At 42.4% G+C, this 72,089-nt stretch overlaps 2 protein-coding genes across 2 annotated transcripts; one reads left to right on the forward strand and one right to left on the reverse strand.

Moving 5' to 3' along the window:
- Positions 1 to 23,750: 23,750 nt before the first annotated feature.
- Positions 23,751 to 46,232, forward strand: LOC136168738 (PRAME family member 8-like). The gene is made up of 6 exons (XM_065936433.1): positions 23,751 to 23,888; positions 23,930 to 24,010; positions 36,075 to 36,385; positions 36,744 to 37,316; positions 38,301 to 38,787; positions 46,062 to 46,232. The coding sequence occupies exons 1-6, from the start codon at positions 23,751 to 23,753 to the stop codon at positions 46,230 to 46,232; spliced, it is 1,761 nt and encodes a 586-aa protein (XP_065792505.1).
- An 11,401-nt stretch (positions 46,233 to 57,633) lies between these two features.
- On the reverse strand, positions 57,634 to 58,890 carry LOC136168739 (upstream-binding factor 1-like protein 1). The gene has a single exon (XM_065936434.1). The coding sequence runs from the start codon at positions 58,888 to 58,890 to the stop codon at positions 57,634 to 57,636; it is 1,257 nt and encodes a 418-aa protein (XP_065792506.1).
- Positions 58,891 to 72,089: the final 13,199 nt, after the last annotated feature.

The following is a 72,089-nucleotide window of genomic DNA, read 5'->3' on the forward strand; positions in this document are numbered from 1 at the left end:
AAGTCCTGGGTGTTCTTTGGGAGGACTGATGCTGAAGGTGAAACTCCAATACTTTGGCCACCTGATGTGAAGAGTTGACCCATTGGAGAAGACTCTGATGCTGGGAGGGATTGGGGGCAGGAGGAGAAGGGGACGACAGAGGATGAGATGGCTGGATGGCATCACTGACTAGATTGGCATGAGTTTGAGTAAACTCCAGGAGTTTGTGATGGACAGGGAGGCCTGGCATGCTGCGATTCATGGGATCGCAAAGAGTCGGACACGACTGAGTGGATGAACTGAACTGATTATTCTATTCATGTGCAAAAGGCCACAAGCACATGTAAAGATGCTCAGCATCACTGATAATTAGTAAACTGTAAATTATTTTCCACTCACCAAAATAATTTTAATCAAAGAGACAGATAATAAGTGTTGACAGGATATGAAGAAAACGAAACCTTCATTCATTGCTGGTGAGAATGTTAACTGCTACATTCACTTTTGAGTACAGTTTGGCATAACATTGAAAAGTTAAAAATAAACATTGTATAGTTCAAGAGTTCTATGACTACCTAAGATAAATGAAAAAATCTATTCACACAAAGACTTGTACATAAATGTTATAGTAGCATTATTCAAAATAGTCCAAAAGTTGAAGCATTCCAATATTCAAATGGTGATTGAATTAACATGTGATATATCCCTACAATTGTATATTATTTATCAATAAAAAGGAATGAAGTACTGATAAATGGTATAGCATGAGAGAATCTCAGAAATAGGCTAAGTGAAAGAAGCCAGATGTTAAAGACTGCATGTTGATTCCAGCTGTATGCAATGTATAAAAAAATCAAATGTGTAAAAAAATCAAATGTGTAAATACAGATATCAGGACAGCAGTTAATTATGACTGGAAGTAAATGAGAAAATTCACTGAAAACAGAATGGAGGAAATTTTTGAGGGTTAATGAGAGCATTCTAAAACTGGATTTTTGCAATGCTTAGACAATTTAGTACACTTACTAAAAATTCTTTACTTTCAATGGATCAAATTTTATAAAATGTGAATGATAACACAATAGAGATAAGATGCTTTCTTATTAGTTCTCACTATTATTTATAGTAAATGATATGGAGGAGCTATAATTTTCTTTCTCCACATATAGATATATAGAAGAAAAATGCGGAGTGCTTACATTTTCTTTTGGCATAAAATGTAAGCACTCCACATTTTTTCTGGGTATTTATTTTTATTTAGTTTTTATTGGAGTATAGTTGATTTATAAGGAATTAATTTCTGCTGCACAGCAAAGTGAATCAGTTATGTACAGACATATATCCACTCATGTTTACATTATTTCCTCATGTACGTCACTAGAGAGTAGTCCCCTGTGCTAAATAGTAGGTCCTTATTAGCTATCTATTTTATATACACTAGTGTGTATATGTTAACTGCAATCTCCCAATTTACCCCCCTTCCCCTTTGCTCCTGGTAACCATAGGTTTTTCTTTTCTTTTCTTTTTTTAAAATTGTGACTCTATTTCTGTTTTGTAAATAAGTTCATTTGTACCATTTTTTTTTAGGGTTTGATATACGAGTGATATCACATGATACTTGTCTTTGTCTCACTAACTTAACTCAGTATGAAAATTCCTAGGTCTATCTATGTTGCTGCAAATGACATTATTTCATTTTTTCATGACTGAGTAAAATTCCGTTGTGCATATGCAATCACATCTTTATCCATTCCTCTGGTGATGGATATTTAGGTTGCCTCCATATTTTGACTAGTGTGAATAGTGCCACTATGAAAACTGGGGTGGGTGTATCTTTTTGAATTATGTTTTTCACCAGATAGGTGCCCAAGGAGTGGGAAGGCAGCATCAAATGCTGGCTCTATTTTCAGTTTTGTTAAGGAATCTACATTCAGTTCAATTCAGTTGAGTTCAGTTGCTCAGTCATGTGTAACTCCTTGCGAACCCATGAATCACAGCACACCAGGCCTCCCTGTCCATCACAAACTCCTGGAGTTTACTCAAACTCATGCCAATCTAGTCAGTGATGCCATCCAGCCATCTCATCCTCTGTCGTCCCCTTCTCCTCCTGCCCCCAATCCCTCCCAGCATCAGGGTCTTCTCCAATGAGTCAACTCTTCACATCAGGTGGCCAAAGTATTGGATTTCAGCTTCAGCATCAGTCCTTCCAATGAACATCCAGGACTGATCTCCTTCAGGATGGACTGGTTGGATCTCCTTGCAGTCCAAGGGACTCTCAACAGTCTTCTCCAACACCACAGTTCAAAAGCATCAATTTTTCAGTGCTCAGCTTTCTTCACAGTCCAACTCTCACATCCATACATGACCACTGAAAAAACCATAACCTTGACTAGATGGACATTTGCTGGCAAAGTAATGTCTCTGTTTTTTAATATACTATTTAGTTTGGTCATAACTTTCCTTCCAAGGAGTAAGTGTCTTTTAATTTCATGGCTGCAATCACCATCTGCAGTGATTTTGGAGCCCCACCCCAAAAAAAGTCTGACACTGTTTCCACTGTCTCCCCATCTATTTCCCATGAGGTGATGGGACCAGATGCCATGATCCTAGTTTTCTGAATGTTGAGTTTTAAGCCAATTTTTTCACTCTCCTCTTTCACTTTCATCAAGAGGCTTTTTAGTTCCTCTTCACTTTCTGCCATAAGGGTGGTGTCATCTGCATATCTGAGGTTATTGATATTTCTCCCGGCAGTCTTAATTCCAGCTTGTGTTTTTTCCAGCCCAACGTTTCTCACGATATACTCTGCATATAAGTTAAAGAAGCAGGGTGACAATATACAGCCTTGACGTACTCCTGTTCCTATTTGGAACCAGTCTGTTGTAATATGTCCAGTTCTAACTGTTGCTCCCTAACCTACATACAGGTTTCTCAAGAGGTAGGTCAGGTGGTCTTGTATTCCCATCTCCTTCAGAATCTCCCACAGTTTATTGTGACCCACACATTCGAAGGCTTTGGCGTAGTCAATAAAGCAGAGATAGATGTTTCTCTGGAACTCTCTTGCTTTTTCAATGATCCAGCAGATATTGGCAATTTGATCTCTGGTTCCTCTGCCTTTTCTAAAACCATCTTGAACATCTGAAAGTTCTCAGTTCACATATTGCTGAAGCCTGGCTTGTAGAATTTTGAGCATTACTTTACTACTGTGCGAGATGAGTGCATTTGTGTGGTATTTCAAGCATTCTTTGGGATTGCCTTTCTTAGGGATTGAAATGAAAACTGACATTTTCCAGTCCTGTGGCCACTGCTGAGTTTTCCAAATTTGCTGGCATATTGAGTGCAGCACTTTCACAGCATCATCTTTCAGGATTTGAAATAGCTTAACTGGAATTTCATCACATCCACTAGCTTTGTTCGTAGTGATGCTTTCTAAGGCCCACTTGATTTCACATTCCAGGATGTCTGGCTTTAGGTGAGTGATCACACCATTGTGATTATTTGGGTCATGAAGATGTTTTTTGTACAGTTCTTCTGTGTATTCTGGCCACCTCTTCACATCTTCTGCTTCTGTTAGGTCCATACCATTGCTGTCCTTTATTGAGCCCATTTTTGCATAAAATGACCCTTGGTATCTCTAATTTTCTTGATGAGTTCTCTAGTCTTTCCCATTCTGTTGTTTTCCTCTATTTTTTTACATTGATTGCTGAGGAAGGCTTTCTTATCTCTCCTTGCTATTCTTTAGAGCTCTGCATTCAAATGGGAATATCTTTCCTTTTCTCCTTTGCTTTTTGCTTCTCTTATTTTCACAGCTATTTGTAAGGCCTCCTCAGACAACCATTTTGCCTTTTTGCATTTCTTTTCCATGGGGATGGTCTTGATCCCTTTCTCCTATACAATGTCATGAACCTCCGTCCATAGTTCATCAGATTCATGGACCTAACATTCCAGGTTTCTATGCATATTGCTCTTTATAGCATCCGACCTTGCTTCTATCACCAGTTCCATCCACAACTGGGCATTGTTTTTGCTTTGGCTCCATCCCTTCTTTCTTTCTGGAGTTATTTCTCCACTGATCTCCAGTAGCATATTGGACACCTACCGACCTGGGGAGTTTATCTTTCAATATCCTATCATTTTGCCTTCTCATACTGTTCATGGGGTTCTCAAGGCAAGAATACTGAAGTGGTTTGCCATTCCCTTTTCCAGTGGGCCACATTCTGTCAGACCTCTCCACCATGACTCGAACTTCTTGGGTGACCCCACATGGCATGGCTTAGTTTCATTGAGTTATACAAGACTGTGGTCCTGTGATCAAGTTAGCTAGTTTTCTGTGATTATGGTTTTAGTGTGTCTGCCCTCTGATGCCCTCTCGCAACACCTACCGTCTTACTTGGGTTTCTCTTACCTTGGACTTGGGGTATCTCTTCACGGCTGCTCCAGCAAAGGGCAGCCGCTGCTTCTTACCTTGGAGGAGGGGTATCTTCTCACGGACACCTCTCCTGACCTTGAACGTGGAGTAGCTCCCCTCAGCCCTCCAAGGAATCTACATTACGTTCTCCAAAGTGGTTGTACAGATTTACATTCCAACCAACGGTGCAGGAGTGTTAATTTTATGCAAAAATGCTCAACAAAACATTAACAAACCGAATCCAACAATACATTAATAAGGATTATACTCCATGATCAAGTGTGATTTATCCCATGTATGCAAGAATTTTTCAGTATCCGCCAATAAATCAGTGTGATACACCACATTAACAAATTGATGAATAAAACCATATGATCACTTCAACAGATGGAGAAAAAGCTCTTGATACCATTCAAAATCCATTTATGATAAAAACTCTCCAGAAAGTGGACATAGAGGCAACCTATCTCACCATAATCAAGTCATATGTGGGAAATCCACAGCTGACATCACACTCAATGGTGAAAATCTGAGGGCTTCCCTGTTTACCCAGTGGTTAGAAATCTGCCTTGCCATACAGGAAACAGGAGTTCGATCCCTGTTCCAGGAAGATCCCACATGCTTCGAGAGCAACTAAGCCTGTGAGCCACAAGTACTGAGGCCATGCGCTACAACTACTGAAGCCCGTGAACCTAGAGTCCATGGTCCACAAGAGAAACCACTGTCAATGAGACGCCTGCACACAGCAACGAGAGAGTAGCCCCTGCTCCCCACAATCAGAGAATGGATGCCTGTGTATAGCAACAAAGACCCACCACAGCCAATAAATTAATAAATCTTTATTTATTTATTTTTTGTGCAATAAAGTTTTATTAAAGCATAAAGGAGGTAGAGAAAGCCTCTGACATAGACATCAGAAGGAGTTAGAAAGAGTACCCGCTTGCTAGTGTTAGCAATGGGGTTATATATTCTCCAATGAGTTCAAAGAATGCCTGGAGGTTGAAAAGACCTCACCAGACCTACTTCCATAATTTGCATTTTAAGATAACAGAATTGGCCAGAAGGTTTAATCCAAAGACTGTCCTCAGGCAGGATACATTATTGTTATATAATCCTAAGGAATGTAGAGGAAAAAAGTAAAAAGTTTGTCCTTTCTTCCTCCTTGAATATTCCAGACCTCTCTCTCCTTGGGGACCCCTAGACTTCCTATCAACCTGCCTAGCAAATGACTCTCTCATCCCCCCCTTTTCTTTTAGGAGAATTATGGTGCCAAGGGAAAGGGGCATTGTTTTCATTCCATAACTACTTCCTGCTATTTAGGGGTTTAGCCCCTAAATTGTTGAGGCAACATATTCTCCTAACCTTCATATTGAGGGTCTCTGATCCAGGGGCCCCAAGTAATATTTGGAGGAGGCTGTGGCACTCATAGGAGCTCAGACAGCGATTTGTAAATTAAAAGCTTTTAGACTGTTAGAAAATCCCATTATGCAGTTACAAATGTAAGGCAAAATAGTCATCAAAATGAGAAGTCACATTATGTCCATAGTTACATCAGTCCATCTTAAAGTTTTTAGATGTCATCAGTTTAAGAAGAGGCACCACATGCGATTGCTGAAGGTATTTGCAGACTTGGAGAAAGTCCTTTCCTTGAAGTGGAGATGTCCACCACGGGAAGCCTTCCACGGATGAAGAAGGGAGTAGTCCACAGACCCAGCAGTTAGACCGATTGTGGAATGCAGCATAGGAGTGAGCCCAGGATAGGAAGGCATTGTCTTGAGGATCAAATGGCAGACTCAGGATTTTTGGAGTCAGCATAATTAGGTTCACATAGATTATCATGTCCATCTGAAAAGTACAAAGTCAGAGCATAGAAAATAAAGACATAAAATGACATCACTTAGTTCTGGTCGGGGTGCCACCTCTTAACTCGAGTGTGATGTACCCACGAATCAATTCCTAGTACTTTGACAGCTGTGGGAGAAGAAAGAGTAACCTGGTAAGGGCCTTCCCAGAGGGGCTCGAGGGATGGGCCCCAGACCCCAAGGTTTTTATGAGGACCTCGGTTCTTGGCTCAAAGAGGCTTGCTTGACTCAGAGGCTGGGTAAATAAAAAGCTGAAAGCATTGCCTCCAAAATGAGGAATAAGGCAAGGAGGTCCAGCGCAAACCTTATTAAAGCCAAAGTCAGAGCAGGGTCTCCTTCATGCTCCCTACTACCCTTTTGTTAAGTTCCATACTGGTAAGAATTTATCAGAAACTTAACGAGTAGATTAAAAAGTTATATTTTATCATTGTCACTTTCAGACTAACCCATATGTATGCATTTATGTCACTCCAGAGACAAGAGGCCTTGAGGGAGCTTAGTGGGCTTCACAGGGGGCGCAGGGGTGAAAAATCTGCCTGCAATGCAGAAGTCGTAAGAGACACAGGTTCGATCCCTGGGTTGGGAAAATTCCCTGGAGGAGGACATGGCAACCCACTCCAGTATTCTTGCCTGGAGAATCCCATGGACAGAGGAGCCTGGTGGGCTACAGTCTATGGAGTCACAAAGAGCCAGACAGGACTAAAGCACTTAGCAGCAGCAGCAGGAGCTGTAGGAAATTCACCTAACAACATTCTCTTGCCATATTCAAAATGGAAAGCATCCTAAAGCTTATCATACGGTCCTCCACATTCCCCTACAATGTAATTTCATCCTTGTCAGCAAGAAATATTGAAGGGAATTGAAACTGACAAGCCTCCTTGGTTTAGGAAACTAGATTAAGCATTCATTGATTAGCAAATGAAACTCCATGTAGCACTTCAAAGTAAACCATTCACTAATCTTACAACTAATGAGTCTAGTCCAGACATGTAAGTCACCCAATACATACAATGAAACATGTGAGGCGATCAAAGTATGAGGTATTTTATGAGCAACAAAATAGAAAAATTTTTCCTATGTTAGAAATCAGGTTTGGTCAGTATTTATTCTGAAGAAGCATTTGTTCTATTTCCTAAGAGACCATTATAGTCTCTTCACCAATTCCCTGGCTTTAGTTCAGTTTGTGAGAAAGCCTCTGGGTAGGATTGGCATCTTCCTGGATTATGACAATGGTGCTGTGAGCTTCTGTGATGCTTTCAGGAGTTCCCTCATGTATAGTTACTTTCCTTCCTCCCTCTCCTTCCCTCTGAAGCCTTTCCTTTGCCTTGGGGCTCCATGAATGTCAAGTTCTATGACCATTTGTTTTTACTTCTCCTCTGAAGAAATTGTTTTCTGAAAATTCATGTGAGGCCTCAGGATGATACCTGACTATCTCTGAGCACATTGTAATTTAATGATACATAATGAAATATGTTTAAAAAATGGCATGACCATGTTGAATGTATAAGTTTGTTAATTGAATTTTCTTTTAATAAAATTTATTATGAAGTATTTCATAAAATATAATCAATTGTTTTTCTTTTTAAAATAATGCAATACTTCCATTAACATAAAAGGTGCATACCATAGACTACAGTATATAATTCAGTGGGTTTCAGTAATATACACAAATGGGTGAAAAAAGAACTTTCTAATTTCAGAATATATCCATCATTCCAGAAAGAAATTGGTGCCCATCAATATTTATGCCCCATTTCCCCTCCCTATCTCATGTCACCCCTCTAATCCAGTTTTATTGTTCTTGAATTTTTATTTTATGTACTTTCAGTTAAATGGGTTCACATAATTTATGACTTTTTATATGTGGTTTCTTTCACTTAATGCTTTCAGGGTTCATCTACATTGCAAGCAGTGTGCTCTGATTGCATAAATGAACCAGAACTAAACTACCATATGACTCAGCAATACGACTACTGGACATATGACCTGAGAAAGCAATAATTCAGAAATACACATGAACCTCAATGAACATTGCAGCACTATTTACAGTAGCCAGGGAAGGGAAGCAACCAAAGCAACCGAGGTATCAATGGATATAAGTGGATGAATGGATAAAGAAGAAGTACATGTATACAATGGAATATTACTCAGCCATAAAAAATAAATGGAAATGAGTCATTTGAACTGAGGTGGATAAACCTAGAGCCAGGCTTTCCTGGTGGCTCCAATTACCATGTGTAAAGTAGATGGCTGGTGAGCAGTTGCTCTATCACACGGGGAGCTCAGTCTGGTGCTCTGTGAAGACCTAGAGGGGTGAAATGGGGAATAGATGGAAGGAAGGTTCAAGAGGGAGGTGAAACAATTATACTTATTGCCAGGAGAAGTATCAATAATCTCAGATAAGCAGATGACAGCACCCTTATGGCAGAAAGTGAAGAGGAACTAAGGAGCCTTTTGATGAATGTGAAAGAGGACAATAAAAAAGCTGGCTTAAAACTTAACTTTCCAAAACAAAGATCACAGCATCTGGTCCCATCTCTTCATGGAAAATAGATGGGGAGAAAATGAAATCAGTGACACACTATTTTCTTGGGCTCCAAAATCACTGCAGACAGTGACTACAGACATGAAATTAAAAAATGCTTTCCCCTTTGAAGACAAACTTTAACAAACTTAGACAGCATATTAAAAAACAGAGACCTCATTTTGCTGACAAAGGTTCATATAGCCAAAGCTATGGTTTTTCCATTAGTGATGTATGGATGAGAGTTGGACTGTAAAGAAGGTTGAGAGCTGAGGAATTGATGCTTTTGAACTGTGATGCCGGGGACATCCTTTGGACTTCAAGGAGATCAAACAAATCAATCCTAAAGTAAATCAACTCTGAATATTCATTGGAAGGACTAATGGTGAAGCTGAAATTCTAATACTTAGGCCTCATGATGGGAAGAGCTGACTCATTGGAAAAGACTCTGAGACTGGAACAGATTGAGGGCAGGAGAAGAAGGGGGTGACAGATGGTGAGATGGTTGGATGGCATCATTGACTCAATGGACATGAGTTCCAGCAAACTCTAGGAGACAATGAAGGACAGGGAAGCCTGATGTGCTGCAGTCCATGGGGTTTCGAAGAGTCGTACATGACTGAGCAACTAAACAGCAGCAACAACAAGATTTCGACAGGCAACACAGTACAGTGCAGGTATAGCATCTGTCGGTCCTGCTCTGGCTGCAGTGGCCTCAGACCCCTCTGATCCCATGTCCTATCCCATGCCTTGAATCAGGAGTGCAGGTAGTGGGCATGGAGACTGGAATTACAGGACCAGAGGGTCAGCAGACTTGCACAGCACAACATACCAGAAATTAGAGAGCATAGAACCAGAGTGTGGGGGGAAGACTGCAAGCAGGTTGAGCAAAGGAACCAGAGCCCTGGGTGTGGGGGGCAGGTCAGGGAGAGCAGTGATTCCAACCAGTCTTCTCAGTGCGCCTGGCCCCAACACACACACACACACATACACACACACAGCTCACCGATGGGTGTGATTCTAGATTCCTCCCTGGTTGCAGTAGAAGCATGGAACCATGTGGTAGGTGAACCTGTAGGGTCTTTGCTTCTGAGGCCAAAAGAATCACAGAAAATTTTGTGACTTACGCTGTGGCCTGGACTTTCCAGTATTGCCATCTGCCACTTTTCTGCTCTCTAAGGATCCCACAGCCCAAACCTGAGGTCAGATTGAACATCTTGTGTTTACTGAAAAGCTGTTAGGAGGGAGTCTGACTGATGTGTTCTTGACTCTCAGGAGTATTTACATTTAGTATGTAAATTATCAATCAAAAAGACTGTTAATCTGTACTGTTCTATTATTATTATTTAGGTCTTGTAAACTAAAGTTAACTATTCTTTTCTAGATATATAGTGAGAATGTTAATATTTCAGATTGTTTGTCTTTGGCATAAAGATTTAACCCCCCAAATGGATTTGAATTTATCTGTGAGAAAATTGATATTTGGTTGTTTACATGAGTTTATATCTGGATGCAATGTGGTAGTTGTTGTTTAAAGAAAGAAATAACAGAAATAAATATATACATCATGGGATATCACTGTGTTTGTTTGTTTGTTACATTTTGAAAAACAAAATTGCTTCTTTTAGCTTTCTGATATTTTCTCTGGGAAAATATGTAGCTACATGTATAAGTCCATCTATGGAAAGATGTTGAGTGACTCAAGGTTAAGTGTCATGTAGGTTCCAGGCAAATGAAGACCAAGTTCAACAGGAAGGTAGGCACCGTTCCTGGTTCCCCCAACCAGATATCTGAGAGACCCAGGCTCCGACAATTCCAGCTCTAGGCTCAGTGGTAGTGAGGAGTGTCACGTCTCCTGCAGCAAACCAAGGAGAGGCCCACTTCTCTGAAGCCCCCTGGAGAGAACAGAGTAGCAAGTAGGATGAGCCCAGGGACTGGGGACCCAGCTCTTTGAGCTGCAGGGTCTCAGACACCTGCTTCCAGGGGCTGGTGGTAGGAGAGACCTCCCTTTTCCCAAGGACTGGATCTCAAGAGGGTCTGAGGAAAAGCCTTCTGCTCCGTTAGCTCTGGAAAATCCCCAGGAGTAGCCAAAGCTCAGGGTCCAGGAAGAAGTTTGGGGATTAAAAATCGTCATTCTCCAGGAGCTCACAAAATTTCCCAAGGTGCAGAAACCGCTGTGGTACCAAGGAATCCTGGCAGCTTCTGAAGGGACTGGACCCAGGAGGGAGGTGGTCTCCTGTCCACCCAAGACCCATCTGCCCACAGTGGTGTGGGTCCCCAGTAGACTCAGCCCTGGACTCAAGGGGTGGCTGCCTGCTGGGACCTTCCTTCAGGGCAGGAAGGGACCCTGCAGACCTTTGAAGGGGCAACACAGGACTCTGTGTTCTTGTCCCCACCTCCATAGGCACTGAAACTCTGACAGCCCAGTGTGGTTTTTTCCAGACAGGGAGCTGTTCCCTGAGGCCCAGACTGGCTCGTTTACCTGGTCCATCTGGGAAAGCGCAGGTGAGGCTCTGTTCAGCCCAGAGTCCCCCTTGAAGGATGTGCAGGAGGGTCGGGGGGCTGCAGGGGTCCCGGAGCTGCTCTGTACACTCAGAGTCTGCACCCCTCACCTCCAGGACCTGCGCCCCCAGGGGAACTGGGGGTCTCCACTCCTGGAGAGAGGGGGCAGAACAACTAGGAAGGACTCCAGGACTGAGAGTTCAAGAACCTCTGCACTTGGTCTTCACTGCTGAGCGGGGGCTTCCTCTAGTTGTTGCCAGTGGGGCTCTCTTCACTGCAGTGTGCTGGCTTCCCATTGTGGTGGCTTCTCTTGTTGCAGACCGTAGGCTCTAGCTCACATCTCAATAAAAAGATAAATTAGATTTGGCAGGAAGAAAGAAATCCTCTTATGACTTTTTGTGTGTGAATGAACTGTGAGACAGTCATTTTAGAAACACTAAATCTAATCTTAAATCAGATCTTCTATGACTGGAGTTTTACTCCCAGTTCATTAAAATGTGGATGGAGGGACTCTTCTGTACTTACATGTGTACATTCTCCCCCAGATTCCCCTCCCATCCAGGCTGCCACATAACATTGAGCTGAGTTCCATGTGCTGTACAGTAGTCCCCTGCCTGTATATTTATAAAGGATAAAATATTTCACTAAGACATCAAGGAGTATGATGAATTCTCAAAACTCAACTCTTTTCTCATGTAAGAACACAACTTACTAATTGTGATACTAGCTGTGTGATACTAATTGCCCATGAGAACCAAAAATGAAAACATCAAAGAATGTTTAGGTAAGTTTAATGAGATGGCACTGGATTTAAACATATTTTCAAATATATCAATAAACCAAAATGATAAAAGTAGTGTCATACTACTACATAAATTCCCAGTTTAGCAACCTGTGGACTAAAATGCTTATACACAACACCTATCTAATACAATCTCCTTTTTTTTTTCATATATTTTTATTACTTGGAGGCTAATTACTTTACAATATTGTAGTGCTTTTTGCCATACTTTGGCACAAATCATAACATAATACATATAAATGAAGGGCTTCCCTGATAGCTTAGTTGATAGAGAATCCGACTGCAAAACAGGAGCCCCTAGTTTGATTCCTGGGTCAGGAAGATCCACTGGAGAAGGGATAGGCTACCCACTCCTGTATTCTTGGGCTTCCCTTGCAGCTCAGCTGGTAAAGCATCCACCTACAATCCCAGGTTTGATCCCTGGGATGGGAAGATGACCTGGAGAAGGGACAGGTACCCACTCCAGTATTCTGGTCTGAAGAATGGGGTTGCAAATAGTCAGGCATGAGTGAGCAACTTGCAGTTTACTTCACATGGTAAACACATGATGGGTTGTGACGGAATCCAGCAGGAATTTAGATGTGGCCAAGAAATTTAGTGTAATTGAGTCAAAGGATGCTGGCTTTAAGGAAAAGCTAACTCAAATGGAACAGTTTTAAATTTCTAATTTTTGAAATCAGTAAGAAAATCTCACTGATAGCTAAAAGGATGAATATACATATAGAAATTCTGCTGCCCACGTGCCGGCCCCACTTCCAAGGTAAGGAAGGGCCAGCTCCTCACCTCAGAGAGACGGGGCAGAGACATCAAGGCCGGACAGTTCTCTTTAAGGCAAATCTCCTACTCCCAGTCAATCAGATCTTCCCTCCCCAGCTCACTGTCTGAGTCCTGAGGGACAAGGTCAGAGAGAAGGGGCTCACAGACCCCTGGAGCCCTCACACGTCTGGCAGGAAGAGGATGCGGAGAGCAAACCTTTCCAGTTCAAGGAGCTCAGTCTAGTCCAGGGTGCCCTGAAGCCCAGTCAGCTCAGGGTTTATTCCACGAGCCGTCATTGCATTGACTTTCTCTCGGGGAGAACGTGGGGGGTAGATGGAGAGGCCAGAAATTACAGCACAACATACCTTCTTTCCAACAGGTCCCACTTTGTGTTGAAGAAAGAAGGAAAGGAGAAAAGTAAAGACAAGGTGTAGGCAGAAGAGCCCTTCAGTTAGAGGAAGCTGCCATGGACTTTTGCTGGAAAGTTCTCTGGCCCTTCAGGCTGTGAAGCAAAACTCAGTCGGAATCCGAGTCAGAGGAGTCCCCTGAGGACGATGAGCTGGAGCCGCGGTCCTCCGGCTCAGAATCTCCATCTTCATCCTCACTGCTGGGGGATGAGGAGCTGCCTTCCTCCTCTTCCTCATTTTCTTCTGATCTCCCTGAGGCAGGAGAATGTTCTCCAGTGGTGTCTGATGATGCTAACTCTGCAGCCTGAAGCACTTGGTCCTCTCTAAGCCTTCCTTGCAGATTCCCTGATGATGGGGACTGCAGACCCATCCTTCTAATCTTGGAGTTTGGGCCCCCCGTCACACTCATGTTCTTATGTTTAGCACAGGTCGCCTCTCTGTAGGCAGCGTATTCTTCAGGAGGCAGTCGTGAGCCAGAGTCAAGGTCCACCTTGTACTGTGTCTGCGGTTCCTCCGCCTGCTTCTTTTAAAGCTCCTTCTGGTCCTGGGGGACCCACTGCCAGCGTCTACTGATCTCCACCATTCGCTCCCTCGGGGGAATCACTTTCAGCTCCCTGCTCGACCAGAGATCCTGGTGGAACTTGTGATAGCCATTCATCGGGGGCTTCTTGGGCTCTCCGTGGAATTTTCACTTCACTTCACTTTACACTGTAATATGTTAGTTATAAGTGGACTAGAGATGGAAAAGCATACAGGAACATGCTTAGAATTTCTCTGCAAATACTATGGCATTATGTACAAAGGGTTCTTTATCCTGGAATTTGGGAATGGGGGAGGACCTGAAATCAATTCCCTATGGTCCCAAGGGACATGGTAAATCCACTTCATTAAAAAGACAACAAATTTTTCAGAAATCAAAAATTATTAGTGTATACTCGCCTTTCTAATACATTTTCTGAGCCCTGTCAAAGAAAATTAAAAAACGAAAAGATCATGTCAATCATGAGAGTCCTATCCTTTTTCACATTCTTTACTATTCCTGTTTGTGTATAAGATATGGCTTCATATCAGAGCCTAAACTAAAACATGATGGGCTTCCTCAGGGCACATTAAGGAAGGAAAGGGGGCAGGAAGGGTCTGCGTCATGATGCATCAGCATCTAGGTTTCCAATGTCACTCACTCTCACTGCCCAGTGATGTGTTCAAGGAGAAAACGCACCATTTATAATAACAAGTAAAGTAAAACTGACAACTGAATAAAACAAATTATGGAGTGCTTTAAAATTGATTCCAGTTCTAAATATCTTACATAGATGACAGGAAAAACCTCAGTGTCTTCAGGGTGTGGATAGCAGAGAGTGACAAGGGTTTAGGGGGATGTATAGTGAGATTCATGCCAAGAAAATTCACTTTCCCCTGGTCACAGAATTTTGCTGATTTTGTTACCATCTGTCTGGATAGGTAATATTTCAGTGTCACAGCAGCTCCTCTAGAAGAGAGTTTCTCTCTCTGAGGACGGACCCTCCTTTCCCACCTGGAGCAGCTCCGTGTCTGGTTTGTGGCACATCTCAGTCAGCTCTCTGTACATTTCTCTCAGACTGCCGGGGTCCAGCCTCGGCAGAATCCAGGGGTACCCTCAGGATGAACGGCGTCGGCGAGAGAGAGAAAGAGAGAGAGAGAGACCAGGCTGGGGGTGTGCAGCAGAGTCTGGCAAATCTTTATTTTTTTTTACTGTAGCTTTTATATTCTAAGTTAGTACATTTTTAAGGGGAAGATAGTTTAATATTACATTGGCTCATCCTTCACGAAACCAGGGTGTTTTCTGCATACTTCCTTGTGAGATACTTGTACATTTTCTTCTGGCCTTGGGGCCTATTGACATTTTATGACCTAGGTGAATGCAAAGCTGTTTTCTGTAATCTATTCTTTGTTGAACACAAAGGTCAGTCCTTTTGCGGAAGTTACCAGTTAAATTTATCTAAAATGTTTATCACACAACGACTCTGCAGCTCCGGTGAGGCAGCCCCTGTTTAGCATTCCTGGTTAAAATTAACAATTCTAAACTCTTATTTTTCTAAATCTTTAACTATAACCGCTTTTAGAATAATATTTTTGTGTTCTCTGATAGGGCTTCCTCACCCCTGGAAGGGTTCTGTGCCTATTAGGACCTTTTGTGTGATCAGGTTCTTTATGCTGTTTATGATTAAGGTGTTGTGAGCAGTTATGTGCATTAGTACGCATTTGCTAAGCAGGCTAGAATGCCAGCAAAGTGGTATAAATTGAAACACTCCTTTCATCCTGGATAATCTTATAGGATACCACCATCTGGCAGACATATTAATTAAAGTTCTAAGTTGATTCTGTTTGGAAAGAGATTGGGAAGGCCTTCTACCTGTGTCACAGAAATTAGGGAGTAGTCTAATATAGCAAGCATCAGAAAGACAGAGATCATCTTTAAGGTGAGTGCCGGGGCAGCTTTTCGAAATCCCTGATGTCCTGATCTGCCTTGCTTGTCAGGTCTTCTCCTCATGACCTTGTCATGGGTCGGATCTTGTGTGCTGGCTCCCGGCATCAGACTTTCTCTCTGAATCATTCTGAACACACTCTCCTTGAGTTGTTGAGAAATCTCCTTGCTTCTCGCTCCAGGGCCTCCAGAAGCAGTTATTCTTCCTCCCGGAGCAACAGAAGCATCTTCACCTTCCTTAAGGCCACATGTTTCTGAGGGGTAGAGGATTCAAAGCATTACTTATGTTCATATTCAAAAGAAAACCTCAAATATCATTTCCCTTCACGTCATCAAGAAAGTTGTTGACAAACTTTTGGTCTCAGATATCTTCCTGGGCATTTTCTGTGAATTCCTAGTTTCTTTCCCTGTTTGAATCAAGCTATCTAGGGGTCCCATCATCAAGAGGATTCTTCAGGGTTCTTACTCCGTAAGTTATTCCCTTTCTAAATTGGATCTAAATTTTCTCTTCTTCCTTTCTCTTTTTCTAAATATTCTTTGAAGTGATAAACCTCATTTTGTACAAAACTTTAAAAAATACATAGATGCGCTCTAATTTCCCTCTAGGCACTACTCTATTCCTCTCCTCTCCTTCACAGTGACACTTATGCAATGTGTCTTATGCTCTGTGTCTGACAAGGTTTATTCAAATATGAAAAATTTGTCCTAGGAACACTTTTCATGCCGTGGTTTTCCCATACACGAGCATTTCTTTCTTTTTTTTTTTTTTCAGGGTTCTTAGACTCTTTATTTTTTTATTTTAATTTATTTTTTTATTTTTCAGTGGGTTTTGTCATACATTGATATGAATCAGCCATAGAGTTACACGTATTCCCCATCCCGGTCCCCCATCCCACCTCCCTCTCCACCCGATTCCTCTGGGTCTTCCCAGTGCACCAGGTCCGAGCACTTGACTCATGCATCCCACCTGGGCTGGTGGTCTGTTTCACCACAGATAATACACATGCTGTTCTTTCGAAACATCCCACCCTCACCTTCTCCCGCAGAGTTCAAAAGTCTGTTCTGTACTTCTACGTCTCTTCTTCTGTCCTGCATATAGGGCCATCGTTACCATCTTTCTAAATTCCATATATATGTGTTAGTATACTGTAATGTTCTTTATCTTTCTGGCTTACTTCACTCTGTATAATGGGCTCCAGTTTCGTCCATCTCATTAGAACTGATTCAAATAAATTCTTTTGAATGGCTGAGTAATATTCCATGGTGTATATGTACCACAGCTTCCTTATCCATTCATCTGCTGATGGGCATCTGGGTTGCTTCCATGTCCTGGCTATTATAAACAGTGCTGTGATGAACAGTGGGGTGCACACGTCTCTTTCAGATCTGGATTCCTCAGTGTGTATACCCAGAAGTGGGATTGCTGGGTCATATGGCAGTTCTATTTCCAGTTTTTTAAGGAATCTCCACACTGTTTTCCATAGTGGCTGTACTAGTTTGCATTCCCACCAACAGTGTAAGAGGGTTCCCTTTTCTCCACACCCTCTCCAGCATTTATTGCTTGTAGACTTTTGGATAGCAGCCATCCTGACTGGCGTGTAATGGTACCTCATTGTGGTTTTGATTTGCATTTCTCTGATAATGAGTGATGTTGAGCATCTTTTCATGTGTTTGTTAGCCATCTGTATGTCTTCTTTGGAGAAATGTCTGTTTAGTTCTTTGGCCCATTTTTTGATTGGGTCATTTATTTTTCTGGAATTGAGCTTCAGGAGTTGCTTGTATATTTTTGAGATTAATCCTTTGTCTGTTTCCTCATTTGCTATTATTTTCTCCCAATCTGAGGGCTGTCTTTTCACCTTACTTATAGTTTCCTTTGTTGTGCAAAAGTTTTTAATTTTCATTAGGTCCCATTTGTTTATTTTTGCTTTTATTTCCAATATTCTGGGAGGTGGGTCATAGAAGATCTTGCTGTGATTTATGTCAGAGAGTGTTTTGCCTATGTTCTCTTCTAGGAGTTTTATAGTTTCCGGTCTTACATTTAGATCTTTAATCCATTTTGAGTTTATTTTTGTGTATGGTGTTAGAAAGTGTTCGAGTTTCATTTTTTTACAAGTGGTTGACCTGTTTTCCCAGCACCACTTGTTAAAGAGATTGTCTTTTTTCCATTGTATATCCTTGCCTCCTTTGTCAAAGATAAGGTGTCCATAGGTTCGTGGATTTATCTCTGGGCTTTCTATTCTGTTCCATTGATCTATATTTCTGTCTTTGTGCCAGTACCATACTGTCTTGATGACTGTGGCTTTGTAGTAGAGTCTGAAGTCAGGCAGGGTGATTCCTCCAGTTCCATTCTTCTTTCTCAAGATTACTTTGGCTATTCGAGTTTTTTTATATTTCCATACAAATTGTGAAATTATTTGTTCTAGTTCTGTGAAAAATACCGTTGGTAGCTTGATAGGGATTGCATTGAATCTATAGATTGCTTTGGGTAGAATAGCCATTTTGACAATATTGATTCTTCCAATCCATGAACACGGTATGTTTCTCCATCTGTGTCCTCTTTGATTTCTTTCATCAATGTTTTATAGTTTTCTGTGTATAGGTCTTTTGTTTCTTTAGGTAGATATACTCCTAAGTATTTTATTCTTTTTGTTGCAATGGTGAATGGTATTGTTTCCTTAATTTCTCTTTCTGTTTTCTCATTGTTAGTATATAGGAATGCAAGGGATTTCTGTGTGTTAATTTTATATCCTTCAAATTTACTATATTCATTGATTATCTCTAGTAATTTTCTGGAAGAGTCTTTAGGGTTTTCTATGTAGAGGATCATGTCATCTGCAAACAGCAAGAATTTCACTTCTTCTTTTCCTATCTGGATTCCTTTTACGTCTTTTTCTGCTCTGATTGCTGTGGCCAAAACTTCCAACACTATGTTGAATAGTAGTGGTGAGAGGGGCATCCTTGTCTTGTTCCTGATTTCAGAGGAAGTGCTTTCAATTTTTCACCATTGAGGGTGATGCTTGCTGTGGGTTTGTCATATATAGCTTTTATCATGTTGAGGTATGTTCCTTCTATTCCTGCTTTCTGGAGAATTTTAACCATAAATGAGTGTTGAATTTTGTCAAAGGCTTTCTCTGCATCTATTGAGATAATCATATGGTTTTTATCTTCCAATTTGTTAATGTGGTGTATTACGTTGATTGATTTGTGGATATTAAAGAATCCTTGCATTCCTGGGATAAAGCCCACTTGGTCATGGTGTATGATTTTTTTAATATGTTGCTGGATTCTGTTTGCTAGAATTTTGTTAAGGATTTTTGCATCTATGTTCATCAGTGATATTGGCTTGTAGTTTTCTTTTTTTGTGGCATCTTTGTCTGGTTTTGGAATTAGGGTGATGGTGGCCTCATAGAATGAGTTTGGAAGTTTGCCTTCATCTAGAATTTTCTGGAAGAGCTTGAGTAAGATAGGTGTTAGCTCTTCTCTAAATTTTTGGTAGAATTCAGCTGTGAAGCCATCTGGTCCTGGGCTTTTTTGTTTGCTGGAAGATTTCTGATTACAGTTTCGATTTCCTTGCTTGTGATGGTTCTGTTAAGATCTTCTATTTCTTCCTGGTTCAGTTTTGGAAAGTTATACTTTTCTAAGAATTTGCCCATTTCATCCAAGTTGTCCATTTTATTGGCATAGAGCTGCTGGTAGTAGTCTCTTATGATCCTTTGGATTTCAGTGTTGTCTGTTGTGATCTCACCCTTTTCATTTCTTATTTTGTTAATTTGGTTCTTCTCTCTTTGTTTCTTAATGAGTCTTGCTAATGGTTTGTCAATTTTGTTTATTTTTTCAAAAAACCAGCTTTTAGCTTTGTTGATTTTTGCTATGGTCTCTTTAGTTTCTTTTGCATTTATTTCTGCCCTAATTTTTAAGATTTCTTTCCTTCTGCTAACCCTGGGGTTCTTCATTTCTTCCTTCTCTAATTGCTTTAGGTGTAGAGTTAGGTTATTTATTTGGCTTTTTTCTTGTTTCTTGATGTAAGTCTGTAATGCTATGAACCTTCCCCTTAGCACTGCTTTTACAGTGTCCCATAGGTTTTGGGTTGTTGTGTTTTCATTTTCATTCATTTCTATACATATTTTGATTTCTTTTTTGATTTCTTCTATGATTTGTTGGTTATTCAGAAGCGTGTTATTTAGCCTCCATATGTTTGAATTTTTAACCATTTTTTTTTCCTGTAATTGAGATCTAATCTTACTGCACTGTGGTCAGAAAAGATGACTGGAATTATTTCAATTTTTTTGAATTTTCCAAGACCAGATTTATGGCCCAGGATGTGATCTATTCTGGAGAAGATTCCGTGTGCACTTGAGAAAAAGGTGCAGTTGATTGTTTTGGGGTGAAATGTCCTATAGATATCAACTAGGTCTAGCTGGTCCATTGTATCATTTAAGGTTTGTGTTTCCTTATTGATTTTCTGTTTAGTTGATCTATCCATAGTTGTGAGTGGGGTATAAAATCTCCCACTATTATTGTGTTACTATTAATTTCCTCTTTCATACTTGTTAGCGTTTGCCGTACATATTGTGGTGCTCCTATGTTGGGTGCATATATATTTATAATTGTTATATCTTCTTCTTGGATTGATCCTTTGATCATTATGTAGTGTCCTTCTTTGTCTCTTTTCACATCCTTTATTTGAAAGTCTATTTTATCTGATATGAGTATTGCGACTCCTGCTTTCTTTTGGTCTCCGTTTGCGTGAAATATTTTTTTCCAGCCCTTCACTTTTAGTCTGTATGTGTCTCTGGTTTTGAGGTGGGTCTCTTATAGACAGCATATATAGGGGTCTTGTTTTTGTATCCATTCAGCCAATCTTTGTCTTTTGGTTGGGGCATTCAACCATTTACATTTAAGGTAATTATTGATAGGTGTGGACCCGTTGGCATTTACTTTGTTGTTTGGGGTTCACGTTTATACAACCTTTCTGCATTTCCTGTCTAGAGAAGATCCTTTAGCATTTGTTGAAGAGCTGGTTTGGTGGTGCTGAATTCTCTCAGCTTTTGCTTGTCTGTAAAGCTTTTGAATTCTCCTTCATATCTGAATGAGATCCTTGCTGGGTACAGTAATCTGGGTTGTAGGTTATTCTCTTTCATTACTTTCAGTATGTCCTGCCATTCCCTTCTGGCCTGGAGGGTTTCTATTGATAGATCAGCTCTTATCCTTACAGGAATCCCTTTGTGTGTTATTTGTTGTTTCTCCCTTGCTGCTTTTAGTATTTGTTCTTTGTGTTTGATCTTTGTTAATTTGATTAATATGTGTCTTGGTGTGTTTCACCTTGGGTTTATCCTGTTTGGGACTCTCTGGGTTTCTTGGACTTGGGTGGCTATTTCCTTCCCCATTTTAGGGAAGTTTTCAGCTATTATCTCCTCGAATATTTTCTCATGGCCTTTCTCTTTGTCTTCTTCTTTTGGGACTCCTATGATTCAAATATTGGGGCGTTTCACACTGTCCCAGAGGTCCCTGAGGTTGTTCTCATTTCTTTTGATCCTTTTTTCTTTTTTCCTCTCTGCTTCATTTATTTCCACCATTCTGTCTTCTACCTCACTTATCCTATCTTCTGTCTCTGTTATTCTACTCTTGGTTCCCTCCAGAGTGTTTTTGATCTCATTCATTGCATTATTCATTTTTAATTGACTCTTTTTTATTTCTTCTAGGTCTTTATTAAACATTTCTTGCATCTTTTCAATCTTTGTCTCCAGGCTATTTATCTGTAACTCCATTTTGCTTTCAAGATTTTGGATCATTTTTATTATCATTATTCTAAATTCTTTTTCAGGTAGATTCCCTATCTCCTCCTCTTTTGTTTGACTTGGTGGGCTTTTTTCATGTTCCTTTACCTGTTGGGTATTTCTTTGCCTTTTCATCTTGTTTAGATTGCTGTGTCTGGAGTGGGCTTTCTGTATTCTGGAGGTCTGTGGTTCCTTTTTATTGTGGAGGTTTTACCCAGTGGGTGGGGTTAGACGATTGGCTTGTCAAGGTTTCCTGATTAGCGAAGCTTGCGTCGGTGTTCTGGTGCGTGAATCTTGATTTCTTCTCTTTGGAGAGCAATGGAGTGCCCAGTAATGAGTTTTGAGATGGGTCTATGTGTTAGGTGTGACCTTGGGTAGTCTGTATGTTGACGTTCAGGGCTATGTTCCTGCGTTGCTGGAGAATTTGCGTGGTATGTCTTGGTCTAAAACTTATTGGCTCTTGGGTGGTGGTTGGTTTCAGTGTAGGTATGGAGGCTTTTGGACGGTCACTTATTACTTAAAGATCCATGTAGTCAGGAGTTTTCTGGTGTTCTCAGGTTTTGGGCTTAAGTCTCCTGCCTCTGGATTTCACTTTTATTCTTCCTGTAGTCTCAGGACTTCTCCAACCATACAGCACTGATAATAAAACTTCTAGGTTAATGGTGAAAAGTTTCTCCCCCGTTAGGGACACCCAGAGAGGTTCACAGAGTTACATGAGGAAGAGGACAGGGAGGAGGGAGATAGAGATGAGCAGGAGGAGAAAAAGGGGGACTCAAGAGGAGAGAGACAGATCTACGAAGTTTTCTGATCCCAGAGTGTTCTCCATAGCCCAGACACCCACAAAGATTCACAGAGTTGGATTGGGAAGAGAAGGAGAAAGGAGGAAATAGAGGTGTTCTGAGGTAGAAAACAGAGAGTCAAGATTGGGAGAGAATAATCCACACACTCCTGAATAAAAATGGGAGCTGAATATTGGATTCTTAGATGTTCACAATTTATATCATATACTGAAAAACAAAAATTAAAAATCTAGAGTAGAGGTTAGACTCTTAAAAGTACTATATTAAAAACAAAAACCAAAACATACAAAAAATTTTTTTTAAGTATATATGAAGTTTGGTTTAAAAATAGGGCTTCTCTTTTTTTTTTTCTCTCTCTTTTCCTGTAAGGTTATAGTGTATTGAAAATGAAAATTAAGGAGTAGTAAGAGGAGTACTAGAGGACTTTAAAATAAATAAGAGAAAAAGAAAAATAGAAAATAGAAGAGAAGAAGAAAAAAGAAAAGAAAAAAAGAAGTAGAAAAAGAAGAAAATTTAAAAAAAAGAGAAAAAAATTGTTTTATCTAATTTAAAAAAATCATAAAAATCTATGAAAATTAAAGTTGAGGAGTAATGGGGGAGTAATAGGGAATTTTAAAGGAAAATAAAAGAGAAAAAAGAAAAAAAATTTTTTTTTTCCTTACTTAAAAAAAAAAAGAAAGAAAGAAAGAAAAAATATATCTAGGAATTTCTCTGGAGCTGTTTCGGTCAGTGTGGGTTCGGCTCAGTTTCAGATATCTCCTCGTTCCAGCTTACACTTCTCAATATCTACAGGCCCTTCTGGTGTAGTCGGTGTTTTCTTCAGGGATTTTAATCTGTTGCACCGGTCCCTTCTGAAGCGGTTCCCTTTGTTTATTTGGCTTCTGTTGCCCGTTTCTTCCCCGACTAATTTCCGCCCTGACACAGGCCGGCAGAGGTGAACTCTTATTCAGGTAGCTAGTTCTGTCGCGCTGCGGGGAGGGGCCGGCAATGCGGGGAGGGGCTGGCGCTCCGGGGAGGGCCCGGCGCTGCGGGGAGGGGCCGGCGCTCCGGGGAGGGGCCGGCGCTATTTTCTCCGTCTGGGCTGCTCAGGCTCCCGGCTGCTCTGCATGGAGCGCGCCCCACGCTGTGCGCGGTTCCAGCCCTCGGGCGACTCACAAAAGCGCGGTACACAAAGCTGCGCCTGCGTTTTGTCCCTACGCCGCCCGATTGGCTCAGGCAGCCAGGCGCTTGTCGGGCGCTCTCTCCCCGGGTGCGGCGCGTCTTCTGTCCTGCACGATCCCAGCCTCAGTTTCCTCCGCGCCGGTCGGGTGCGTGCGCCTTCTGCCCCCAGCGTCCCCAGCCCCAATCCCCGTCCGCACTGGCCGGGCGCGTGTACCGTGTCTAGCCACGACCCTCCCGGCGGACGTCGACCATCCAGAATCTCGGGAGGTCTTCTATTAGAAGGTAGAGGCCCGTCTGCAGTGGGGTAGGGGATGCGGTCCTTGGGGCAGAGCCTGCCCCCCTCCCCTCCCGCCTGCCTCCTGCCTCCGGCGGGGCTGGGCCGGTCCGCAGCCCGCGAGCTCTTCTCAGCACTTTCTCAGTCCCTTTGTTCTGCGAACGGCCGGCAGTGTGTTCGGGCCGGTTAATTTTCTCTCTCTCTTTTGCTCTCCAGTTCAAGAGCAAGTTCAAGCTGGGAACTCACAAAAGCTCCCTCCGATTGTCCTCAGGGCACTCCGCCCCGACCCTGCCCCAAGTAACGCCGCCTGCTCCTCTCCGTTCCGCCCCCACTTGCTGGTTGCGGATGCGGGCGTCTGGGGTACTTTTCTGCTGGGAGTTGCTTTTAGGCTCGTAATCTGTGGGTTTTATTTATTGTATCCCTCCCAGCCAGATTCAAACTCTGAGATTCAAACACTTCCCCCAGGCCCGCCAGTGCGAGGGTTTCCCGGTGTCTGGGAACATCCTCTATTACGACCCTTCCCGGGACGGATCTCCGTCCTTAGCTCTTTTGACTCACTTTTTATCTTTTATATTTTGTCCTACCTCCTTTCGAAGACCATGGGCTGCCTTTCTGGGCGCCTGATGACCTCAGCTAGCGATCAGAAGTTGTTTTGTAAAGTTTGCTCTGCGTTCAGTTATTCTTTTGATGAATTTCTAGGAGAGAAAGTGGTTTCTCCGTCCTACTCCTCTGCCATCTTGGCTCCTCCCCTTCACACGAGCATTTCTTAAACTAACCTGTTTCAATTGTGATTACTGATAGGTCGTTTGAAACCACGCCTTTTCAATGGAAGACATTAATGTCCTTTAATGTGAATTTAAATGGACCTAAAAAGCTAGACTTGTATTAATATGGAGTGGGTAGCTGTTCCCTCCTCCAGGGGACCTTCCCAATCCAGGGCTTGAACCCCAGTCTCCTGCATTACAGGTAGATTCTCTGCCATCTGAGCCACCACGTAAGCCTCCTGGGGCAACTCTTACCTCCTTGCTATGTCTTTGGCTGTTCAGTGGATTAATACACACAGAGGGTAACACAGCATCCAATGAACTGTTGGAACGAAGAGCTCTCTGCAGGGCTCTCCCTGCTGACTCAGGCCATGACCTTGGGCGTGGGTATTCTTCATGCTTCTACCAGTCGGTGTATAAGCCACAGTTTCTTGCCTTTGTGTGTCCTTCACTGCCAAAGGCGAGGTCCTCAGTCCTGTAAGATGTTTTAAACACTGCCAAGAAGATTGAGACTGGTTCTCACCATTCCTTGCCTGTTAGGGTGGAGGAGTTATAATCGATATAATCAATTATAGGGGTGATATATAGAAGTGATATAGGAGTGATTGTAGGAATGATATAGGAGGAGATGTAATTGAGCTGTAATCAGCATTCAAAGTCCTTTTAGTAAAATGCTAAAATACTAAAAAAAAAAAAATGACATGGGTTTTATTTCCATACCACATTCTAGAATTATGTCATTTTGGGTGGTTGGTCATATCGGAATAGGTTGATAATTCCCATTACAATTCTAATCCCTCCCTACTGGAAAAGCAAAGGATAGCTTGTCTGAAAATCAGAATGTTCAAATATAAAAGAAATATATATTATGTATTACATATAACCGGAGAAGGCAATGGCAAACCACTCCAGTACTCTTGCCTGGAAAATCCCATGGATGGAGGATCCTGTTAGGCTGCAGTCCGTGGGGTCTCTAGGAGTCGGACACCACTGAGTGACTTCACTTTCATTTTTCACTTTCACGCATTGCAGAAGGAAATAGCAACCCACACCAGTATTCTTGCCTGGAGAATTCCAGGGACAACAGAGCCTGGTGAGCTGCCGTCTATGGGGTCGTACAGAGTCGGACATGACCAAAGCGACTTAGCAGCAGCAGCCGCATTACATATAACTCACAGTCCTCTCTCCCTATCCTCAGTTAATCATCCTCAGATTCAGCCAACTACATATGATGTTCAGTTCAGTTCAGTTGCTCAGTCGTGTCTGACTCTTTGCGACCCCATGGACTGCAGCATGGCAGGCCTCCCTGTCCATCACCAACTCCCAGAGTTGACACAAACTCATGTCCATTGAGTTCGTGTTGCCATCCAACCATCTCATCTTCTGTTGTCGCCTTCTCCTCCTGCCTTCAATCTTTCCCAACATCAGGGTCTTTTCAAATGAGTCACCTCTTCGCATCAGGTAACCAAAGTATTCGAGTTTCAGCTGCAACATCAATCCTTCTAATGAATATTCAGGACTGATTTCCTTTAGGACTGAGTGGTTTGATCTCTTTGCAGTCCAAGAGACTCTCAACATCCAATCCAAGGGACTCTCCAAACATCACAGTTCAAAAGCATCAATTCTTCAGCACTCAGCTTTCTTTATAGTCCAACTCTCACATCCATACATGACTACTGGAAAAACCATAGCCTTGACTAAACAGACCTTTGTTGGCAAACTAATGTCTCTGCTTTTTAATATACTGGCTAGGTTTGGTTGTAACTTTCCTTCTAAGGAGCAAGTGTCTTTAAATTTCATGGGTGCAGTCACCATCTACAGTGATTTTGGAGACTAAGAAAATAAAGTCAGCCACTGCTTCCACTGTTTCCCCATCTATTTGCCATGAACTGATGAGACTGGATGCCATGATATTAGTTTTCTAAATGTTGAGCTTTAAGCGCACTTTTTTACTCTCCTTTTCACATTTACCAAGAAGCTCTTTAGTTCTTCTTCACTTTCTGCCGTAAGGGTGCTGTCATCTGTGTATCTGAGATTATTGATATTTCTCCCAGCAATCTTGATTCCAGCTTGTACTTCCTCCAGCCCAGCATTTCTCATGATGTACTCTGCATAGAAGTTAAATAAGCAGGGTGACAGTATACAGCCTCGACATACTCCTTTCCCTATTTGGAACCAGTCTGTTGCTCCATGTCCAGTTCTAACTGTTGCTTCCTGTTCTGCATACAGATTTCTCAAGAGGCAGGTCAGGTGGTCTGATATTCCCATCTCTTTCAGAATTCTCCACAGTTTATTGTGATTCACACAGTCAAAAGCTTTGGCATGGTCAATAAAGCAGAGATAGATGTTTTTCTGGAACTCTCTTGCTTTTTTGATGAGCCAGCTGATGTTGGCAATTTGATCTCTGGTTCCTCTGCCTTGTCTAAAATCAGCTTGAACATCTGGAAGTTCATAGTCATGTATTGTTGAAGCCTGGGTTGGAGAATTTTGAGCATTACTTTACTAGCGTGTGAGATAAGTGCAATTGTCTGGTAGTTTGAGCATTCTTTGGCATTGCCTTTCTTTGGGGTTGGAATGAAAACTGACCTTTTCCAGTCCTGTGGCCACTGCTGAGTTTTCCAAATTTGCTGGCATATTGAGTGCAGTGGTTTCACAATATCATCTTTTAGGATTTGAAATAGCTCAACTGGAATTCTGTCACCTCCACTAGCTTTGTTCATAGCGATGCTTCTGAAGGCCCACTTGACTTCGAATTCTAGGATGTGTGGCTCTAGGTGAGTGATCACACCATCGTGATTATCTGGCTGGTGGTGATATTTTTTGTATGGTTCTTCTGTGTATTCTTGCCACCTCTTCTTAATATCTTCTGCTTCTGTTAGGTCCATGCCATTTCTGTCCTTTATTGAGCCCCTCTTTGCATGAAATATTCCCCTGGTATCTCTAGCTTTTTTGAAGAGATCTCTAGTCTTTCCCATCTATTGTTTTCCTCTATTTCTTTGCATTGATCACTAAGGAACACTTTCTTATCTTTTCTTGCTCTTCTTTGGAACTCTGCATTCAAACGGGTATATCTTTCCTTTTTTCCTTTGCTTTTTGTTTCTCTTCTTTTCACAGCTACCTGTAAGGCCTTCTCAGGCAACTAGTTTGCTTCTTTTCATTTCTTTTTATTGGGCATCATCTTGATCCCTGTCTCCTGTACCATCTCATGAACCTCTGTCTATAGTTCATTAGGCACTCTGTCTATCAGATCCAGCCCCTTAAATCTCTTTCTCACTTCCACTGTATAATCATTAGGGATTTGATTTAGGTCATACCTGAATGGTTTAGTGGTTTTCCCGACTTTCTTCAATTTCAGTCTGAATTTGGCAATAAGGAGTGCATGATCTGAGCCACAGTCAGCTCCCAGTCTTGTTTTTGCTGACTGTATAGAGCTTCTCCATCTTTGGCTGCAAAGAATATAGTCAGTCTCATTTCTGTGTTGACCATTTGGTGATGTCCGTGTGTAGAGTCTTCTCTTGTGTTGTTGGAAGTGTGTATTTGCTATGACCAGTGCATTCTCTTGGCAAAACTCTGCTAGACTTTGCCCTGCTTCATTCTGTACTCCAAGGCCAAATTTGCCTGTTACTCCAGATATCTCTTGACTTCCTACTTTTGCATTCCAGTCCCCTATAATGAAAAGGACATCTTTTTGGGTGTTAGTTCTAAAAGATTTTGTAGACGTAGCACTAACTTACTGTTAAAAAAATAAATCCTCATCTAAGTGACCCTGAGCAGTTCAACCATGTGTTGTTCAAGATTCACCTCGTACCAACACATACATAGTTTCAGAAGAGGCTGACGTGATTACAGTGACTCTATAGTCCCACTGTGGTGTTGGAAAAGACTCTTGAGTGTTCCTTGGGCTACAAGGAGATCAAATCAACCATTCCTAAAGGAAATCAGTCCTGAATATTCAAGCTGAAGAACTGATGCTCAACCTGAAGCTCCAATACTCTGGCCACTGATGTACAGAACTAAGTCCTTGGAAAAGACCCTGATGCTGGGAAAGACTGAAGGCAGGAGGAGTAGGGGAAAACAGAGAATGAGATGGTTGGACATGAGTTTGAGTAAGTCTGGGAGTTGATGATGGACAGGGAAGCCTGGCATGCTACAGTCCATGGGGTTGGAAAGAGTTGGATATGACAGAGTGACTGAACTGAACTGAGAGTCCCACCATCTGCCGTCTGTTGCCTAGAGAACTAGAAAATGCGACGGTATAATTCAGACCCAATCTGAAGGTTGAAAAGCAATGGAAGTGATGGTGTAGCTGTCAGTCAAGAGTAAAGGCTGTAAGAACCAGGGAGCCACTTGTGTGTGTCCTGGAGTTTCCAGGCTCAGGAGCTAGAAACTCCAGTATTCATGGTCAAGACGAGAGAGGGAGCAGTTTTAAGTTCACAATAATATTGAGTAGAATGTACAGAAAGTTTTGTGAAAGGAGAACATCTCTTGCCATTTCAATACACAAGAAATGACACAGTCTCCAGAGGTTTCTGGAGTCCAAATGAGGGCTCCCAGACCTCCAATGCAACAGATGTCTCCACTCCCCCGGGTGATCGCTGAGGAGCTCATGGGGTGAAAGAAGCAGCCATCTGGGGCATCTCCCACTCCTTAAGTTGAACAAGGAAGCAGGATTTGGCCCCAGAGAGCTGAGATGTATGTGAAAGGAATGCACTCAATGAACCCAGAGGCTTGCATCTTCCCATATCTAGTATGCTAAACTCCTTCATTTGATGTCTGATTTTTCTTACCACCACCATTGGAATTGCAAAGTCAGACTGAGTGACTGAACAGCAACAATCTTTGGTGTTTAGACTACCTTCTCCTTTCTACAAACTTTATCACGTGAGCCCCCCTCTGGCCTTTTTGAAGCAGTTTTCTCAGAACTACTGAGATTCTGTCTCCTGGGCTTGGGTCCTAAACATTGCCACCAAATAAAATCTCCCTCTACTTTCAGGGGGTGGATAATGTTTTCATTGACAGTTTCCATCTAGCGTCTGGAACTCAGGTGAGCAGGGCCAGGACATGAGTATTGGGAAGAGGTCTTGGAAGAGCATATCAAATGGCAATAAATACACAACCTAAAACGTGAGAAATATGTTTTATTTGGTGACTACAGATTATAGCCAGAAAGGTGGCTTCTCAGATAGCTCTAAGGAACTGTTTAAAAGTTGTAAGGAGGAAAAAAAAGAAAAAGTTATAAGAAGAGCCACAGCATGTAAGATCATTTGGTGTAAAAAAAATCAGAAAATATCAAAAGATGATTGCATATGATAAAAATGATACATCTCACTTATTTTCATGCATTTTACATTTTATTTATTTATTTTTCTAATTTTTAAAATTTACTTATTTTGGTTGTGCTGTGTCTTCTTTGCTAAGCACAGCCTTTCTTTTATTGTGGCAAGCAGGGGCCACTCTCTAGTAGAAGTGTGTTGGTTTCTCATTTTGGTGGTTTCTCTCATTGCAGAACATTGCCCAGGCTATGTGTGCTTCAGTAGTCACAGCTCCCAGGCTCAGCCTGGTGCTTGTGGGGCTTGGGTTTAGTTGCTCCACAGCGTGTGGGACCGTCCCAGACCAGGGATCCAACCTGTATCCCTTGCACTGACTAGTGGATTCTTAATCACTGGACCACCAGGGATTTTTTTTCCTTTTTTTTTTTTTTTTTTTTTTTTGTTTAATGTATGGAAAGAGGCAAGAGTCTGGGTTTATTGAAGTCATCCATGTGACGTGCATGGTAACCACCTCAGGACACTGACCTTCATCTGCTCCTTGAACTGCCCTCAGGGCACACTGTCTTGGGGGCTGCAGTGGATGACGGCCTTTTGGCTGCAATAGCCTTTGTTTACTGACATGGCAAGTGAAATATTTGTCCCCAAGAAAAAACATGAGAAGACTGCAAGTGGAACTGAGGGAGAATATCTACAGAGTCCCCGCTAGATGCACCTAGTTTACAGAAGTGAAGCAGGGAAAACCTTATTTCACCAAAATTTATTCAGGCTCATGATCCTTTTCCTCGGATTATCTGAGGGCTTCCTTGTAAAATCCAGTTTGAATAATAATTCTAAGTCAGTTCAGCAAGAAACCCCACTCTTGATATCTGGTGTCCCCAAGAATCTGATCAAACTTTCTCACTGCCCACTATTAGTATCCAGTTCAGCTGGGCTGCCCTCAGCAAAAAATAGATTAGCTTGGTTCAGCCAAGATCCTTCGCAGACTTGATTCCTAGGAAATTACCAGCCAAGAAACACACTGCTTCTGAGTTGTGAGTTCCTACCACCTGCATCTGTTGAACTTGGATGACCCAAAATGCTAAGGTATCCTTGTCTGTATTATCATTGTCCTTGATAAAATTTGATGCAGCCACTTACACCTGTGTCTGTGTCTGATTTTCCTTGGAAACAATTTCCTCAGCTGATTACTTCTCAGTCAGGAAGTGTTCTTCAAGTATCCCCCAGATTCCCACATTCTCAAGGATGTCCAATTTGGAGTCTGACCACTTATGTAGCTTCCATATTGGGCCTCAAGTAATTTTCAGAAAATTCATTTTAACTTTAAAATAATCTTCTTTTTGATCTCATAGTAACTGTCATCCCAGAGGAACATCCCCACCTTGAATTTTGAAATTTCCACTAACATCACAGCCTTTTCCAACATTTATGTGGTCTCACAATTGGAGGGGTCCTTCTCATCCCTTCAGCTATGACAGGAATGGTCAAATTTAATTCAGATGACCATTATATTTACTACTGTGGGCAAGAATCTCTTTGAAGAAATGTAGTATTCCTCATAGTCAACAAAAAATCTGAAATGCAGTACTTGGGTGTAGTCTCAAAAATGACAGAATGACCTCAGCTCTTTTCCAAGGCAAACCATTCAACATCAAAGTAATCCAAGTCTATGCCCCAACCATGGACATGTCCAATGATGGACATGAATTTGACAAGCTCCAGGGGTTGCTGATGAACAGGGAAACCTGGCATGCTGTAGTCCATGGGGTCACAAAGAGTCGGACGCAACTGAGTGATGGAACTGTACTGATGCCCCAACCACTAATGCTGAAAGCTGAAGTTGAATGGTTCTGTGAAGACCTATGTGACCTTCTAGAACTAACACCAAAAAAAGATGACCTTTTCATCATAGGGGGCTAGAATGAAAATGTAGGAAGTCAAGAGAAACCTGGAGTAACAGGCAAGTTTGGCCTTGCAAAATGAAGCAGGCAAAGGCTAACAGAAGCTTGTCAAAAGAACATACCTGTCATAGCAAACACCCTTGCCATTAATCCAAGAGAAGACTCTACACATGGATATCACCAGATGGTCAATACCAAAATCAGACTGATTATATTCCTTGTAGTCAAACATGGAGAAGCTCTATATAGTCAACAAAAATGAGTCTGGGAGTTGACTGTGGCCAGATCATGAACTTATTGCCAACTTCAGACTCAAACTGAAGAATGTAGGGAAAACCACTGGGCCATTCAGGAATGACCTAAATCAAATCGCTTATGATTATACAGTGAAAGTGAAAGTCACTCAGTCATGTCCGATTCTTTGAGACCATGGACAATACAGTCAATGGAATTGTCCCGGCCAGAATAATGGAGTGGGGAGCCTTTCACGTCTCCAGAAAATCTTCCCAACCCAGAGATCAAGCCCAGATCTCCCACATTGCATGTAGATTCTTTAACAGCTGAACCACAAGGGAAGCCCAAGAATACTGGAGTGAATAGCCTATCCCTTCTCCAGTGGATCTTCTGGACCCAAGAATTGAACTGGGTCTCCTGCATTGCAGACCAACTGAGGTATCAGGGAAGACCCATGATTATACAGTGGAAGTGACAAATAGATTCATGGGAATAGATCTGGTAGATAAAGTGCTTGAAGAACTATGGGCAGAGGTTTGTAACATTGTACAGGAGGCGGTGATCAAAACCATCCCCAAGAAAAGAAACGCTAAAAGGCAAAATGGTTGTCTGAGGAGGCCTTAAAAATAGCTGAGAAAAAAAGAGAATTGAAAGGCAAAGGAGAAAAGAAAAGACATATCCATCTGAATTCAAAATTCCAGAAAATAACAAGGAGAGATAAGAAATCTATTTTAAGTGAAAAATGCAAAGAAATAGAGGAAAATAATAGGGCAGAAGAGACTAGAGATCTCTTGAAGAAAATTAGAAATCCCAAGGGAACATTTCATGCAAAGATGGGCATAATAAAGGACAGAAGTGGTATGGACCTAATTGAAGCAGAAGATATTAAGGAGAAGTAGCAAGAATACCCAGAAGAATTATTCAAAAAATCTCTTAATGACCCAGATAACCACAAAGGTGTGATCACTCACCTAGAGTCAGACATCCTGGAATGCAAAGTCAAGTGGGCCTTAGAAAGCTTCACTATCAACAAAGATAGTGGATATGATGAAATTCTAGCTGAGCTCTTTCAAATTCTAAAAGATGGTACTGTTAATGTGATACAGTCAATATGTCAGCAAATTTGGAAGATTCAGCAGTGGCCACAGGACTGGAAAATGTCACTTTTCATTCCAATCCCAAAGAGAGGCAATGCCAAAGAGTGTTCAAACTACCGCACAATTGCACGCATTTCACATGGTAGCAAGGTAAAGCTCAAAATCCATCAAGCTAGGCTTCAACAGTATGTGAATTGAGAGCTTCCAGATGTTCAAACTGGATTTAGAAAAGGCAGAGCAACCTGAGATCAAATTGCCAATATTCATTGGATCTTAGAAAAGACTAGAGAATTCCAGAAAAACATCTTCTGCTTCATTGACTATGCCAAAGAACATCTATTGACTGTGTGGATCACAACAAACTGTGGAAAATTCTCAAAGAGATGGGAATACCGGACAACCTTACTTGCCTCCTGAGAGACCTGTATGCAGGTCAAGAAGCCACTCTTAGAACTGGACAAGGAACAATGGACTGGTTAGAAATTGGGAAAAAAGTACATCAAGGCTGTATATTATTACCCTGATTATTTAACTCCTATGCTGAGTACATCATGTGAAATGCCAGGCTGGATGAAGCACAAGCTATAATCAAGATTGCTGGGAGAAATATCAATCAGCTCATATATGCAGGTGACACCACCCTAATGGCAGAAAGCGAAGAGGAACTAAAGAACCTCTTGATGAAAGTAAAAGAGGAGAGTGAAAAAGATGGCTTAGAACTCAATATTCAAAAAACAAAGATTATGGCATCCAATCTCATCACTTCATGGCAAATATAAGGGGAATAAATGCAGACAGTGACAGACTTTATTTTCCTGGGCTACAAAATCACTGTGGAATGTGACTGCAGTCTTGAATTTAAAAAAGATGTTCGCCCCTTGGAAGAAAAGAAATGACAAACCTAGATAGTATGTTGATAAGCAGAGACATTACTTTGCTGACAAAAGTTTAACTAGTCAAAGTTATGGCTTTTCCGGTACTCACATACGGATTTGGGAGTTGGATAATAAAAAACACTGAGCAATAAAGAACTGATTTCTTCAAACTGTGGTATTGGAGAACACTCTTAAGATTCCCTTGGACTGCAAGATGAAGCTAATCAATCCTAAAAGAAATCAACCCTGGGTATTCATTGGAAGGACTGATGCTGAAGCTGAAGCTCCAATACTTTGGCCACCTAATGCAAAGAGCTGACTCATTGGAAAGTAGCCTGATATTGGGAAAAATTGAAGGCGGGAGAAGATAACTGAGGATGAGATGATTATATGGTATCACTGACTCAATGGACTTCATGAAATGGTGAAGGACAGGGAAGCCTGGAATTCTGCAGTCCATGGGGTCGCAAAGAGTCAGACATGATTGAGCGGCTGAGCAACAGGAATCCATAATCCCTTCCCTTTCTTCTACCCAGGGATACAACTGTCCATATTCAGTTCAGTTCAGTTATTCAGTCGTGTCTGACTCTTTGTATCCCCATGGACTGCAGCACACCAGGCCTCCCTATCCAACACCAACTCCCAGAGCTTACTCAAACTAATGTTGATTGAGTTGGTGATGCTATCCAACCACCTCATTCTCTGTTGTCTGACCTCTTCTCCTCCAGCCTTCAATCTTTTCCAGCATTAGGGTCTTTTCCAATGAGTCAGCTCTTTGCATCAGGTGGCCAAAGTATTGGAGTTTCAGCTTCAGCATCAGTCCTTCCAATGAACATTCAGGACTGATTTCCTTTAGGATGGACTGGTGGGATCTCCTTGCAGTCCAAGGGACTCTCAAGAGTCTTCAACACCACAGTTCAAAAGCATCAATTCTTTGGTGATCAGCTTTCTTTATAGTCCAACTCCATACATGACCACTGGAATCCATACAAGAGCACTGTAAAAACCATAGCCTTGACTCTGGTTTTTAATATGCTCTCTAGGTTGGTCATAACTTTTCCTCCAAGGAGTAAGCATCTTTTAATTTCACTGGCCATATTAGCAAAACTCAACCAATTTAGTGGAATGAATAAAAGAATAATTCCTAGATTCCCCCTCACCCAATTCTTTTTCTTTCATGAATGATGATCTGACTCAATCAGTTCATCCGGAGACTGGCAGTAACCCAATCAGAATGAACCTGAGGGATGCTCTGGAATCCAATCAGGTAATGCCTACTGATTGGAAGTTAGCAGTTGAAAGGAGGGCAGATGTGGTTAAAAAGTTCCATAAAATGCCCAAGCACCAAAGAATAGGCACAGAAGCTTCACTCTCTGGAGTCACTCCTTATTTTCTCCCCGAAGTCTGAGGTCTGAGCAGCACCCCGCATACCAACCACTTCAGACCTGGTGAGTTAACCTCTGTGAGGGATGTTTTGCCAGCATGCAGTGAATGGTAGAATGCAGTTTGATATGGCATGGAGAGTTTTCATTTTCCTCCTCTTTTGGTTACATTTAAATCTATCTTTTTGCCTCAAAGTGTATTTTTGCTTCCATCTTAAACATTTTGATCTGTGCTTTGGTTTATATTATTTAAAAGTTTTAACTAGCAGTTTTTCTTTTTTAAAGACATCTGTTTGGAATGCTATTTCTTGATATTTAAGGTTTTCACTCTATACAATGACACTCTATACACTCTATACAAATGACATTCCCTTTACAAGTATCTCCTTCATCTTTCCCAGCTAACTTGACTTTGGGAACTGAGCATGATAGCTGTGTTATACATGAACTCCTGTCCCCATGATTTGGGCTTTAAGTGATAGTTTATTTTCTTCACCATAAAAGCAAAGGGAGTCAGCTTTTTCAGTCTCCTGGTACAGATATGCAGGAGGGAAATACATTAAGGAAAGCAGTGGATGGAAATGGATGAACCAACGGTTGGCTTTGTTCCTTCCAGGAACTTGTTAGATTCTTGCTCTAGTGGCAGGATGGGGAGAGCTCTGGCTTTATGGCCACAAACCCAGACTGGAATCCAGACACACCGAGTTCTTCCATTCTGGTTCATCATTGCCAGAGCAATGGCTATGCTCCTCATTTGATTTCTCTGACGTGTGGGGAGAGAGACTATCCTGATGGCTATGATTGTTCTGAGAAGGATGCCTTGTCCCCTTGTGTTTCCCAGGATTCCAATCAGAGAAGAGTCAGGATGAGTGCTCACAACCCTCCCAGACTTGTGATCTTGGCAGCAATTGGCCTGCTGAGAGACGAGCCCTCAGCCATCTCCGCTTTGGAGTATCTGCCCAGAGAGCTCTACCCGCCACTCTTCATGGCTGCTGTCTTTGGCCGACGCAGGGAGACCCTGAAGGCCATGGTGCCGGCCTGGCCCTTTGCCCGCCTGCCTCTGGGGGGCCTGATGCAAAAGCCTCACCAAGGAACCTTACAAGCAGTGCTGGACGGCCTTGATGTCCTGCTTGCCCAGAACGTTCACCCCAGGTGAGTTGGATCCAGGGAGCCTGGCCGGGTCTCGGATGTCCAGGATGAGACACCTGGTGCCAGGCAGAGTAGATGACCATGCGGTGGACCAGAGGCTTCTGGAAACGTTCAGAGGCCTTGAGAATTGCTGAGATCAGTTTGGGAAATTCCTTACAAAAATATAATAGGAAGGATGGAAGAGGAAAATGAGCTGGGGGAGAGGGAGCAAGAGAGGAAAGAAACAACAGCAGGTGAGAGCAGGAGTGCGAAGAAAGAGTGCAGATGGGGAGCTGGAATGTTGCCTAAACTCTGAGGCTGTGGGTTCATTCAATGTGTATTTTGAAGAATCTCACCCCACCCATCTGCTGTTTCCCCACAGGAGGTGCAAGCTGCAAGTGCTGGACTTAAGGAATACTGGCCAGGACTTCTGGAACATGTGGTCTGGAGGCAAGGACCACATGCCCTCAAGTTCACTGCTGGCCCCAGTGGCTGAGGACATGTCCAGGATAAGGCACGCCTTGACTCCCTTAGAAGTGTACATAGAACTTTGTCTTAAGAAAAAGCCCCTGGAGAAATTCCTCACCTACCTCTTCAGGTGGGTGGAGCAGAGAAAAGCCTCCATACACCTGTGCTGTAAGAAGATGAAGATTATTTCAATGTCCAAGGAAAATATGAAGGAAGTTCTCAGGATGGTGAAGCTGGACTGTGTACAGAAGGTAAAACTGAGTTTCACCCAGAAGCTGTCCACCCTGGCCCAGTTTGCTCCTCTCCTGGGTCAGATGAGCAACGTTCAGAGTCTCATTCTCTCCCGCATTCGGGGGTCTGCTGTTGAGGAGCAGGACCATCAGGATCTTCTGCAATTGACCTCTCAGATCCTCCGGCTGCGGGACCTCCGGGACCTCCGCATGGAAGCTCCGTCTTTCCTTGAAGGCCGTCTGGACCAGATGCTCAGGTGAGGCTCCACCGGCAGCTGATTAACAGTGGACACAATGGTAGAATATCAGGGGCAGTGTCTCATCTGGTGCTCCACCGTGAAATGCGGCATTACAGAAGAACAGCAATCCAGGTGGGGGGGATCTGTTACAGAAGCTCTGGAGAGGGACTCCATGCTGGGAACCCACAAATGAGGGGCCATAGATGTAGTACAGGTGTGTATGTGATTTCTTCTTTGGGGGGAGACTTCTCTGTTCTGAAGATTTATGTAATAGATAAGCGAAGGGGGCATTGAAGAGGTAAAATCACATCAGCCTGAGTGTTGTGAAAAGAAACTCCGTGATCACTAACATGGGACCACAAGGAGTCTGTTTTAAAGCCCAAGTCAGTAACAGGTGGCCTTTTGTTGCATATAAGGTAATTAATACATGGGAAATTCATGGTTCTGGAAATTATGGTAATGAAGCAGAGCCAAAAGAATATAAAAAGTGATAGAAAGTTTCTAGATGTCATAGGGCTGGGAGTTCCTAAAGACTGGCAGCCCCAGGGCGTGATGTGGGCTCCTTTGCTTCTGCATGTATTCCAAGAGCCTCACCTGGCCAGAGGTATATGCCCCTGCAGCTCACCCACAGAGTGGCAATCTAAATGAAAAGCATTTTTTATCTCATCTCCCAGAACTAACCTTCAGCAATGTCCACCCTGAAGGACACTTTGTGTCCCACTCTCCTCTGATCATGTTCCAGTGCATTCCATTATCCCCATTCATCCTGCTAAGGAAGTAGAGTGTACTGTACTCTGCTTGACAGGTGCGGAAAGATGGCTTTCAAGATCATGTGAATGTGATCCAGTCACACTAAGAAAATGGCAGGACTCAGCCTAGAATGAGCCTGGGCATTCTGGATATTGAACTTTGTCAGTTTTGGGCCAATCATTGACTTCTCCTCTGGGACTCACCTGCCACTTTGGTTTCCCTGATCTAATTGCTTGGTTTTTTCCCCCCTAGGTGCTTGAAGACCCCCTTGGACAACATCTCAATCACCAACTGCCTGCTTACAGAATCAGACCTGACCCATCTGTCCTGGTGTCCAAAACTCTGTCAGCTGAAAGGCCTGAATCTTAGTGGTGTTACCCTGACCGACTTTAGTCCCGAGCTCCTTCAAGTTCTGCTGGAGGAAGTTGCAGGCACTCTGGAAGAACTGGACTTAAACCTGTGTGGGATCACGGATGTCCACCTCACGGCCTTTTTGCCTGCCCTGAGCCGCTGCTCCCAGCTCAGGGTCCTCAGCATGTGCGGAAACCTCATCTCCATGGCCATCCTGGAGAGTCTCCTGCATCACACTGACAGGCTCCCCGATTTAAGTTTAGAGCTTTATCCGGCCCCTCGGGAGAGTTACAGCGCTCTGGGTGTCCTTCACTTGGAGAGGCTTGCCCAGATAAAGGCTGAGCTGAGGGTGATCCTTACAGGCTTAGAGCGTCCCAGGAAGATCTGGGTGAGCCCCAGCCCCTGTCCTCACTGCGGTGATGACATGTGTGGGCACCTGAGTCCCAACACGTAATTCTGTAATAGCCTGCCTAGTCGGTTGCTTCTATCAGAAGCTTTCTCCTGGACACCTGAAAACTGAAATCTAGGGCATACATCCATTATGAGGGGAAAACACAGCTCTGGTTTCTGATATTAGCTCAGTGTGATTGAGAAAACGTGATCCAGCAGGGGTGCGGGATTCCAAAAGGGCGTGTTGACTTGTGGAGTTGGCATGAGTTTTTAAGAGATGTGTTTATAGAGTCAAATATGAGACTGAATTTCTGGAAGATTCAGTCTGAGACACAGATGTTCAAGTTATTTCTGTATGCACAGTTGTAGAAATGGTCAGAAATAAAGAGACCTTCAGTGTAAATGATAAATGCCGTCCATGATATTATTCTGCTTTCTGTATTTACATCTCATGGATCTCCAGTTACTGGTGGGGTGGAAGCACTCTGTTGCCTATGACCTGAAACTCTGTCATTCCCTAGTTATCATTTTTCTCCCTGGTTTCCTTACCTGGTTCTGTGGGCTAACACAAACAGCAAAGGAAACACACTCAGTGGTCCTCAACAGCACACCCCTGTCAAGAGTGGGTGCTTACATGCGTATTCCTATGAGAAAAATGCTAAGATCATACAGGCACGAAACATGGCTTTGTTACATTTATATCACATTTCAGAAGTATGTCTTCTGAAGGCTAGGCCATGTCAATAAGAGTTTCATTTTATTCCCATACCTACTATTGGTCTTCCCTATCGAGGAAGACTAGTAGACCATGTTTATATCAAGACGAATAATAAAATGTCTGTAATATACACCATATAACTTATAGTTCACCATTTTTATCCTCAGCTCCCTACTCTCTCCCTCAATCAGCTGCAGATTCATTATAAAACCTTTCTTAAGATTCTCTGGATCTCCTGTCTTACTAGTCAATAATGATGCAGAAAATATTTTCCCTTATTCCCTCTTCTCATATCTAAATATGTACTATTACAAATATTCTCTCTGTGGTTTTAGATACGATTGATGGCCTTAAGGTATTTAGCTATGTTAGAAGCCTGAGTTCCCATTGTGTAGTGCAAGGGACACTAATTTTATAAAGTAGATGAGCTATAAGGTATATAGCTCGTTACATTTATAAATTTATAATACAGTGAAGAGAGGCACATGACATAAGCAATTTGAAAACAAGTTAGAACAAATTAAATGATTAGTGAAAATCAATTGTCGTCTGGTTGCAGTAATTCATCAAGTCCACAGGGAAGCTGGAGAAGCCAAATACTGGAGGACTCAACTAGAAAGAAAAACATAAATCCTTCATCTTTGTTTACAAAGTCATAAGCACCTAAGATCAGGTAGAACAATTACATCTCAAAGAAACAGGGCCATAATTGCAAGTTACTCCTGAAAGGGCTTTTATATCTGTAAGGTTAGAATTCTGGAAAAATATTTTATTATGCTGGCTTTTCCTAACTGTGTGAAAAACTATCAAATTTGGAACCTCAAAAGAAGCCCATTTGGCCATCTATTGTCATAACACTGAATAAAATTTGTCTCCAACACTTAACCCCATGTCCGTCTCTGATTTTCTTTGGCACAACTGAAGACAAGCTCAGGCAGGAAAGGCCCTTCTGAACATCCCCCAGATTCCCGCATACCCGAGAATGACCAACCTGGAATCTGGCCACTGCTGTCGAGCTCCATATCAGCCCATGAGCTTTCTTCAGAGACTAGTTTTTTGATCGATAGATTGGCTGTGCTAGGTCTTCCTTGCTGCAGGCTTTCTCTAGCTGCGGTGCACACGGCTGCTCCTCATCACAGTGCTCGGGCTTCCATTGTGGTGCGTCTCTCGTTCTGGAGCACAGGCTTAACTTGCTGCTACCCATGGGTTCAGTAGTTGTGGCTCCTGGGCTTAGTTACCCTGTGGCATGAGACATATTCCTGGGCCAGGGGTTGAACTGGCATCCCTTGCATTGTAAGGTAGATTCTTAAACTCTGGACCACCACAGAAGTCCAAAGTTTAAAAAAAACAAAATTTACTGAAGTATAGTTGAATCATTGTGTTTTTACTTAAACACAATTAAAAATAAACACAATTTAAACACACAATTAACATAATTTTAATTAAATTATTGTGTCTCATCTTAACTCTAAGGCAAAGTGACTCAGTTACACACATATATATTCTTTTTCATCATGTTTATGTTTAAAAGTGCTTGGGGCTAGTGCACTGGGATGACCCAGAGGGATGGGATGGGGAGGGAGGTGGGAGGTGGGTTCAGGATGGGGAACACATGTAAATTCATGGCTGATTCATGTCAGTGTATGGCAAAAACCACTACAATATTATAAAGTAATTAACCTCCAACTCGTAAAAATAAATGGAAAAAAAATAAAAAACAAGAAAATGTCACTCACCCTAACCCTAACCCTAATAAAAATAAATGAAAAAAAAATTTTTTAAACTGAATGTCACTTGAGTAAAATGCACTTTAATGCTATTTTATGTAAAGGTCATGTATATACATGAGAGAAATATGGTGAAAGCGATCTTCCCCAAAGAAACTAAGACAGAGAACACCCTTCAGGGAGTCTTCACCTTGGTAGTCAGAGGTGTATAAGAATTGTTCTGGCATCAAATAACTGGGGTGGGTGAGATGCATGGAAAATTCTTATAGATGGAGAAAGGGTCTCCCTTTGCACGTGACATTCAACTTCAAAGAAATCCTTGTATGATGCGTGCCAAAGTGGGAGTCATCCCTGAACATGGTAGTATGTTAACACCAATAGGAACTTCGTATCAAGTGCAGAAAAGATGTTGGTATTTATGAAGAGAAAAGCAGAATTTTATTTCTGGGCCTAATGGTGTCAGCTTGATCAGAATCTGTGTGGATTTAGCTAGGTCTGAGGAAACAGCAATCATCTAAATACAATGGAAAAGGGGCCAGTGTAATTATGATTTATTCGACTTCAAAGACGCCTGAAAAATGGCAGGGGAACAGCCATCTGGAGAGTGTCCCCAGTGAGACAAAAAAAATGAACAACTTAAAGAAAACCCTTGGACGACAGGGTTACTGGGGACTGAAGCAGGGTTATTTGGGACTGAAGCAAGTTTATTTCTGCTCTGATTTCAAGTTCCCAAAGAGCGCACAGTGCTCACCCTCAGTGTGCTGTGCCGATCTCAACTTTCTGGGAAAGAAAGCCTCTAAGGTGACACTGTCTCCTCTGAGCCTCTCTTCCTGTCTTTTTCCCTTGAGATTTATTGCATTTCTTTTTGGGGCCTTGGGTCTTCACTGTTGTTCCTGCTTTTCTCTAGCTGGGGCAAGGGGGCGGCTCTCTAGTCGTGCTGCGCAGCCTTCTCACTGAGGTGGCTTCTCTTGCTGCAGAGCAAACTCTAGAGTGCTTGACTTTCAGCAGTTTCGGCTCCCAGGATTTAGAGCACAGACTCAACAGCTGTGGCAAACGGGTTTATGTGCCTCATGTCACGTGGGATTGTCTCAGACCAGGGATCAAACCTATGTCTCCTGCATTGACAGTCAGATTTTTTACGACTGAACCACAGGGAAGCCCTCTTTTACTATCTTAAAATCACTCAGAGTAACGTATTTAAATTTCCCTGTTTCTCAAAATACAAAAATGGAAAAGAAATCTTTATTTTCCATTGTTGGGATCATTCATGATGTCCTTTTAGGAATGCTCAGCCCCAAACTGTCCAGAACCACTCTTACTCTCACTGAGGTTTTGACCTGTCCACCTTCAGAGAAGGCTTGGCTTAGGCCTGGAAAACCAATCACATCCCCCAAAGCTCTTCCCTTATTTCCCGGTTATGCTCAGAATCTCCTGTGTTTCCTACATAATATCTGAGTTAAAATCTCATACAGGACTGAGTGTATTGTGTTTTCTTTGATGACAATACCACTGTTTTCATGAAGCTGGTTTAGTTCAGGGATATTTTGCTAATTTTGACTTGACCAGATTTCCCCCAACAATGATTCTGCCAACTTTTGTTCTTTCTTGTCCAAGGGCAATAATCCCTTTCATGCTTGACCCGCAAGAATATAACTGTTCATAGTAGTAGAATACAGTCAATATTTGTGAAGTCAATCAGTGAATAGGTCCTTGATTCCCTGACCACCCCAACACTCTCTGTTTGGTGATGTGTATATGATTCAATCAACTAATCTAGAGAAATATGATGATCCAATCAGGGTCAATCCAATGGTCAGCTCTGTAATCTAATCAGATATACTGTTCCAGTTGGGTTAGCAGTGGGGCAGAGGGATGATAGAACCAGAAAGACTTATAAAAGTCTCAAGCACTGGAGAAGAGGTGCAGAATTTCCTGGCTCTGGAGACATCAGAGAGGTTCTCACAGGGTTTGAGGTGTGAGCACCCCACCAGTCACATTAGAACAGTAAGTTATCACGCTTATATAAGGACGCTCTTCTCTTACTAGTAATTCTCTAATCTTGAAAGGTGCCATGTATCCCTAGTGCAGGAGGAGTTATTAAAAAATCAGTTCTTTCTGAGGAACATATTACAGGTTTGATTTTGCCTCTCAGTGTAGTTTTGCCTGAACTCAAACATTTTAATTAGTGCTTTAACTTCTATCATTTTAAAATATCTTTCAAAGACATTTAAAGTATGTATTTAAAACATCTTTTTGGACTTTTGTTTCATGAATTTAAAATATACAATTCTTACACAAATGGCATTCACGTTAGGGGTAACTGAGGATGGAGGCTGTGTTGGTCCACATGACCTTCCTCTTCTTATTGATTTAGGGCTCTAAATGATGCTCTGACATCATCCTCTCATGAAGACTGGAGTGAGTTTTCATTCTTCCTGCTACCCCCTTCCAGGTGGGACTTGGATTAATCAAAGCAGTGTGTGGAACTGAATGGGCTGGTGGTTGCCTTTCCTCTGGACTGGTACTTGTGAGAGGCTTGTTCTGAATCCAATAGGGAAAGAGCTATAGCTTTGTGCCTATTGAGGTGAATGGCATGTGGCCTGACTGAGGCATGTCCACCCCTGCCAGAGCAGTGCCTTAGTCCTGAGTAGGTTCCTCTGAAGGGTTGGGAGATTGTCTTGGGTGTGCTCCTGCTTGGCCTGACATGGATGATATACTTATTGGCATTTTCCACAGGATTCCTCCTTAAGTAGAATCAGGATGAGTGTCCGGATCACCTGTAGGCTCCTGGACCTTGAGGGAATCCACCTGCTCATGGAAGATGCCTTGGTCTATTCTTGTTTGGAGTTTCTGCCCAGGGAACACTTCCCACCCCTCTTCATGGACGCAATCCATGGGAGACACATCAAGACCTTGGGATCATGGTGCAAGCCTGTCCCTTTGTCCGCCTGCCTCTGGGGGGCCTCCTTGCCCTGCCTCATGTGGGGCCCTTATGAGCAGCTCTGGAAGCACTTGATGTCCTGCTGGCCCAGAAGGTTCACTCTAGGGGAACCAGATGCAGGGAGCTTGACAGGGTCCTGGGCATCCCAGAGGAGACCTCTAGGGTGGGCCAAGGGGGTGACCCAGAGACAGAGCCGAGGGATCTGAGGGTGGCAGTGAAGAGGCTGGAGGCCTGGGCTCACCATGGGAAATGCCTCCTGACGTGCAAGGGTGCCTGAGACCCTAGGGCAGTGAGAGAACACGCCCCGTCTCCTTCCCGTGAGGCTAATCCTACTAGAAGTGGAGACCTGGAGAGGAGAGGGGGAGAAAGGGAGCTGAGACAGAGAGGCTCAGAGGGGAGCCGGCGAGGCAGCAGGTGAGGAGAGAGTTCTGAGATAAACACAGGAGGTGGTCTGTGGTCTATTTCTGAGGCTGTGGCTGCAGTCTGTGTGGATGGTAATGCATCCCTGTCAATCTCCTGTTCCTCATAGGAGGTGCAAACTGCAGGTGCTAGGTTCATGGAATACTGGCCGGAATTTCTGGAGCACGTGGGCTGGAGCCAGCACTGAAGGGTGCTCACACTCAGGAAAGGCCCCAGTGGTGGAGCAGAGGTCAAGGACACACCAGGCCTTGGCTACCTTAAAATAAACAAAGACCTTTGCCTGAAGAAAAGGACCCTGGGCAACTTCCTCCCCTACTTCCCCAGGTGGTTGGTGCAGAGAAAACCCTGCAAAACACCTGTGCTGTAAGAAGCTGACGATCTCTGCAATGGCCCTGGACAGTATCACGAATCTCCTGAATATGCAGCTGGATTGTATCTAGGAGGTGCAAATGACCTGGATCTGGCATCTGTCCATCCTGGCCACGTTTGCTCCTCTCCTGGGTCAGACGAGCAGCGTGCAGAGACTCCATCTCTCCCGCATTCATGGTCTGCCCGTGAGGAGCAGCAGCAGGAGGAAGTGGTCTGATTTCCCCCTCTGTTTCTAAGCTCACCGTCTCCAGTCTGTCTATCTGGACTCTCCCTCCTTGTCTGAACCTGCCTGGACCAGACGCTCAGGTGAGGGTGGACCGCTGCCTGGGAAACAGTGAACACAACACTGGCACGTCAAGCCCACGGGGTCCTCCGTGGCTCCATCCTGCGCGGTGGTATCACTTCACCTCGGAAATCAAGGGGGAGGAGCAGAGACAGCACACTAGAGATCTCTGGGTGGGGCGGTTTGGATCCCGTGAGGGCGGGCGTGGGTTCCCTTAGGAAGGGAAAGCTTTGTCAGATGACTAAGGAAATAGGTAAGTGAAGAGGGTATTAAAGAAGGGACACCACCTCAGACCCAAGCAATTTGAGAGAAAAGGTCTGAGGAATTCCCTGGGGGTCCAGTGGTGAGGACTCTTCTCTTTTGGGGCTGAAAGTCCAGGTTTCATCCCTGGTGGGGGAAGAATTTTCACAACCTGTGCACTGTGGCCAGAAAAGAAAAATGAAAAGAGAAAGATCGGGAGAGAGACAGAGAGAAAAGCTCTGTGCTTACCAGATTCTTGAACACAATGAATTTGTCTCAAATCACGAGTCCCTAAAAGATTACCTTTTGCTCCTGATAAGCTAGTTAGTGATTAAGAAATGCATAATTCTGAGAGGATTGTAGTGGAGCAGGAGCCAGAAATCATACAAAGCTGCAGACGGTTTGCAGGTGATGCAGAGAGGAACTGCCAGGCCAAAATGAGACGGGTCATTCTGGGTACTGACCTTCAGGAGGTGGTTAGTAGGACCTTGTCTATGGGCAAATCACCTATCTCGCAACTTTAGCTCAACTGCCATCCTGATTTCTCAGACCTAATTGCTTGCTTTCTCCCCAGATGCCCAAGGACCCCCTTGGCCCTCCCAGCAGTAACAAACTGGCAGCTTACAGAGTCAGACTTGCCCCATCTATCCCAGAGCCCAACATGCATCAGCTCAAAGACCTGGATCTGAGTGAGGTCACCATGACAGACTTTAGTCCTGAGATCCTCCACGTTCTTCTGGAATAAGTTGCAACCACCCTCCAGGAAGTGAACTGGTGTGGGGTCACAGAGTCCCGACGTGAGTCCAACCTGCGTCCTTGCACCAGGAATAGAAAACCAATCCATGATTCAGACATCAGCTCAACCTGAATAGAAAGGAAAGATGATCCTGCGGAAGTGCAGGACTACAAGGGGAAATGCAGACTCTGGTTGGTGATGGGACCTTCAGAGACATGGGTTTATAGCATGACAAACATGAATTAATTTCCGGAAGGAAATCTTGTATGCACATGTGGCATTACCCTTGGGTGGGGATTGGAGATAAATGGTCACAAATAAGGAAACCTGCATTGTATTTGTCTCCGGTGCCCTTCATGATACATTATCGTGTGTGTCTGTCTTCATCTCAGGAATCCCCAGGTATCGATGAAAGCAAACACACAGGATCGTCTATGCTCAGAAACCCCACTGTGCCCACTGGTTGTCTATTCTGTCTTGGACATCTGCCACCTCCTAGCTTACTGCGGTGGCTGTTCAGTGGCTTTCTGCTCACACAGCAAGGGGAACATACTCAGTGGCCGAGGAGTCACTGGAGCGAAGAGCTCTCCATTAGGGTACCCAGGGCCCTGGACGTGAGCTGGGCTCGGGGTTCTCCTGGTGGGCCCATAGGTCCCAGTCCCTGACCTTTGCTAGGAAAGGGCTTCACCATGCACGTCAAGACCCTCCCTCCTAGAAGCATCATCCACACTGCAGATGAGCCCAGTCTCTTATCCCCACCAACCCATCCCTGTCAAGCGTGTGCAGTGGTCCTCCTTGAATAAGTTATAGTAAACATATACAGTAAAGTTATACAATTTCCTTTGAGTATAATACTAAAATCATACAGGCATATAGCATGGCTTTAGTGTTTCTAAGCTACATTAAGAAAATGCACCCTTTTGTGGGAGTACCTCATGTCTTTGGGAAAGTGACATTATTCCCGTAATACCTACTGTCTCTCCCTATTCAGGGGAGAATAGCAGCATGTTTTATCATCAACATATCAGCCTGTTGTCAAAAACACTCCCTATATACATTTTATAATTCTTAGTCAACTCTCCCTACACTCACTTCCACATCCTGAGACTTAAGCACCTGCAGATGGGGTACATTTATTCTAGAAAAATGTCCTGGAGTAATAGGATCTGAGGAGTTCAAAGGCGTGCTGGTCGAGAATGATGTGTATATGCATTAGAAGGGATTATTATGGGAAGGGGTTCAAAGAAGGTACAATGATGGAGTCTCATGATCTGCTTTCTCTAAAGGAGAGGACCAGCAAATCCACTTTGACAATTCAGGCCAATGCTTAGGACTAAAAATGGGGGGAGCTTGTGATGTAACTCCAAGCAGGAGGCTAAAGGCCTAAGAACCCAGGCACCACTCGGGTAAGTCCTGGAGTCTCGTCTCAAGAGCCAGAAGTGGCTATGTTCATGGGCAAGAAGAGAATGAGGGAGAGAAGACAGTACCTTGTTCCATTCAGGACCCCAGGAATTGGACAAAACCCAACCTTGTAGGTGAGGGCAGATGTCTTCACTCATTTGATGGGTTTAAATGCTGCTCTCTTCCTGGAACATCATATCAGAAACACCCACTCTTAATGTCACATAAATTTAACCAACACAGAGACCATACACAAAGGACACCCAAATGAAGGCTCCTCCTGCTGAAGATTCAAGAGCTGGTATTGTTGGCTCTGGGGATGGAGTGAATGTTGGGCTGGGGGGAATACAGCAGTGGGTTGCTATTCCCTTCCCCAAGGGATCTTCCTCACCCAGGGATCGAACCCGGGTCTCCCACTTTGTAGAGAACTTCTTTACCGTCTGAGTCACCAGGGAAGCCTTATCCTGGAAATCAGTAAGATGAAACATGTTAAGGTCTTGGCACTCTACCTGGTATAGAGTATGAGCTCAGTAAATGAGTCGTTGCCTTCTTTTCCCTTGCAGGCAGACACCCCCAGGAGTCTTCGTTCCTCGGGCTCACTCTATGTTCCTATGACAAGAAGGAAAGAAGGAGGGCTCAGTACTTACATGAGGCCTTGAATGAATCAGAATTCCCCCAGGCTGCTTTAGTAGCCCTCACAGGAAGGGGCAAGAGTTGGTCATAGGAAAGATTCCCCTCCTCTCTGGGGACAGACATCCTGAGCCTCAGGACTCCTAGGTGACCTGCTGGTACATCACCTCAGAGGATGTGAACTAATGTTGCAAGCAGGGCTGTGGGGTTCAGCATCCTATAAACACATGCTGTAATGTCAATGCATTTCTGCTGTGATTTATATAAACATAAGGACTTCCCTGTAGCTCCAATGATAAAGAATCTGCCTGCTATGCAGGAGACCACGGTTCTATCCCTGGGTTGGGAAGATCCTCTGGAGAAAGGGATGACAAGTCACTCTCGTATTCCTGTCTGGAGAATCCCATGGACAGAGGAGCTTTTTGGGCTACATTCCACGGGGTAGCAAAGAGTTGGACATGACTGAGCAACTAACACACATTGTATAAACATAGAAGATATACAGTGTCTGTCTTTTAAAATTATAAAGAAAATTTACTGAAAAGATGCATGTGGATTTGGAGTCTCCAAAGAAAAATATCTTTAAAATGGATTTCAAAGATCATTCCAAAGACAGTTTCTTTAAAAATATTTGATATAAGTTTTCAAAACTGGATTGCAAATATCCTTTTTAAAGTAGACTTCACATTGAAGAGCAGTTTTGTGTTCAAAGTAAAACAGAGGACATGATGCAGAGTTTCCACTAGATCCTTCTCCCTCCACACACATCGCCTCCCCAGCTGTCAACATTCTGCACTCTACCAGTATATTTATTGTAACTGATGGGCCCACATTGACATATCATAATCACTCAAAGTGGAGAGTTTTTATGTTGCTTCCCTCTTTGTGTTGTGTGTTCTATGACTTCTAACAAGTATATAAGGACATTGTAAAATCACAAAGAGTATCTTCTCTGTCTGTTTATCCCTTCTCCACCTCTATTCCTGGAAAAAATTCTAATTATTTCATTGTTCTCTGAGTCTACCTTTTGTAAAATGTCATGTAGTTGGGCTCACTGTATGTAGACTTCTCAGATTGGTTTTTTCACTTAGTAATAGCCATTGTGGTTTCCTCCATGACTTTTCATGGTTTAATACCATTTCATTTTCTGTATGTATCACAGTTCATTGGTTCTTTCACCTACTAAAGGACAGTTTGGTTCCTTTCAAGCTTTGGCAATGAGGAATAAAGCTGCTCTAAGCTTCCATGTGCATGTGTTTGCATGGACAGAATGTTTCAAGTCATCTGAAAGGAGCAAAATTACTGGATTGTAAAATACCAATATGCACTAATTTTGTTCTTTTTCTTAGCAAACTCCCAAATTAGATATTGTCCAATATATGGTAAGGAACAGTGTCCCTGTGGTCTCATAACTGATCACAGAGACTGGCAAATCAGTAAATGGTTACAAATGCATGGCCCATTGAAAACTTTATCATCAGTCTTTGATGAAATATTATTTACTAAAATGCCAACTCAGGGAAAATCAATGCTAGCCCAGGTGCCAATACCACAAATATAAACATATAGAAGAAATAACTCCTCTGGTCACTATACATGTCCATGAAAATTGCTTATGAAAGAAAACTCCATTTTTCCCCCATACTTTTTTAGTTTTTCCCAAATAAAAACACTTTCTAATGCTACAGATATAAGAAGCATCTCTCCCGAACTTCTTTCTCATTAAGTATGTGTATATACATATATATATACAAACATGTATATATGTATTATTATGCCATGAAAAGAAAGATATCCTACCATATTCCATAAAGCAGGATGAATTTTGAGGGTATTATGCTAAGTGAGCTATGTCAGAGAAAGTAAATAGTGTATATTCATCTTTAACTGTGAAATCTAAATAACTGAGCTCCTCTTTCTCTTTCTTCATGTGAGCTGCTTAAACCCTGTCTCTATTTCTCCAATTCATTGTATGTTTGCTCTAGATTTTCTAAAAGAATTATGTCTTTATTTTCAACACTGATCATGGAAAAGAATCTGATAATAGAGAATATTCAATAAAATACAGAAAGTTGAGTGGAAATACAATAAAAATTCCCAGAACTTTGCAATCATCAGTGCTTTCATCCTAATGATGACCCTCTGGACATTTCAGCATGCTGATCACGATGCTCACAGGTATGAATTTCCATCTTTGTTGTAATTACCATATCTGTTACTACATCTGTTTCATTTTCCTGAGAGTGAGCAAGAAAAACAATAAAGTTCTGAGGTTTGAAGAATAGATGCTTGCTTCTTGGACAGAAAGCTACGGCAAACCTGGTCAGCATATTAAAAAGCAGGGACACCACTTTGCCTACACCACTTTGTATAGTCAACCTGTGGTTTTTCCAGTAGCCATATACATGGCTATGTGAGAGCTGGACCGTAAGAAAAGCTGAGCACTGAAGAACTGACTCAGATTGTAGTACTGGGGAAGAATCTTGAGAGTCCCTTGGACAGCAAGGAGATCAAACCCATCAATCCTAAAGGAAATCAGTCATGAATATTCATTGGACGGACTGGTGCTGAAGTTGAAGCTCCAGTATTTTGGTCATTTTATGCAAACAGCCGACTCATTGGAAAAGTCCCTAATGCTGGGAAATATTGAGGGCAGAAGGAAAAGAGGGTATCAGAGGATGAGATGGCTGGATGGCATCATCAGTGGAATGGACATGAAACTGGGCAAAATCTGGGAGACAATGAGGAACAGGAAAGCCAAAGAAATAAGCAAAGGGTTAAGAGAAGAAAGGGTTAACAGAAGGGTTAACAAAGGGTTAACAGAAGAAAGAATGTGCAGGAATGGTTAAGTTATGGATCATAGACAATGCAGTGCTTTCTCTTTAAAAATCAATAACTGGAGATGGCTGAGGTAGAAGCCGAATAAGAGAGCACTGAATCAGGGAAGGCAGAAGTTGGTTTTCAATGAAAGTTTCTTTATTTCTGACAATTGCTTTACAAACATCTACCCAGGGAAAATTACAACATGTGGGTCTCAAACCCACATGCAGCTCCAAAATTTGAGGTGCATATTTGATTGTATAAATACATATCCCCAAAAGTTCCAACACCTTCCAGAGTCTACATTTCCCATTGCAATCAAGCATCCCTGCAGGATTGTCTTTCCTTTCCGTTCACGTTGAGCTAATGTCTGAAATCATGGATTGGTTTTCCATTCCTGATGCATCTGCTGCCTAGATTTTAGTTTGCAGGTGACCAGAAGTAAACTTTGACAGATGCATCTAGCTAGGAGGAGGGAAACAGTGGTACAGAAAGGACTCCTCAGGATAGAATGTCTTATTGCCCGGGTGAGGACACAGGCTGGAGCTAAGCCAGATGGACCTTGGATGTCCTAACTCCCACATTATCTCAACGAGTTCATCTTGAATCTGGAATGAGTCAGTCCAGGTGGAGGGCTCCAGGAGGGCTGCAGCTCTCTTGAGGGGCAGGATCACACTCATCACTTAAGCTGCTCAACCCAGTGTTCTGACTCAGAAGCTTCTCCAGGATGGCTAAGAGGACGTTCCAACACAGACTGAAGGTCCCAAGCTTGAACAGCAGCTCAGGGCAGACAGGATGGACTCACACTGGGACTCTGCGACTCAATACCACTCTAAGCTCAGTTCCTGGAGTGTGGCTGCAACTTATTCCAGAAGAACATGGAAGATCTCAGGATTTAAGTCCATCATAGTAATCGCACTCAGATCGAGGTCTTTGAGCTGACGCATGTTTGGGCTCTGGGACAGATGGGGCAAGTCTGAGTCTGTAAGCTACCACTTAGTTACTGCCGGGTGGGCTTAGGGGTCCTCGGGCATCTGGGGAGAAAGCAAGCAATTAGTTCTGAGAAATCAGGGTGACAGCTGAGCTAAAGTTGTGAGATAGGTAATTTTTCCAAAAACAAGGTCCTACTACCACCTCCTGAAGGTCAGTACCCAGAATGACCCGTCTCATTTTGGCCTGGCAGTTCCTCTCTGCATCACCTGCAAACCATCTGCAGCTTTGTATGATCTCTGGCTCCTGTTCCACTACAGTCCTCTCAGAATTATGCATTTCTTAATTATTAACTAACTTATTGGGAGCAAAAGGCAATCTTTTAGGGACTGGTGATTTGAGACAAATTCAGGAATCTGGTAAGCACAGAGCTTTTCTCTCTGTCTCTCTCCCGAACTTTCTCTTTTCATTTTTCTTTTTCGGTCACAGTGTACAAGTTGTGAAAATTCTTCCCCCACCAGGGATGAAACCTGGACTTTCAGCCCCAAAAGAGAAGAGTCCTCACCACTGGACCCCCAGGGAATTCCTCAGACCTTTTCTCTCAAATTGCTCGGGTCTGAGGTGGTGTCCCTTCTTTAATACCCTCTTCACTTACCTATTTCCTTAGTCATCTGACATAGCTTTCCCTTCCTAGGGAAGAACCCACGCCCGCCCTCACGGGATCCAAACCGCCCCACCCAGAGATCTCTAGTGTGCTGTCTCTGCTCCTCCCCCTTGATTTCCGAGGTGAAGTGATAGCACCGCGCAGGATGGAGCCACGGAGGACCCGGTGGGCTTGACGTGCCAGTGTTGTGTTCACTGTTTCCCAGGCAGCGGTCCACCCTCACCTGAGCGCCTGGTCCAGGCAGGTTCAGACAAGGAGGGAGAGTCCAGATAGACAGACTGGAGACGGTGAGCTTAGAAACAGAGGGGGAAATCAGACCACTTCCTCCTGCTGCTGCTCCTCACGGGCAGACCATGAATGCGGGAGAGATGGAGTCTCTGCACGCTGCTCGTCTGACCCAGGAGAGGAGCAAACGTGGCCAGGATGGACAGATGCCAGATCCAGGTCACTTGCACCTCCTGGATACAGTCCAGCTGCACCATATTCAGGACTTTCGTGACACTGTCCAGGGCCATTGCAAAGATAGTCAGCTTCTTACAGCACAGGTCTATGCAGGCTTTTCTCTAGTCAAAGCAGTGGTTTTTCTAGCAGTCATGTATGGATGTGAGAGTTGGATCATAAAGAAGGCTGAGCACTGAAGAACAGATGCTTTCAAACTGTGGTGCTTGAGAAGACTCTTGAGAGTCTCTTGAGCTGCAAGGAGATCAAACCAATCAATCCTAAAGGAAATCAACCCTGAATATTCATTGCAAGCACTGATGTTGAAGCTGAAACTCCAGTACTTTGGCCACCTGATTGGAAGGGCCGACTCATCATTAAAGACCCTGATGCCTGCACACCCATGGCTGATTCATGTCAGTGTGTGCAGACACCACTACAATATTGTAGTTAGCCTCCAGTTAAAATAAATTAATTAATTAAAATTTTAATAATTAATGATAGACACCATTAAATATATACCATTATGCAAAACAAAGCAAAACAAAACAAACCCCTGATCCTGGGAAAGATTGAGGGCAGGAGGCGAAGGGGTTGACAAAAGATGAGATAGTTGGATGACATCACCAACTCAATGGACATGAATTTGAGCAAACTGTGGGAGATGGTGAAGGACAGGGAAGCCTGGCATGTTGCATCCCTTGTGGTCACAAAGAGACAGACACAACGGAGCAACTGAACAGCAACTCAGTTCTACATCCAGTCTTCTCCGAAGCTTTTGCTTGGGGATAGACATTTCACTTGTCATTTCAGTAAACAAAAGATGTTGCAGCAAAAGGCCGTTATCCACTGCAGCTCTCCCAAGACAGTGTGCCCTGAGGGGAATTCAAGGAGAGGAAAACAGGATGGTGTCCTGAGGAAGTTAAGATGCATATCATAAACATGACTTCAGTAAACACAGACTCTTCCCTCTTTTCATAGAGAAAATCATGAAAAGGAACTTCCCTGGTGGTCCTGTGGCTAAGAATTCACTTGGTCAGCACCAGGGATACAGGTTGGATCCCTGTCCAGGAAGACCCTACAGACTATGGAGCAACTAAGTCCAAGCACCATGACTACTGAGCACCTGACTAGAGCCTGGGGCCATGACCACTGACACTCAAACCCTGGTCCCACGCTCTGCAAGGAGAGATGTCACTAAAAGGAGAAGTCGACACATTTCAACTTGAGAGTAGCCCCTGCTTGCCACAACCAGAAAAGGCTGCACTCAACAAGGAAGACCCAGGATAGCCAAAATAAGCAAACAAATAAGATTATAAAAATAAATAAATAACAATTGTTTAAAAGCATGAAAATCATTAATTTGAGATGTATCGTGTTCATCATCTGCAATAATCTTTTGATGCTTTCTGAAAGTTTTTTCAGTCCTTGATCTTATGTACTCTGGCTCTCCTTTTTTTGAACGGTTCCTCAGAGACACCTGAGAAGACCCCCTTCTGGCTACGATCTTCTGTAAATCACTGGAGAAAGCATATTTGCATGTTTTAGTTTGTTCATTTTTTTGTCATCTGACCTGCTCTTCCAAGACCTTTTCCCAACCCACAGAGTCTTGCCCCCACTCACCTGAGTTTCAGGGATTAGATGGAAACTGTTGACTAAAACATGAGTCACCACCTGAAAGGAGACTGATTTTATTTCATGGTAGTATTTAAGAGGGAAGCCTGGGCTTCCTTGGTGACTCAGAGGGTAAAGAATCTGCCTGGAATGCGGGAGATCTGGGTTTGATCTCTAGGTTGGGAAGATCTCCTGGTGGAGGAAATGGCAGCCCACTCCGGTATTAGTTCCTGGCGAATTCCTGGAAGGTTATCTGAGTGTCCACACAAAGACAATCCACCTGTAGCAGATGGGGGAACGCTGGAAGACCAGCCCTGAACTCAGCGGGGAGCTGCTCACGGGCCCTTCCTTCTGAGAGGACAGGGAACCTGCAGGCCTTTCCAGGGCAATCCCCGGTCCCTATCCCCTTCCTTGTCTCTGCAGGAGCTCAAACTTAGACAGCTCCAGATGCTTTCTCCAGAGAGGGAGCTTGTCTGTGAGGCCCCACTAGGGCACCCGTACTTGGAGAATTGGTCGGGAAAGCACGGAGCTCCTCTCTGCTCAGCCAGAAGTCAGCCTTGGAGGCTCTGTGGGGAGGTGTGGCAGGCGGGCCTAGTGTGGTCCTTCTCTTCTTTCTTTACAGGGTCTGCATCCCTCATCGCCAGGGCCCCAGGGGTCCTGGGGGGCCCCACTTCCAGACAGAGCTGGCAGAATAATTAGGAAGAATTCTAGGGTCCAGAAGTTCAAGAGCTCCTGCCCTTTATTGAAAGAGAAGCTGCAGACGAGGAAAGGGGAGACCGGGAATCCTGAGAGGTGAGTCCCTGACCCCCGCTTTCCTCCTGCTGCTGCCCTGCACCTGTCCTTCTGCAGTGTAGGGGTCAGAAGTGCAGGCTGGACAGGTTCTGAGAAGGAAGGTCTAATGACATGGAGCAGTTGGGTCCCACAGCCAAAGAGGCAGACACATCTCTGGGGTTGAGTTGCTAGACTCCTGGCTTCAATCCCATTTCTAGAGTAAAAGGGAGAAGCTGTCTGGCAGGCAGTGAGCAGTGCTTCCTGCTTTCCTCCCTGAGTCTTTTCAACCAAAAGATATGTTTAGATTTTCCTAAAGGAAAGAAATCCACTTCACATTTTGTGGGTGTGAATCAATTGTGAGCAAGTCATTTTGGGAGCACTAAATCTAATCTTAAATTACATCCTCTAAGACTGGAGTTTTATTCCCAGTTCATGTATAGCTGAAGCAATAGATAAATACATATTTTAGTATTTTAACCAATGTTGTCTTCTTCTATTAGAAAATTCAGAATTTTAGCCTATATTCATCTAGTATGTATATTTTCCTGCCTGTTTCTTTAAACACTTTTTATTTGCATTGCAGTATAGCCAGTTATATAATTCTATGGTAGGTCTTCCCTGCTGGTCTAGTGGTTAAAAATCTGGCTTCCCAATCAGGGGACAGGGGTTTGATCCCTGGTCCCAGAAGATCTCACAGACCTGGAGCACCGAGGCCCATGTGTCACAACTACTGAGCCACTGCTCTAGGGCCCTGCTCCAAAACCAGGGAAACCACTCCAGGGAGAAACCCGAGCACTGATTTGCCCCAGCCCCCCCTAACTGGGAACGTCCCCTGCACTGCAAGAACACTGAGCTCAGTGAAAAACAAGTAAATTAATCTGTTAAAAAAAAAAAAAAGAAAAGAAAAAAAAAAGAGAGAGGAGAGGAGTGATAATATTGCGGTAATGTCAGGTAAAGCGCAAAGGGGCTCGCCATAAATATACCTGTGTCCATCCTTTCCCACACTTCCCTCCATCCAGGCTGCCACGCAAAATTGAGCAGAGTTCCATGTGCTTTACAGTAAGTTCCCAGCTGTATATTCATGAAGAATAAAATATTCCACTAAGACATCATGGATGAAGAGGAACTCTCCAAATTCAACACTTTTCATATACAAGAACAATACTTGTGTGATACTAATTGTCCATGAGAATCAAAAATGAAAATAGCCAGGGAAGTTTAGAAAAAAAAAAGTTTAATGAGGTGGCACTAGCTTTAAATACACTTTCAAATACATCAATACACCAAAATAATAAAAATGTGTCATAGTGGTAGATGAATTCCCAAACAGTTTAGTAAGTGTGAATTAAAATACTGACACACAAACTATACAAGTCATAATATAATACAATTTGAGCCTATGGTAAGAACATGATTCACTTACAACCTGGAGCAGAAGGAAGGGGCTGGGGCAGAAACCTGCAGAAATTCAGACATGGCCTGAAAACTCGGGGCAACTGGGTCAAAGGAGGCTGGTTTTAAGGGAAAGCTGATTCAGGTGGAGGGGTTACACATTTTTAATTCTGAAGTTTTGATCAGTGAGAAATCTCACAGGCAGTTAACGGGATGCACACACACATGGAAATGCTGCTGCCCACGTGCCAGTCCCACTTCCAAGGTAAGGAAGGGCCAGCTCCTCACCTCAGAGAGACGGGGCAGAGACATCAGGGCCTGACAATTCTCTTTAAGGCAAATCTCCTACTTCCAGTCAATCAGACCTTCCCTCCCCAGCTCACTGCCTGAGTCCTGAGGGACAAGGTCACAGAGAAGGGGCTCACAGACCCCTGGAGCCCTCACACGTCTGGCAGGCAGAGGCTGAGGAGAGCAAACCTTTCCAGTTCAGGCAGCTCAGTCTAGTCCAGGGTGCCCCGCAGCCCGGTCAGCTCAGGGTTTATTCCACGAGGCATCATTGCATTGACTTTCTCTCTGGATGAACTTGGGGTAGATGGAGAGGCCAGAAATTATAGCACAAGATGCCTTCTATCCAACAGGTCCCACTTTGTATGAAGAGGGAAGGAAAGAAGGAAGGCAATGAAAAGGCATAGAGAGAAGAGCCATTGAACTTTTGCTGAAAATTCTGTCCCTTCAGGTTGTGAACTAAACTCAGTCGGAATCCGAGTCAGAGGAGTCCCCTGAGGACGATGAGCTGGAGCTGCAGTTCTCCGGCTCAGAATCTCCATCTTCATCCTCACTGCTGGGGGCTGAGGAGTTGCCTTCCTCCTCTTCCTCATTTTCTTCTGATCTCCCTGAGGCAGAAGAATGTTCTCCAATGGTGTCTGATGATGCTAACTCTGCAGCCTGAAGCCCCAGGTCCTCTCTACGCATTTCTTGCAGATTCCCTGATGATGGGAACTGCAGATCCATCCTTCTAATCTTGGGGTTCGGGCTCCCTGTCACGCTCATGTTCTTACGCTTAGCACAGGTTGCTTCTCTGTAAGCAGCATATTCTTTAGGAGACAGAGTCCTGAGCCAGAGATCAAGCTCCACCTTGTACTGTGTCTGCAGTTCCTCTGCCTGCTTCTTATAAAGCTCCTTCTGGCCCTGGGGTACCCGTTGCCAGCGTCTACTGATCTCCACCATGCGCTCCCTCAGGGGAATCACTTTCAGCTCCCTGCTCGACCAGAGATCCTGGTGGAACTTGTGATAGCCATTCATCGGGGGCTTCTTGGGCTCTCCGTGGAATTTCCACGTCACGGGTAAACTTTTTTCTTGGGGAGACTTCACTTTTTGAAGAGTCTCCTGAAACTTCTCTGGTACTTTCATTTCACTTCTTTGGGCGATTCCAGATTTCTTGGGGTTTGAGACTAGATCAGGGTGCTGTGCTCTGAACAGAGCCTTTTTCTCCCTAAAATCCTTTTTCTCTTTCTCAAGATCCTGACCGTGTTTCACCCTCAGCTGCTCAGGCAGCTTCCTGTGTTCCTCAGGCAGATCCCTGGTCAGCTCCTGGTTGCTTATCTTGGGGTGTTTTTGGATGTACTGGGGTCGCATCACTTGGGAAATGTGGTGGTAAGCTGTCAGGGACTTCTTGAACAAATAAGCATGTTTCTTGTGTTTTCTGGTGCTTTCTTGTGTTTTCTGTGTTTTCTTGTGTTTTTTGGAAGGATTGCTAACATTTTCCTTAGCTTCCAGGACTAATTCTTTCAGCGTGCGAAACTTTCTCACCTTATGGGAAACCTCTAACCATTTGAGTTTGCACATTTCCCCAGAAAAACCTTTAAAAGCTATTTTCTCCCAGTCCATCACTGACTGGGTTTTTTTGAATGTGTGCCCATCACTGGATGGAATGTTTTTCTCCATACATTCCAGTAACTGCACAATGTCTTCCTTGGACCAGTCATCTTGGCGTTTAGGCATCGCCATTTCTGGGTCTTTGGGACACTTATGTGACCCCTGCAGTTCGGACACCTCAGCAGAATCTTCAGCTTCTTCACTCTCAAGATGCAGCAGGTGAGTTATTTCTGAAGTCCTGCAGTGTGTGTGATCCTCTGTTTCTGTGGAGAAAGAAAAGGAAAGTTACTCTCCTATGTGACACAGGGGAGAAGCACCGCCCGCCTGGCATACGTCCCTTCTGTCATTTCATTTACCCTCAAGAACGTAAATGAAAACCCGCCCAACCTCTGAGTTGAGAGTCCTGTGAACTTTATGAAGCTTCTTTTCACAATTAAAAATCCTCAGGCCTGACCCCAACATGCCTTCCAGTCTCACCACAGTGGGTTTTACATAGAAATGAACAAAAGCCTGGGGACTCACTCAAGGGACAAAGGATGAGAGAAAAGGAAGGGAAGTTAAAAATAAAAATGCCTGACAAGCAAGAGGGCTTTAAAATAGCAATGAGACACCACAGCACACGGACAAGAATGGTCAAAATCCCCAAGAAGGACCAAGTGCTGAGAGGGTGGAATATCAGGAAATTTGATTCGTTTCCTAAGGCGATGAAAACAGTGCACGCCTTCTGAAATACAATAAGGCAATTTGTGACAAAACTAAATACCTCCTACCACTTAAGTCTGGACTCATGGTCCTTTGTATTTGCCCAAATAATTTGAAAACCTATATCCATTAAAAAAAGAAAAAGACCTGCAGTGGGATGTTTATAGCCACTTTGGTCATAATCACAAAACCTGGAAGCAACCAAGATGAATGGATAAAGAAGTCTGGTATATCAAGATCAAGAGATAGTACTCAGTTCTAAAAAGTAATGAGCGATCAAGTCAGCAAGAGACTCAGAGTATTCTTTCATTCATATCTCTAAGTGAATGAAGATAATCTGAAAAGCATACAAGATTTACGAGTCCAACTATAAGACATTCCAGGAAAGAGGAATATTTGGGAAAAAAGAGAAATATATGAGGACAGTGAAACAAACTTTGCTTCCCAGCAGTTAGGGTAATGGGGCTGATGAATAGGTGATCACAAATGACTTTCAGCAGTCTAACACTTCTGGATGTTATAAAGGTGGATACGTGTCACTGTTTATCAGTGAAAACTAACAGAATACACAACACCAAGAGTGAACACTAATGTGAAACCATAGACTTTGGGTGATAATGAAGTGTCAGTGGAAGTTTCTAAATCATAATAAACACACGACTCTGAGACACAATGTGATAACGGGGGGGTGAGGGGGGAGGGAAACACACACTTATTCTGGGGAGGTAGGATTTAGACAGGAATTCTGTACTTTCTGCTCAGTGTTACTGTGAATGCCATCTTCTCTAGAACAGTAACACTCCTTAGGATTCTGAGCATCGCTCCCTTCTAAGAAAAGTCCAAATGGCCATAGACTGAATGTGCAGTTGAGATGATGATACAATTCATCTAAGAAATACGTAATAGATAAAATTCATCTAAGAAACTGGCGACAGAAGTACAAAGGGAAGATGAAGAGAAGAGAAGGGTAAACACATGTATGTAAGGATTGAAAAAGAGTTTAAGTGGTCAATATTTCATTTCTGGTGAGGTCAATAGACATTATAATAAGGCATATTAAATACAACTCTATACAACAAGACCCTGTCCTTGTTACTCAACTGGTAGAGAATCCACCTGCAATGTGGAAGACCTGGGTTTGATTCCTGGGTTGGGAAATACCCTGGAGAAGGGAAAGGCTACCCACTCCAGTATTCTGGCCTGGAGAATTCCATGCACTGGATAGACCATGGGGTCACAAAGAGTCAGACACGACTGAGCAACTTTCACTTCACTACTTCACAATAAGCCAAGGACTCTCTGTTTTGGCTGAGATATAAAGATGACAAAACATGTCTCATCGGAAGCTCATAGAAATGAACAAATAGGAACACTGACCTATGGAAGAGGTGCAGGTACTTCAGTCGCTGGGAGGGAAGCCCTTCTCTGCACGTGTCTCCTGTACTCACACAAGAAGAGTCTTCTTACCGCCTCTGACAGAGCAACCTGAGAAACAATGACATATCACACACAGTGTATCACACACCGTGTATCTACACTAAACAAAGGTACTCAAGTTCAACGTTCTATTTTATTCTATTAAAACTCAGTCCCTTCTGTCTCTAAGAAAAATGACTCTTAAGCATAACAGTAATATTTCTTTAACTACAACTTTCAGTTCTGAGAACTCTAACAATTGAATTTTCTCTTCTCTTTGACAATGACACTCTTCAATTTAAGTGACCTTAATGTAAGGGGAATCCATTTCTTTGATTATCACATCAGCATACTCCCAATCATATCAGATTTGCTCTACTATCAGAAAAGTTTTCCCATTTGGAAATATACAAATTCCATGTCACAATAAGACCAATTCTGGGACTTCCTTAGAGCTTCAGTGACTAAGACTCCATGCTCCCAATGGACGGGCCAGGCATTTGGTCCTTCATCAGGAATTAGAGCCCACATTCCACAGCGAAGTGTTCACCTGCCCAGACACAGAGTTCCTGTGTGGTGACTAAGAGTCTGCGTGCCCCATCTAAAGATCCCTTGAGGTGCAAGAAAGATCTGGTGCAGCCAAAGTCATAAAATCCATCAATCAATAAACACACAGTTCCATCTAATATTGTAGTTGTTTAGTCCCTGAGGCCTGTGCAACTTTTCTGCAACCCCTTGGACTGTAGCCCACCAGGCTCCTGTCCATGGGATTTTCCAGGCAAGAATACTGGAGTGGGTTGCCATTTCCTTCTCCAGCGGCCCTTGAGACCCACAGATTGAACCTGTGTCTCCTGCAGGCAGCTTCTTTTCCCCTGAGCCACCAGGGACAGGGAAGCCAGCCATCTAATATACTGTGCTTCAAAATACATGACTGAAGTTAATAAAAGTTTTCACTTCCATATCAGAGTGAGTGCAGAATTTCTTTTCCTTTCAGCTATTTGGTGTGTTACTGATGTTGTTTTGAGAGCCATCATTAGGTCTGGGTTGCTACTGGACAATTCAAAGGCAGAAATCCCAACTTTTTCTCACAAATACATTACTCTTCATGCTCTACAGCACAGTTTCTCAATCAAATTTTAGGTATCATGCTAAATGGAAAAACTGTCTAGGACTTCCCATCAAGAAATTCATATTTTCCTTTTATATCATGGAATCATAAGTTCATAGAATCACTCATGTTCATTCACAAATTCCAATGATTTGAAGGTAAGCCTGTAGTTTCAGAGTGAATTCTAAGTAATAACATAATTCTTATTAACTAGTTGTTTTTATTTGCTTAAGACATTCTTAAGCCTGCTACTGCTAAATTAAAATTATTCTTTTTAATTTTTGAGCGAAAGAAATATGAATCCATCTACTCAGAAAAATCTACTCACCAGAAAGTTGTAGATTTGGTCTCCTCAATGTTGTTACAAAATCAGTCCCATCCACTCAGGAGTTCTATGTTCTCTGGATGGGCCAGCAGCTGTAACTTTCAGAGCTGTCCACGGTCCAGCCAACTCAGAACAACTGTGAACAGAAGCAACAGTGCATCTGAGATCCACCAATCAGGACCCTGAGGCCCCTTCCTGATTAGATTACCACAGTTCCCTTGGGTAAACCCAATCAACACTAACTGCACTAAATATCTTTCCAATCTCTATATGCTAAGAAAATCCACAACTGAAGTCCCAGTCCTCATCATGGATTTTTATATTGAATGCCCATTCCTCTCTGATTTTAAAGATCTTGCATTCTTCTTAAAATCCCTCCATATTTGATTGTAGTTTGCTAAGATATTTGAATATGTATCTTTCCATGATTTGATAATTTCTGCCCTTTATTCACAAACTCTAAGATCTAATAACATATCAAATTTACAATGGTCATTAAAACCCCTTCAGTTCTAATCCAAATTCTACCAGTGTATAGAATAGATTAAAATATAAATAATTATTGTAGATTAGTATGGGAATATGAGAAAAAGAGGCTCCAAATTCTGGCATCCATGATTAATTTAATTCTAATTTTAGAGTGATTAAACAGGAACATTGCATTTATTTTTTTGTTGTTGTTTTGTTTTGTTTTCCATTTATTTTTATTAGTTGGAGGCTAATTACTTCACAGTATTGTAGTGGGTTTTGTCATACATTGACATGAATCAGCCATGGAGTTACATGTATTCCCCATCCCGATCCCCCCTCCCACCTCCGTCTCCACCCGATTCCTCTGGGTCTTCCCAGTGCATCAGGTCCGAGCACTTGTCTCATGCATCCCACCTGGGTTGGTGATCTGTTTCACTATAGATAATATACATGCTTTTCTCTCGAAACATCCCACCCTCACCTTCTCCCACAGAGTCCAAAAGTCTGTTCAGTACATCTGTGTCTCTTTTTCTGTTTTGCATATAGGGTTATCATTACCATCTTTCTAAATTCCATATATATGTGTTAGTATGCTGTAATGTTCTTTATCTTTCTGGCTTACTTCACTCTGTATAATGGGCTCCAGTTTCATCCACCTCATTAGAACTGATTCAAATGAATTCTTTTGAATGGCTGAGTAATATTCCATGGTGTATATGTACCACAGCTTCCTTATCCATTCGTCTGCTGATGGGCATCTAGGTTGCTTCCATGTCCTGGCTATTATAAAAAGACAGTTGCTTTGTTGAGAACAATGTAATTCAACCCAACATGGTCAAAAGTATATCTGGCTTGAAATGACTAGTTATTAGGTAAAAGAATATTTTCAATAACAAATTTCATAACTGTCTTAAAATTGACTTCTTCCATTTCCAAAATTAACTATCAATATACTTTGCAACTAGTACCTTTCAAACAGTAACAGTAGGATATTATTTGGAAAACCTAAATCAGTGAAATATTTTTATACTTAGATTCAAAAAACTGTAAATAATTTTGGCATCATTTTGGATATATACTTTTACTTATGGATGTGCACAGGCAAAGCTGAAATCATATATCAAAATATACACTGGATTGTTAAACTTTCTGGAGGATTCCATGGTAGTTAGTAGAAGGGATTTGCTAAAAATAAACGTTTCATCTCTCTATATATAAATCATAGCTTTTGATGAACCACTCTTTAAAAAGCAAAACTAGCCTACTCACAAGCTTTTTACAGTAGGCACAAATATTTTTAGGGAATGCAGCAGATATAAGTAAATATATACATGAATAAGGTTATTCACTCTGTAATTTCTCCCCTGTCATTCTATTATATTGGTTCAGAAGAATGGTCTTATATATGCTATTGGACATAATGTTGCAGAATAGTTCAGGCTATTTCCATATTAGAATCAACTGTTCTATTGAACATAGTTTCTTTCTTTATTTACTTTGTTTTTTTTACTAAGACACACTGTGATTACTTGATGAAATCATAAATTAATTATTACAGAGAATCAATTAAATTCATCTGTAATTAAAAGTAACTTTAAAAAAAATCAGTCATTGTGAGTTTATTTTGACTTTAATGCAAGAACTTGATTTAATGATGTAAATTGCTTACTATTGCAAAAGAATTGAAAAAATTTAAACAAAAAATAAAAATAAAAAGCACAGCTATTTTTATTACATATATGATATTCACATAAATAGTTTGCAGAGGTCCATAGTTCTAGTTAGTTTTAATATAATATTTTATCATCCATAAAATTTAAGGGAATCAATAAATGTTGCATTATTTATAATACAAAAATAAGATTAAATATTAGTAGATTCACTATTAGAGAAAACAAAAAATTTCCAAAATGTTCAGCTTCCAAATAGGGAAAGGAGTACATCAAGGTTGTATATTGTCACCCTGCTTATTTAACTTATATGCATAGTATATCATGAGGAACGCTGTGCTAGATGAAGCACAAGCTGGAATCAAGATTGACAGGGGAAATATAAATAACCTCAGATAAGCAGATGACACCACTCTTTACGGCAGAAAGCGAAGAACTAAAGAGCCTCTTAGATGAAAGTGAAAGAGGAGAGTGAAAGAGTTAGCTTAAACACAACATTCAGATAAGGAAGCTCATGGCATCTGGTCCCATCACTTCATGGCAAATAGATGGGGAAACAGTAACAGACTTTGTTTTTTTTTTTTTGCTGGGCTCCAAAATCACTGCAGACGGACTGAAGCCATGAAATTAAAAGACGCTTACTCCTTGGAAGAAAAGTTACGACCAACCTAGACAACATATTAAAAAGTAGAGACACTACTTTGCCAACAAAGGTTCATCTAGTCAAAGTGATGGTTTTTCCAGTAGTCATGTATGGATGTGAGAGTTGAACTATAAAGAAACCTGAGCTCTGTAGAATTGATGATTTTGAACTGTGGTGTTGGAGGAGACTCTTGAGAGTCCATTTGACCCCAAGGAGATCCAACCAGCTGATGGACTTTAGGATGTTTTGTATATATGCATTCAAATCCTTAAAAAGTATATTTACCTTTGACCCAGTAATTCTAACCTTGAAAAAACTTCAAAAGAATTCATTGGACAAAACCTCACAAATTTGAAACCTTGCTTTAACTATTTCTCTACTGCATATAATCTACATACAAAGCAAAGAAAAAATAATGAGGTTTTTACTTCCCCCAGCAAAATCTGAGACTCTTGAATTTAGGACAACATTCTTTCATTCTGTTCTTGAAGTAGTGAGCCGTGTCCGGCTCTTTGTGACCCCATGGACTGTAGCTGCCAGGCTCCTCTGTTAACGGGATTCCTCAGGCAAGAATACTGGAGTGGGTTGCCATGCCCTTCTCCAAAATGTGCCCCTTACCCTCTCCCAAACTATGTCCAAATCCCAACAGCCAGTATCTCTGTGACTTCATTTTTAGAATAGTCTTTGCAGACATAATCGAGGTGAAGGTACCATGATGAGACCACCCAGGGTAGAGTGGACCCCAAACCTGCTGGCAGCTGTCCTGATGAGAGAAAGAGGAGGGATGTTTTAGATGCAGCAGGAAAGGTCCTGAAAGGAGGCAGAGACTCAAGTTAAATGTCATAATTTGAGGATTGCCAGGAGCCACCTCTCACTGGAAGAGACAAAGACAAATTCTTTCAGAGCTTTTGGAAGGAGTACGACCCTGCTAACACCTTGATTTCCAGCCTCCACATCTGTCAGAGAATACACTGACTTTAAGCCACCCTGTGTGGGTCGGATGTCATGGGAACCCTAGGAAACTGATAAAAATAGTGATCTCCAGGGACAATGGTGGCAGAAGGAAGTGGCAACCCACTCTAGTACTGTTGCCTGGAAAATCCCATGGATGGAGGAACCTGGTAGGCTGCAGTCCATGGGGTCGCTAAGAGTTGGACACGACTGAGTGACTTCACTTTCACTTTTCATTTTCATGCATTGGAGAAGGAAATGGCAACCCAGTCAAGTGTTCTTGCCTGGAGAATCCCAGGGACGCGGGAGCCTTGTAGGCTGTCATCTATGGGGTCGCACAGAGTTGTACACGACTGAGTGACTTAGCAACATCAGGGACAATGGCTAGGCCTTCATTTTCTCAACTTTGAGGTCCTTCACCAACCCTTCAATTCAGTTCAGTCTCTCAATGGTTTCTGACTCTTCTGGACTGCAGGATGCCAGGCTTCCCTGTCCTTCACCAACTTTGGGAACTTGCTCAAACCCATGTCCATTGAGACTTGGATGCCATCCAACCATCTCATCCTCTGTCATCCCCTTTCCACCCTGCCTTCAATCTTCCCTGGTGTCAGAGTCTTAACTAATGAGTGAGTTCTTTGCATCAGTTGCCCAAAGTATTGAAGCTTCAGTTTCAGCACAAGAACTTCCATTGAATATTCAGGATTGATTTCCTTTAAGATTGACTGATTTCATCTCCTTTCAGTGCAAGGGACTCCCAAGAGTATTCTCCAAAACCACAGATCAAAGGCATCAATTCTTCGGCACTCAGCTTTGTTTATTGCCCAACTCTTACATCCGTACATGACTAGTGGGAAAACCATCACTTTGACTAGACAGACCTTTGTTGGCAAAGTAATGTCTCTGCTTTTTAATATGCTGTCTAGGTTGGTCAGAACTTTTCTTCCAAGGAACAAGTGTCTTTTTATTTCATGGCTGCAGTCACCAACTGCAGTGACTTTGGACTCCAAGAAAATAAAATCTGTCACTGTTTCCATTGTTTCCTTATCTCTGTGCAATGAAATGATGGGACCAGATGCCATGATCTTCATTTTCTGAATGTCGATTTGTAAGCCAGCCTTTTCACTCTCCTCTTTCTCTTTCACCAAGAGGCTCATTAATCCTTTACTTTCTGCCATAAGGGTGGTGTCATCTGCATATCAGAGGTTAGAGATATTTCTGCAGGCAATCTTGATTCTGGCTTGTTCTTCATCCAGCCTGGCATTTCACATGATGTACTGCCTATAAGTTAAACAAGCAGGGTGACAATATACAGCCTTGACATACTCCTTTCCCAATTTTGAACCAGTCCATTCAATGTCTGGTTCTAATTGTTGCCTCTGGACCTGCACACAGGTTTCTCAAGAGGCAGGTCAGGTGGTCTGGTATTCCCAACTCCTTAAGAAATTTACACCATTTGCTGTGATCCACACAGTCAAAGGCTTTAGTGTAGTCATGAAGCAGAAGTAGATATTTTTCTGGAATTATCCTGCCTTTTCTATGATCCAATGGATGTTGATCTTTTGTTTCTCTGCCTTTTACAAATTCAGCTTGAACCTCTGGATGTTGTTGGTTCATGAAGCCTGACTTGGAGAATTTTGAGCATTACTTTGCTAGCCTGTGAGGTGAGTGCAATTTATGTGGTAGGTTGAACATTTTTCGCATTGCCTTTCTTTGGAATTGGAATGAAAACTGAACTTTTCCAGTCCTGTGGCCACTGCTGAGTTTTCCAAATTTGCTGGCATATTGAGAGCAGCACTTTAACAGCATCATCTTTTGGGATTTGAAACAGCTCTGCTAGAATTCCATCACCTCCACTAGCTTTATTTGTAGTGATGCTTCCTAAAGCCCACTTGACTAAGCACTTCAGGCTGTCTGGCTCTAGGTGAGTGATCACACCATCATGGCTATTAGAGTCACTAAGATATTTTTTTTGTATAGTTCTTCTGTGTATTCTTGCCACCTCCTCTAAATATCTTCTGCTTCTATTAGGTCCATACCATTTCTGTCCTTTATTGTGCCCAACTTTTCATGAAATGTTCCCTTGATAGCTCTAATTTCCTGAAGATTTCTATTTTTTCCCATTATGAATTTCCTCTGTTTCTTTGCATTTATCACTTAGGAAGCCTTTCTTATCTCTGCTTGCTATTCTTTGGAGCTCTACATTCAGATGGATATATCTTTCCTTTTTTTTTTTTTTTTCTTTGACTTTTGCTTCTCTTCTTTTCTCAGCTGTTGGTAAGAAGTGACCATGTTTCTGTAGAACTATTGATGGAAGTTCATAACATTGTACAGGAGGCAGTGGTCAAAACCATCCCCAAGAAAACTAGTTTTAGGCAATGGATTAACTCCTGTTATATGAATTAACCGTTTTAGTATTCTCAGCAATATTCATTAATTTTTAACTCCAGTTTATAAACAGGATACTTGACATACTGTGGGTAAAATGTTACTTGTCTAAAAATCAGAGATGAATTCTTTTTAATTGCCAAGTAATATTCCATTGTGTATATGTGCCATAGCTTCCTTATCCATTCATCTGCTGATGGACATCTAGGTTGCTTCCATGTCCTGGCTATTATAAACAGTGCTGCAGTGAACATTGGAATACACAAGTCTCTTTCGATTCTGGTTTCCTCAGTGTGTATGCCTAGGAGTGGGATTGCTGGGTCATATGGAAGTTCTATTTCCAGTTTTTTAAGGAATCTCCACACTGTTCTCCATAGTGGCTGTACTAGTTTGCATTCCCACCAAAAGTGTAAGAAGGTTCCCTTTTCTCCACACCCTCTCCAGCATTTATTGCTTGTAGACTTTTGGATAACAGCCATCCTGACTGGCATGTAATGGTACTCATTGTGGTTTTGATTTGCATTTCTCTGATAATGAGTGATGTTGCTTGTATATTTTTGAGATTAATCCTTTGTCTGTTGTTTCATTTGCTATTATTTTCTCCCATTCTGAAGGCTGTCTTTTCACCTTGCTTATAGTTTCCTTTGTTGTGCAAAAGCTTTAATGAGATGAATGAAACTGGAGCCCATTATACACAGTGAAGTAAGCCAGAAAGATAAACACCAATACAGTATACTAATGCGTATATATATGGAATTTTAAAAGATGATAACGATAACCCTATATGCAAAACAGAAAAAGAGACACAGATGTATAGAACACTTTTGGACTCTGTGGGAGAAGGTGAGGGTGGGATGTCCTGAGAGAACAGCATTGAATCAAGTATACTATCAAGTGTGAAACAGATCGCCAGTCCAGGTTGGATGCATGAGACAAGTGCTCAGGGCTGGTGCACTGGGAAGACCCAGAGGGATGGGGAACACATGTAAATCCATGGCTGATTCATGTCAATGTATGGCAGAAACCACTACAATATTGTAAAGTAATTAGCCTCCAACTAATAAAAATAAAATAAAATAAAACTTCTCACTCTGTAAAAAAAAATAAAAAATAAAAATCACATATGGGACTAATGTTTGCTGCAGGGCTTAAAAATACATATCACTGGAAGACCAAAAAAAATTAGCTTTTCTATCCATGATTACCATTAAAGTTTCATTTTTAACTGAACATAGAACAAATTCATCATACCTGAATCAGAACTCACCTTATTACTCTTTCAGAAGTCTTCTCTCTTGTTGAGTAACTGTTAAATTCAGTTCAGAGTTTAGGTGCTCACTTCCTGGTGGCAAACAGGATCAAGTCTCCACGGTCCAGTCAATTCCAAAGGCAACAGCTCTGGACTCTGGAGAAGAATGAGCTTGGATCTTTGCTGGATGCTTTATATATCCTCTGAAGGCCAGGTCCACTTCCTCAAAGTGATTGGGTTATCAACCCTGCAGAAAGATATAGGAGCACATGATTAGATTTTTCAAGAATTGTAAAGACATCTAGATGCTAAGGATTGAAGTCCAACCTTCCAAAATTTACTTAATCCAATTACCATAATCCAATCTCCAGTAAAGAGTCACAGACTGAGTTCACATTTCCAATCCATGAAGTTTGCTTAATAAATCAACTCCCCAATTATAAATTTCATATCTTCATTTATAGAAGTTTATTATAGTCCTAATTGAAGTGACCCACTAGTTTCGGTTACCTGTCTGAATTTGCCTGGATTACTTCCTGGATATTTCTTCAGGAAGAGGAATTCTTCACATCCTGTTCTTCAACCCAGAACGGTCAAGCTCCCCAATAAGTAAGCTCGCCACTTACTACTCTTGCCTTCTGCTGTTTGATGGATGTCCTCAACCCTTCAAAACTAAAGTCTCTTAAATGTTATTCTTTTCATTCAGTTTTCCATGAAATTCTTCCCTCCGAGGCTCATTTTGGTTACACACTATGTGTTGCTCTGGCTATAATTGCACACAGAACAGTGGGTGGTGGTTATTCTCTAAGACTCTGTTCCTTTTAGACATTCCCTGAATATCATCTCATACACTTTCATTCTATTATTCAATATGTATGTACATTTGAAATACTGATGCTAGATTGTGAAGTTAAGGATTATTGCTTAGTTGTACACTGCAGGATAGACTAAAGAAATCATAGACAATCTGTGAAAGAAATGTGATGCTGTCTATGACTTTTGGACACCTATCTTTTAAGATTTCTTTATTTTGACTCTGTTTGCATTCTATTCCTCAAAACATTTTCCTATTTAATCAAAGATGGGTCATGGTGCCCCACTCAGGGAAATATACTAGACGGGAAAATTTCTTTACTTATTATTTTTTTAAATATAAAGTTGATGTACAATATTGTATTCATTTTAGGTTTATAGCAAAGTGAATCAGATATCAGTTCAGTTCAGTCGCTAGTCGTGTCTGACTCTTTGTGACCCCGTGTATATATATATACATATATCTATAATCTCACCCCTGTTTTCCATACTGTTCATGAGGTTCTTGAGGCAAGAACACTGAAGTGGTTTGCCATTCCCTTCTCCAGTGGACCACGTTTTGTCAGAACTCTCCAACATGACTTGTCCATCTTTGGTGGCCCTGCAAGGTATGACTCATAGCTTCCTTGAGTTACACCAGGTTGTGATGCATGCAGTCAGTGCAAGAAGGCAAAGTGCTTTTCTGAGGAGACCTTACAAATAGCTGGGAAAACAAGAGAAGCAAATAATAGAGAAAGGGAAAGAGATACCCAACTGAATGCAGAGTTCCAGAGAATAGCAAGGAAAGGTAAGAAACACAAAGAAACAGAGGAAAATGGGAAAGACTAGAGATCTCTTCAAGAAAATTGGGGATACCAAGGGAACACTTCTTGCAAAGATGGGCACAATAAAGGACAGAGATGTCAAGGACATAACAGAAGCAGAGAGATTAAGGAGCAGTGGCAAGAATCCACAGAAGAACTATACTAAAAAGGTCTTAATGACCTGGATCACCACAATGGTGTGGGCACTCACCTAGAGACAGACATCCTGGAGTGTGAAAAAAGTGGGCCTAAAGAGAGATTACTAATAACAAAGCTAGTGGAGGTGATGGAAGTCAGGCTGAGCTATTTTAAATCGTTAAAGATGATGCTGTGAAAGTGCTGCACTCAATATGCCAGCAAATTTGGAAAATTTGTAGTGGCTATGGGACTGTAAATGGTCAATTTTTCTTCCAATCTGAAAGAAAGAAATGGCAAAGAATGTTCAGACTACTGTGCAACTGCAATCACTTCACATGCTAGCAAGATTATGCTCAAAATCCTTCAAGTTAGGCTTCAGAAGTTTGTGAACAGAGAAATTCCAGATGTGCAAGCTGCATTTAGAAAAGGCTGAGGAATCAGAGATCCAATTGCCAACATCTGTTGGATCATAGGAAAAGTAAGGAAATTAAAAGAAAAAAGAATTACATGTGCTTCATTGACTACTCTAAAGCCTTTGTCTATGTGAATCAAATAAAACTGTGGAAAATTCTTAAAGAGATGGGAATACCAGAGTACCTTACCTCTTTTCTAAAGAAGACTGTATACAGGAAAAGAAGTAAGAGTTGTAACCAGACT

The sequence above is a fragment of the Muntiacus reevesi genome, chromosome 5 (genome assembly GCF_963930625.1).
Source record: "Muntiacus reevesi chromosome 5, mMunRee1.1, whole genome shotgun sequence".
Lineage (NCBI taxonomy): Eukaryota > Metazoa > Chordata > Mammalia > Artiodactyla > Cervidae > Muntiacus > Muntiacus reevesi.

What these genes read in the sequence shown, in the direction of transcription:
- LOC136168738 (XM_065936433.1), top strand. Translation starts at nt 23,751, where the DNA reads ATGCGGTCCTTGGGGCAGAGCCTGCCCCCCTCCCCTCCCGCCTGCCTC. An exon ending in CGTCTGGACCAGATGCTCAG is followed by an intron (nt 37,317 to 38,300) that starts GTGAGGCTCCAC and finishes TTTCCCCCCTAG; the next exon opens with GTGCTTGAAGACCCCCTTGG. An exon ending in AGCGTCCCAGGAAGATCTGG is followed by an intron (nt 38,788 to 46,061) that starts GTGAGCCCCAGC and finishes CTTTCTCCCCAG; the next exon opens with ATGCCCAAGGACCCCCTTGG.
- LOC136168739 (XM_065936434.1), bottom strand. Translation starts at nt 58,890, where the DNA reads ATGGCGATGCCTAAACGCCAAGATGACTGGTCCAAGGAAGACATTGTG.